The following is a 72,089-nucleotide window of genomic DNA, read 5'->3' as shown; positions in this document are numbered from 1 at the left end:
GCTGTGAGGTAGTAGGAGTCAGCTGGGCTGCGAGGTAGTAGGAGTCAGCTGGGCTGCGAGGTAGTAGGAGTCAGCTGGGCTGTGAGGTAGTAGGAGTCAGCTGGGCTGTGAGGTAGTAGGAGTCAGCTGGGCTGTGAGGTAGTAGGAGTCAGCTGGGCTGTGAGGTAGTAGGAGTCAGCTGGGCTGTGAGGTAGTAGGAGTCAGCTGGGCTGTGAGGTAGTAGGAGTCAGCTGGGCTGTGAGGTAGTAGGAGTCAGCTGGGCTGTGAGGTAGTAGGAGTCAGCTGGGCTGTGAGGTAGTAGGAGTCAGCTGGGCTGTGAGGTAGTAGGAGTCAGCTGGGCTGTGAGGTAGTAGGAGTCAGCTGGGCTGTGAGGTAGTAGGAGTCAGCTGGGCTGTGAGGTAGTAGGAGTCAGCTGGGCTGTGAGGTAGTAGGAGTCAGCTGGGCTGTGAGGTAGTAGGAGTCAGCTGGGCTGTGAGGTAGTAGGAGTCAGCTGGGCTGTGAGGTAGTAGGAGTCAGCTGGGCTGCGAGGTAGTAGGAGTCAGCTGGGCTGCGAGGTAGTAGGAGTCAGCTGGGCTGTGAGGTAGTAGGAGTCAGCTGGGCTGTGAGGTAGTAGGAGTCAGCTGGGCTGTGAGGTAGTAGGAGTCAGCTGGGCTGTGAGGTAGTAGGAGTCAGGAGAGACAACCCCAGTCATTACTCTGTTGCTGGTCCCTGGCCAGGAGTGAGCCAGAAGGCTGCAGGACTCCGCCCATCATTACCGTGGCCGGGACCTGTCCCTGCTGCAGCAGCACGACAGAGACGGGCTCACCCTCTCATTAACCACCATCATGACCCCTGACCCATAGAACTAGAATGCCTGATCTCTCTCCTATGAATGGTCAGTCCTACTGTTCAGGGGCTTTGTGGATGCCATCTAGTGATGGATCTGTACTGTTGCTGCTCGTTTAATGGCACATCAATTATATACACTTACTCATGAGATACAGAGCCTTCGGAAAGTGTTCAGACCCCTTGACTTTTCCCACATTTTGTTACATTACAGTCTTATTCTAAAATGTATTACATTGTCCCTCATCAATCTACACACAATACCCCATAATGACAAAGCAAAAACAGGTTTTTAGACATTTTTGCAAATGTATTTAATTTTGGAGCGGAAATATCACATTTCTATAAGTATTCAGACCCTTTTCAGTACTTTGTTGAAGCACCTTTGGCAGCGATTACAGCCACGAGTCTTCTTGGGTATGACGCTACAAGCTTGGCACACCTGTATTTGGGGAGTTTCTCCCATTCTTCTCTGCAGATCCTCTCAATCTCTGTCAGGTTGGATGGGAAGCATCGCTGCACAGCTATTTTCAGGTCTCTCCAGAGATGTTAAATCGGGTTCAAGTCTGGGATCTGGCTGCGCCACTCAAGGACATTGAGAATTGTCCCGAAGCCACTCCTGCGTTGTCTTGGCTGTGTGCTTAGGGTCGAAGTCCTGTTGGAAGGTGAACCTTCTCCCCAGTCTTAGGCCCTGAGCGCTCTGGAGAAGGTTTTCATCAAGGATCTCTCTGTACTTTGCTCTGTTCAGCTTTCCCTCAATCCTGACTAGTCTCCCAGTCCCTGCCGCTGAAAAACATCCCCACAACATGATGCTGCCACCTCCATGCTTCACCGTAGGGATGGTGCCAAGTTTCCTCCAGACATGACGCTTGGCATTCAGGCCAAAGAGTGAGGAGTGAGATGTGGCTATACTGAAGAGTGGCTTCCGTCTGGACACTCTACCATAAAGGCCTGATTTGTGGAGTGCTGCAGAGATGGTTGTCCTTCTGGAAGGTTCTCCCATCTCCACAGAAGAACTCTGGAGCTCTGTCAGAGTGACCATCAGGTTCTTGATCACCTCCCTGACCAAGGCCCTTCTCCCCGATTGTTCAGTTTGGCCGGGCGTCCAGCTCTAGGAAGAGTCTTGGTGGTTCCAAACTTCTTCCATTTAAGAATGATGGAGGCCAATTCTTGGGGACCTTCAATGCTGCAGAAATGTTTTGGTACCCTTCCCCAGATCTGTGCCTCGACACAATCCTGTCTCGGAGCTCTACAGACAATTCCTTCGACCTCATGGCTTGGTTTTTGCTCTGATATGCACTGTCAACTGTGGGACCTTATATAGACAGGTGTGTGCCTTTCCAAATCATGTCCAATCAATTGAATTTACCACAGGTGAACTCCAATCAAGATGTAGAAACATGTCAAGACTGTTTCAAGGACAGCTTTTTTCCATCTACAGTGGGGCAAAAAAGTATTTAGTCAGCCACCAATTGTGCAAGTTCTCCCACTTAAAAAGATGAGAGAGGCCTGTAATTTTCATCATAGGTACACTTCAACTATGGCAGACAAAATGAGGGAAAAAAATCCAGACAATCACATTGTAGGATTTTTTATGAATTTATTTGCAAATTATGGTGGAAAATAAGTATTTGGTCACCTACAAACAAGCAAGATTTCTGGCTCTCACAGACCTGTAACTTCTTCTTTAAGAGGCTCCTCTGTCCTCCACTCGTTACCTGTATTAATGGCACCTGTTTGAACTTGTGAGCCTCTTAAAGTTGTTGCTGTTGATGGGAGTTGTTGCTGTTGATGGGAGTTGTTGCTGTTGATGGGAGTTGTTGCTGTTGATGGGAGTTGTTGCTGTTGATGGGAGTTGTTGCTGTTGATGGGAGTTGTTGCTGTTGATGGGAGTTGTTGCTGCTGATGGGAGTTGTTGCTGCTGATGGGAGTTGTTGATGGGAGTTGTTGCTGTTGATGGGAGTTGTTGCTGTTGATGATGGGAGTTGTTGCTGTTGATGGGAGTTGTTGCTGCTGCTGATGGGAGTTGTTGTTGCTGCTGATGGGAGTTGTTGTTGCTGCTGATGGGAGTTGTTGTTGCTGTTGATGGGAGTTGTTGATGGGAGTTGTTGCTGTTGATGGGAGTTGTTGCTGTTGATGATGGGAGTTGTTGCTGTTGATGGGAGTTGTTGTTGCTGCTGATGGGAGTTGTTGATGGGAGTTGTTGCTGTTGATGGGAGTTGTTGCTGTTGATGATGGGAGTTGTTGCTGTTGATGGGAGTTGTTGCTGCTGCTGATGGGAGTTGTTGTTGCTGCTGATGGGAGTTGTTGTTGCTGCTGATGGGAGTTGTTGTTGCTGTTGATGGGAGTTGTTGATGGGAGTTGTTGCTGTTGATGGGAGTTGTTGCTGCTGATGGGAGTTGTTGTTGCTGCTGATGGGAGTTGTTGTTGATGCTGATGGGAGTTGTTGTTGATGCTGATGGGAGTTGTTGTTGCTGCTGATGGGAGTTGTTGTTGCTGCTGATGGGAGTTGTTGCTGCTGATGGGAGTTGTTGCTGTTGATGGGAGTTGTTGCTGCTGCTGATGGGAGTTGTTGCTGCTGCTGATGGGAGTTGTTGTTGCTGCTGATGGGAGTTGTTGCTGCTGATGGGAGTTGTTGCTGCTGATGGGAGTTGTTGCTGCTGATGGGAGTTGTTGCTGCTGATGGGAGTTGTTGTTGCTGATGGGAGTTGTTGCTGCTGATGGGAGTTGTTGCTGCTGATGGGAGTTGTTGCTGCTGATGGGAGTTGTTGCTGCTGATGGGAGTTGTTGCTGTTGATGGGAGTTGTTGCTGTTGATGGGAGTTGTTGCTGTTGATGGGAGTTGTTGCTGTTGATGGGAGTTGTTGCTGTTGATGGGAGTTGTTGCTGTTGATGGGAGTTGTTGCTGTTGATGGGAGTTGTTGCTGTTGATGGGAGTTGTTGCTGTTGATGGGAGTTGTTGCTGTTGATGGGAGTTGTTGCTGTTGATGGGAGTTGTTGCTGTTGATGGGAGTTGTTGCTGCTGATGGGAGTTGTTGCTGTTGATGGGAGTTGTTGATGGGAGTTGTTGCTGTTGATGGGAGTTGTTGCTGTTGATGATGGGAGTTGTTGCTGTTGATGGGAGTTGTTGCTGCTGCTGATGGGAGTTGTTGTTGCTGCTGATGGGAGTTGTTGTTGCTGCTGATGGGAGTTGTTGTTGCTGTTGATGGGAGTTGTTGATGGGAGTTGTTGCTGTTGATGGGAGTTGTTGCTGTTGATGATGGGAGTTGTTGCTGTTGATGATGGGAGTTGTTGCTGCTGCTGATGGGAGTTGTTGCTGCTGCTGATGGGAGTTGTTGCTGCTGCTGATGGGAGTTGTTGTTGCTGCTGATGGGAGTTGTTGTTGCTGCTGATGGGAGTTGTTGCTGTTGATGGGAGTTGTTGCTGTTGATGGGAGTTGTTGCTGCTGCTGATGGGAGTTGTTGTTGCTGCTGATGGGAGTTGTTGCTGCTGATGGGAGTTGTTGCTGCTGATGGGAGTTGTTGCTGCTGATGGGAGTTGTTGCTGCTGATGGGAGTTGTTGTTGCTGATGGGAGTTGTTGCTGTTGATGGGAGTTGTTGTTGCTGATGGGAGTTGTTGCTGCTGATGGGAGTTGTTGCTGCTGATGGGAGTTGTTGCTGCTGATGGGAGTTGTTGTTGCTGATGGGAGTTGTTGCTGCTGATGGGAGTTGTTGCTGCTGATGGGAGTTGTTGCTGCTGATGGGAGTTGTTGCTGCTGATGGGAGTTGTTGCTGCTGATGGGAGTTGTTGCTGCTGATGGGAGTTGTTGCTGTTGATGGGAGTTGTTGCTGTTGATGGGAGTTGTTGCTGTTGATGGGAGTTGTTGCTGTTGATGGGAGTTGTTGCTGTTGATGGGAGTTGTTGCTGTTGATGGGAGTTGTTGCTGTTGATGGGAGTTGTTGCTGTTGATGATGGGAGTTGTTGCTGTTGATGATGGGAGTTGTTGCTGTTGATGGGAGTTGTTGATGGGAGTTGTTGCTGTTGATGATGGGAGTTGTTGCTGTTGATGATGGGAGTTGTTGCTGTTGATGGGAGTTGTTGCTGTTGATGGGAGTTGTTGCTGCTGCTGATGGGAGTTGTTGTTGCTGCTGATGGGAGTTGTTGTTGCTGCTGATGGGAGTTGTTGTTGCTGTTGATGGGAGTTGTTGATGGGAGTTGTTGCTGTTGATGGGAGTTGTTGCTGTTGATGATGGGAGTTGTTGCTGTTGATGGGAGTTGTTGCTGCTGCTGATGGGAGTTGTTGCTGCTGCTGATGGGAGTTGTTGTTGCTGCTGATGGGAGTTGTTGTTGCTGCTGATGGGAGTTGTTGTTGCTGCTGATGGGAGTTGTTGCTGTTGATGATGGGAGTTGTTGCTGCTGCTGATGGGAGTTGTTGTTGCTGCTGATGGGAGTTGTTGCTGCTGATGGGAGTTGTTGCTGCTGATGGGAGTTGTTGTTGCTGATGGGAGTTGTTGCTGCTGATGGGAGTTGTTGCTGCTGATGGGAGTTGTTGCTGCTGATGGGAGTTGTTGCTGCTGATGGGAGTTGTTGCTGCTGATGGGAGTTGTTGCTGCTGATGGGAGTTGTTGCTGTTGATGGGAGTTGTTGCTGCTGTTGATGGGAGTTGTTGCTGTTGATGATGGGAGTTGTTGCTGTTGATGGGAGTTGTTGCTGCTGTTGATGGGAGTTGTTGCTGCTGCTGATGGGAGTTGTTGCTGTTGATGATGGGAGTTGTTGCTGCTGATGGGAGTTGTTGCTGTTGATGGGAGTTGTTGTTGCTGATGGGAGTTGTTGCTGCTGATGGGAGTTGTTGCTGCTGATGGGAGTTGTTGCTGCTGATGGGAGTTGTTGCTGCTGATGGGAGTTGTTGCTGCTGATGGGAGTTGTTGCTGCTGATGGGAGTTGTTGCTGTTGATGGGAGTTGTTGCTGCTGTTGATGGGAGTTGTTGCTGTTGATGATGGGAGTTGTTGCTGTTGATGGGAGTTGTTGCTGCTGTTGATGGGAGTTGTTGCTGCTGCTGATGGGAGTTGTTGCTGTTGATGATGGGAGTTGTTGCTGCTGATGGGAGTTGTTGCTGTTGATGGGAGTTGTTGCTGTTGATGGGAGTCGTTGCTGTTGATGGGAGTTGTTGCTGTTGATGGGAGTTGTTGCTGTTGATGGGAGTTGTTGCTGTTGATGGGAGTCGTTGCTGTTGATGGGAGTTGTTGCTGCTGATGGGAGTTGTTGTTGCTGCTGATGGGAGTTGTTGTTGCTGATGGGAGTTGTTGCTGCTGATGGGAGTTGTTGTTGCTGCTGATGGGAGTTGTTGTTGCTGATGGGAGTTGTTGCTGCTGATGGGAGTTGTTGTTGTTGATGGGAGTTGTTGCTGTTGATGGGAGTTGTTGCTGTTGATGGGAGTTGTTGCTGTTGTTGATGGGAGTTGTTGCTGTTGATGGGAGTTGTTGCTGTTGATGATGGGAGTTGTTGCTGTTGATGGGAGTTGTTGTTGTTGTTGATGGGAGTTGTTGCTGTTGATGGGAGTTGTTGCTGTTGATGGGAGTTGTTGCTGTTGATGGGAGTTGTTGCTGCTGATGGGAGTTGTTGCTGCTGATGGGAGTTGTTGCTGCTGATGGGAGTTGTTGATGGGAGTTGTTGTTGTTGTTGTTGATGGGAGTTGTTGTTGATGATGGGAGTTGTTGCTGTTGATGGGAGTTGTTGCTGTTGATGGGAGTTGTTGCTGTTGATGGGAGTTGTTGCTGCTGATGGGAGTTGTTGCTGCTGATGGGAGTTGTTGATGGGAGTTGTTGCTGTTGATGGGAGTTGTTGCTGTTGATGATGGGAGTTGTTGCTGTTGATGGGAGTTGTTGCTGCTGCTGATGGGAGTTGTTGTTGCTGCTGATGGGAGTTGTTGTTGCTGCTGATGGGAGTTGTTGTTGCTGTTGATGGGAGTTGTTGATGGGAGTTGTTGCTGTTGATGGGAGTTGTTGCTGTTGATGATGGGAGTTGTTGCTGTTGATGGGAGTTGTTGTTGCTGCTGATGGGAGTTGTTGATGGGAGTTGTTGCTGTTGATGGGAGTTGTTGCTGTTGATGATGGGAGTTGTTGCTGTTGATGGGAGTTGTTGCTGCTGCTGATGGGAGTTGTTGTTGCTGCTGATGGGAGTTGTTGTTGCTGCTGATGGGAGTTGTTGTTGCTGTTGATGGGAGTTGTTGATGGGAGTTGTTGCTGTTGATGGGAGTTGTTGCTGCTGATGGGAGTTGTTGTTGCTGCTGATGGGAGTTGTTGTTGCTGCTGATGGGAGTTGTTGTTGCTGCTGATGGGAGTTGTTGTTGCTGCTGATGGGAGTTGTTGTTGCTGCTGATGGGAGTTGTTGTTGCTGCTGATGGGAGTTGTTGCTGTTGATGGGAGTTGTTGCTGCTGCTGATGGGAGTTGTTGCTGCTGCTGATGGGAGTTGTTGTTGCTGCTGATGGGAGTTGTTGTTGCTGCTGATGGGAGTTGTTGCTGCTGATGGGAGTTGTTGCTGCTGATGGGAGTTGTTGTTGCTGATGGGAGTTGTTGCTGCTGATGGGAGTTGTTGCTGCTGATGGGAGTTGTTGCTGCTGATGGGAGTTGTTGCTGTTGATGGGAGTTGTTGCTGTTGATGGGAGTTGTTGCTGTTGATGGGAGTTGTTGCTGTTGATGGGAGTTGTTGCTGTTGATGGGAGTTGTTGCTGTTGATGGGAGTTGTTGCTGTTGATGGGAGTTGTTGCTGCTGATGGGAGTTGTTGCTGTTGATGGGAGTTGTTGATGGGAGTTGTTGCTGTTGATGGGAGTTGTTGCTGTTGATGGGAGTTGTTGCTGTTGATGGGAGTTGTTGCTGTTGATGGGAGTTGTTGCTGTTGATGGGAGTTGTTGCTGTTGATGGGAGTTGTTGCTGTTGATGGGAGTTGTTGCTGTTGATGGGAGTTGTTGCTGTTGATGGGAGTTGTTGCTGTTGATGGGAGTTGTTGCTGCTGATGGGAGTTGTTGCTGTTGATGGGAGTTGTTGATGGGAGTTGTTGCTGTTGATGGGAGTTGTTGCTGTTGATGATGGGAGTTGTTGCTGTTGATGGGAGTTGTTGCTGCTGCTGATGGGAGTTGTTGTTGCTGCTGATGGGAGTTGTTGTTGCTGCTGATGGGAGTTGTTGTTGCTGTTGATGGGAGTTGTTGATGGGAGTTGTTGCTGTTGATGGGAGTTGTTGCTGTTGATGATGGGAGTTGTTGCTGTTGATGGGAGTTGTTGCTGCTGCTGATGGGAGTTGTTGCTGCTGCTGATGGGAGTTGTTGTTGCTGCTGATGGGAGTTGTTGTTGCTGCTGATGGGAGTTGTTGTTGCTGCTGATGGGAGTTGTTGCTGTTGATGGGAGTTGTTGCTGCTGCTGATGGGAGTTGTTGTTGCTGCTGATGGGAGTTGTTGCTGCTGATGGGAGTTGTTGCTGCTGATGGGAGTTGTTGCTGCTGATGGGAGTTGTTGCTGCTGATGGGAGTTGTTGTTGCTGATGGGAGTTGTTGCTGTTGATGGGAGTTGTTGTTGCTGATGGGAGTTGTTGCTGCTGATGGGAGTTGTTGCTGCTGATGGGAGTTGTTGCTGCTGATGGGAGTTGTTGTTGCTGATGGGAGTTGTTGCTGCTGATGGGAGTTGTTGCTGCTGATGGGAGTTGTTGCTGCTGATGGGAGTTGTTGCTGCTGATGGGAGTTGTTGCTGCTGATGGGAGTTGTTGCTGCTGATGGGAGTTGTTGCTGTTGATGGGAGTTGTTGCTGTTGATGGGAGTTGTTGCTGTTGATGGGAGTTGTTGCTGTTGATGGGAGTTGTTGCTGTTGATGGGAGTTGTTGCTGTTGATGGGAGTTGTTGCTGTTGATGGGAGTTGTTGCTGTTGATGGGAGTTGTTGCTGTTGATGATGGGAGTTGTTGCTGTTGATGGGAGTTGTTGCTGTTGATGGGAGTTGTTGATGGGAGTTGTTGCTGTTGATGATGGGAGTTGTTGCTGTTGATGATGGGAGTTGTTGCTGTTGATGGGAGTTGTTGCTGTTGATGGGAGTTGTTGCTGCTGCTGATGGGAGTTGTTGTTGCTGCTGATGGGAGTTGTTGTTGCTGCTGATGGGAGTTGTTGTTGCTGTTGATGGGAGTTGTTGATGGGAGTTGTTGCTGTTGATGGGAGTTGTTGCTGTTGATGATGGGAGTTGTTGCTGTTGATGGGAGTTGTTGCTGCTGCTGATGGGAGTTGTTGCTGCTGCTGATGGGAGTTGTTGTTGCTGCTGATGGGAGTTGTTGTTGCTGCTGATGGGAGTTGTTGTTGCTGCTGATGGGAGTTGTTGCTGTTGATGATGGGAGTTGTTGCTGTTGATGGGAGTTGTTGCTGCTGCTGATGGGAGTTGTTGTTGCTGCTGATGGGAGTTGTTGCTGCTGATGGGAGTTGTTGCTGCTGATGGGAGTTGTTGTTGCTGATGGGAGTTGTTGCTGCTGATGGGAGTTGTTGTTGCTGATGGGAGTTGTTGCTGCTGATGGGAGTTGTTGCTGCTGATGGGAGTTGTTGCTGCTGATGGGAGTTGTTGCTGTTGATGGGAGTTGTTGCTGCTGTTGATGGGAGTTGTTGCTGTTGATGATGGGAGTTGTTGCTGTTGATGGGAGTTGTTGCTGCTGTTGATGGGAGTTGTTGCTGCTGCTGATGGGAGTTGTTGCTGTTGATGATGGGAGTTGTTGCTGCTGATGGGAGTTGTTGCTGTTGATGGGAGTTGTTGCTGTTGATGGGAGTCGTTGCTGTTGATGGGAGTTGTTGCTGTTGATGGGAGTTGTTGCTGTTGATGGGAGTTGTTGCTGTTGATGGGAGTCGTTGCTGTTGATGGGAGTTGTTGCTGCTGATGGGAGTTGTTGTTGCTGCTGATGGGAGTTGTTGTTGCTGATGGGAGTTGTTGCTGCTGATGGGAGTTGTTGTTGCTGCTGATGGGAGTTGTTGTTGCTGATGGGAGTTGTTGCTGCTGATGGGAGTTGTTGTTGTTGATGGGAGTTGTTGCTGTTGATGGGAGTTGTTGCTGTTGATGGGAGTTGTTGCTGTTGTTGATGGGAGTTGTTGCTGTTGATGGGAGTTGTTGCTGTTGATGATGGGAGTTGTTGTTGTTGTTGATGGGAGTTGTTGCTGTTGATGGGAGTTGTTGCTGTTGATGGGAGTTGTTGCTGTTGATGGGAGTTGTTGCTGTTGATGGGAGTTGTTGCTGCTGATGGGAGTTGTTGCTGCTGATGGGAGTTGTTGCTGCTGATGGGAGTTGTTGATGGGAGTTGTTGTTGTTGTTGATGGGAGTTGTTGTTGATGATGGGAGTTGTTGCTGTTGATGATGGGAGTTGTTGCTGTTGATGATGGGAGTTGTTGCTGTTGATGGGAGTTGTTGCTGTTGATGGGAGTTGTTGCTGTTGATGATGGGAGTTGTTGCTGTTGATGGGAGTTGTTGCTGTTGATGGGAGTTGTTGCTGTTGATGGGAGTTGTTGCTGCTGATGGGAGTTGTTGCTGCTGATGGGAGTTGTTGATGGGAGTTGTTGTTGTTGTTGATGGGAGTTGTTGTTGATGATGGGAGTTGTTGCTGTTGATGATGGGAGTTGTTGCTGTTGATGATGGGAGTTGTTGCTGTTGATGATGGGAGTTGTTGCTGTTGATGGGAGTTGTTGCTGTTGATGGGAGTTGTTGCTGTTGATGGGAGTTGTTTCTGTTGATGGGAGTTGTTGTTGATGATGGGAGTTGTTGCTGTTGATGATGGGAGTTGTTGCTGTTGATGATGGGAGTTGTTGCTGTTGATGGGAGTTGTTGTTGATGATGGGAGTTGTTGTTGTTGATGATGGGAGTTGTTGCTGTTGATGGGAGTTGTTGCTGTTGATGGGAGTTGTTGCTGTTGATGGGAGTTGTTGCTGCTGATGGGAGTTGTTGCTGCTGATGGGAGTTGTTGATGGGAGTTGTTGTTGTTGTTGATGGGAGTTGTTGTTGTTGTTGATGGGAGTTGTTGTTGATGATGGGAGTTGTTGCTGTTGATGATGGGAGTTGTTGTTGTTGATGATGGGAGTTGTTGCTGTTGATGATGGGAGTTGTTGCTGTTGATGATGGGAGTTGTTGCTGTTGATGATGGGAGTTGTTGCTGTTGATGGGAGTTGTTGCTGTTGATGGGAGTTGTTGCTGTTGATGGGAGTTGTTGTTGATGATGGGAGTTGTTGCTGTTGATGGGAGTTGTTGCTGTTGATGGGAGTTGTTGCTGCTGATGGGAGTTGTTGCTGTTGATGGGAGTTGTTGATGGGAGTTGTTGCTGTTGATGGGAGTTGTTGCTGTTGATGATGGGAGTTGTTGCTGTTGATGGGAGTTGTTGCTGCTGCTGATGGGAGTTGTTGTTGCTGCTGATGGGAGTTGTTGTTGCTGCTGATGGGAGTTGTTGTTGCTGTTGATGGGAGTTGTTGATGGGAGTTGTTGCTGTTGATGGGAGTTGTTGCTGTTGATGATGGGAGTTGTTGCTGTTGATGGGAGTTGTTGCTGCTGCTGATGGGAGTTGTTGCTGCTGCTGATGGGAGTTGTTGTTGCTGCTGATGGGAGTTGTTGTTGCTGCTGATGGGAGTTGTTGCTGTTGATGGGAGTTGTTGCTGTTGATGGGAGTTGTTGCTGCTGCTGATGGGAGTTGTTGTTGCTGCTGATGGGAGTTGTTGCTGCTGATGGGAGTTGTTGCTGCTGATGGGAGTTGTTGCTGCTGATGGGAGTTGTTGCTGCTGATGGGAGTTGTTGTTGCTGATGGGAGTTGTTGCTGTTGATGGGAGTTGTTGTTGCTGATGGGAGTTGTTGCTGCTGATGGGAGTTGTTGCTGCTGATGGGAGTTGTTGCTGCTGATGGGAGTTGTTGTTGCTGATGGGAGTTGTTGCTGCTGATGGGAGTTGTTGCTGCTGATGGGAGTTGTTGCTGCTGATGGGAGTTGTTGCTGCTGATGGGAGTTGTTGCTGCTGATGGGAGTTGTTGCTGCTGATGGGAGTTGTTGCTGTTGATGGGAGTTGTTGCTGTTGATGGGAGTTGTTGCTGTTGATGGGAGTTGTTGCTGTTGATGGGAGTTGTTGCTGTTGATGGGAGTTGTTGCTGTTGATGGGAGTTGTTGCTGTTGATGGGAGTTGTTGCTGTTGATGGGAGTTGTTGCTGTTGATGATGGGAGTTGTTGCTGTTGATGATGGGAGTTGTTGCTGTTGATGGGAGTTGTTGATGGGAGTTGTTGCTGTTGATGATGGGAGTTGTTGCTGTTGATGATGGGAGTTGTTGCTGTTGATGGGAGTTGTTGCTGTTGATGGGAGTTGTTGCTGCTGCTGATGGGAGTTGTTGTTGCTGCTGATGGGAGTTGTTGTTGCTGCTGATGGGAGTTGTTGTTGCTGTTGATGGGAGTTGTTGATGGGAGTTGTTGCTGTTGATGGGAGTTGTTGCTGTTGATGATGGGAGTTGTTGCTGTTGATGGGAGTTGTTGCTGCTGCTGATGGGAGTTGTTGTTGCTGCTGATGGGAGTTGTTGTTGCTGCTGATGGGAGTTGTTGCTGCTGCTGATGGGAGTTGTTGTTGCTGCTGATGGGAGTTGTTGTTGCTGCTGATGGGAGTTGTTGTTGCTGCTGATGGGAGTTGTTGCTGTTGATGATGGGAGTTGTTGCTGTTGATGGGAGTTGTTGCTGCTGCTGATGGGAGTTGTTGTTGCTGCTGATGGGAGTTGTTGCTGCTGATGGGAGTTGTTGCTGCTGATGGGAGTTGTTGTTGCTGATGGGAGTTGTTGCTGCTGATGGGAGTTGTTGTTGCTGATGGGAGTTGTTGCTGCTGATGGGAGTTGTTGCTGCTGATGGGAGTTGTTGCTGCTGATGGGAGTTGTTGCTGCTGATGGGAGTTGTTGCTGTTGATGGGAGTTGTTGCTGCTGTTGATGGGAGTTGTTGCTGCTGTTGATGGGAGTTGTTGCTGTTGATGATGGGAGTTGTTGCTGTTGATGGGAGTTGTTGCTGCTGTTGATGGGAGTTGTTGCTGCTGCTGATGGGAGTTGTTGCTGTTGATGATGGGAGTTGTTGCTGCTGATGGGAGTTGTTGCTGTTGATGGGAGTTGTTGCTGTTGATGGGAGTCGTTGCTGTTGATGGGAGTTGTTGCTGTTGATGGGAGTTGTTGCTGTTGATGGGAGTTGTTGCTGTTGATGGGAGTCGTTGCTGTTGATGGGAGTTGTTGCTGCTGATGGGAGTTGTTGTTGCTGCTGATGGGAGTTGTTGTTGCTGATGGGAGTTGTTGCTGCTGATGGGAGTTGTTGTTGCTGCTGATGGGAGTTGTTGTTGCTGATGGGAGTTGTTGCTGCTGATGGGAGTTGTTGTTGTTGATGGGAGTTGTTGCTGTTGATGGGAGTTGTTGCTGTTGATGGGAGTTGTTGCTGTTGTTGATGGGAGTTGTTGCTGTTGATGGGAGTTGTTGCTGTTGATGATGGGAGTTGTTGCTGTTGATGGGAGTTGTTGTTGTTGTTGATGGGAGTTGTTGCTGTTGATGGGAGTTGTTGCTGTTGATGGGAGTTGTTGCTGTTGATGGGAGTTGTTGCTGCTGATGGGAGTTGTTGCTGCTGATGGGAGTTGTTGCTGCTGATGGGAGTTGTTGATGGGAGTTGTTGTTGTTGTTGATGGGAGTTGTTGTTGATGATGGGAGTTGTTGCTGTTGATGATGGGAGTTGTTGCTGTTGATGATGGGAGTTGTTGCTGTTGATGGGAGTTGTTGCTGTTGATGGGAGTTGTTGCTGTTGATGATGGGAGTTGTTGCTGTTGATGGGAGTTGTTGCTGTTGATGGGAGTTGTTGCTGTTGATGGGAGTTGTTGCTGCTGATGGGAGTTGTTGCTGCTGATGGGAGTTGTTGATGGGAGTTGTTGTTGTTGTTGATGGGAGTTGTTGCTGTTGATGATGGGAGTTGTTGCTGTTGATGATGGGAGTTGTTGTTGTTGATGATGGGAGTTGTTGCTGTTGATGATGGGAGTTGTTGCTGTTGATGATGGGAGTTGTTGCTGTTGATGATGGGAGTTGTTGCTGTTGATGGGAGTTGTTGCTGTTGATGGGAGTTGTTGCTGTTGATGGGAGTTGTTTCTGTTGATGGGAGTTGTTGTTGATGATGGGAGTTGTTGCTGTTGATGATGGGAGTTGTTGCTGTTGATGATGGGAGTTGTTGCTGTTGATGGGAGTTGTTGTTGATGATGGGAGTTGTTGTTGTTGATGATGGGAGTTGTTGCTGTTGATGGGAGTTGTTGCTGTTGATGGGAGTTGTTGCTGTTGATGGGAGTTGTTGCTGCTGATGGGAGTTGTTGCTGCTGATGGGAGTTGTTGATGGGAGTTGTTGTTGTTGTTGATGGGAGTTGTTGTTGTTGTTGATGGGAGTTGTTGTTGATGATGGGAGTTGTTGCTGTTGATGATGGGAGTTGTTGTTGTTGATGATGGGAGTTGTTGCTGTTGATGATGGGAGTTGTTGCTGTTGATGATGGGAGTTGTTGCTGTTGATGATGGGAGTTGTTGCTGTTGATGGGAGTTGTTGCTGTTGATGGGAGTTGTTGCTGTTGATGGGAGTTGTTGCTGTTGATGGGAGTTGTTGTTGATGATGGGAGTTGTTGCTGTTGATGGGAGTTGTTGCTGTTGATGGGAGTTGTTGCTGGATAAATACTCATCACCAACAGGCCTTCATTCTTCTCAGAGGAATATCCTCATATTTATTTTCAAATCATTCGATGAAGAATCTATTTATCCATCGTCCTCGGCTACAACCACGTTATTCTGCCCGTCGTTCTAACAGAAATATACGGTTCAAACTGAGAGCCGGAGTCTTTGTAACTTCGTGGTTACAGACCACGAAGAGACACAGCTCTCCCTTTGAGAGACACAGCAAACGACACCACAGCTGAAATAATCTTTATATTTACCGGCACCACATTCAGACGTCCAACGACACAGGTCTGTATAATAGTAATTTCTTCAATGTGTTCTTTTGGGGGGGGGGGGGGGGGGGGTAAAAACCAAAAACGTACCGCCCAGAAGCTAAATGCTTTATTCCCCACATCGATGTTAATACTCCTAAAACTAGCGTCAGACAGTTTGCAATAGTTGAGTCAACGAGAGGGTTTTTGGGAAGTAATAGTCATGGGGGAATATCCTAAAACAGAAGAGCCATTCCGTGTGTCTGTCTGTCACACGTTCACAGTATTAATAAACATACATTGACAAGTTCTCACAAACACTTTTTATTATTTATTTTACTATTCAAATGAGTCACAGCACCTCTTATGTAGCCATATTGCAGAGTGAATGGCATTCTGGGTAGTAACACGCTAAACATATTCCTTAGGATAAAACAATATAAAGTGCTTGAGAGAGAGAGAGGTGTGACAACGGAACCAAACGGGTCATTTGAGTCAAATGATTTTTGTGGGTTCATCGTACCCATGGAAACCGCCAGAGATGGAGCCATCAGTCACCTGCCGTATCCATGCCTACCAGCTCGTCTAATTGTCACTGTAGTCTCCTGTAACTTCCTGGTCGTGACAACTTCCTGTCCTGGTGACATGTTGGGTGAAATGAAAGCGGTAGGTTGGAAACCTGACAGATTAGATCCAGACAGAGGTCCCAGATGACACACCGTTCCCTTCATAGTGCACTACTTTTGGACCGGGGCTCATAGGACTTTGGTCTAAAGTAGTGCGCCCTATAGGGAATAGGGTGCCATTTAGGACGTAAGTAGAGCATGTGATGTGGTTGTTATTAGAGTCCCAGGGACTTGCGGACGATCTGTTGGGCCAGGTTGTAGAACTGGTCTCTGTCCTCACGCCACATCTTGGAAGCGTCCACGTTCGCTCCACTCTCATCATTGGGCTCTGGAGGGAAAAAGGTAGAGGAGAGAATGGCTTGTTTACACTCACTTGGACATATTTAGTGGCAAATACCAAACTTCAAATGAAAACAGCAGTGCCAACATTAGGTTTCAAGTATGTCAATTTATATTGAGTGAACTGGCCTGTTCTGAGGTTGAGATGGCTACAATACGTAGAGAAAACAGACTGTAGTCTGGAGCAGAGAGAGGGGCTATAGCTCTATTCACATTGCTCCTACAGGGGTCTGTCTGCCTCCCACTGCTCCTAAAGGGGTCTGTCTGCCTCCCACTGCTCCTAAAGGGGTCTGTCTGCCTCCCACTGCTCCTAAAGGGGTCTGTCTGCCTCCCATTGCTCCTAAAGGGTTCTGTCTGCCTCCCATTGCTCCTAAAGGGTTCTGTCTGTCTCCCATTGCTCCTAAAGGGTTCTGTCTGTCTCCCATTGCTCCTAAAGGGTTCTGTCTGTCTCCCATTGCTCCTACAGGGTTCTGTCTGCCTCCCATTGCTCCTAAAGGGTTCTGTCTGCCTCCCATTGCTCCTACAGGGTTCTGTCTGCCTCCCATTGCTCCTAAAGGGTTCTGTCTGCCTCCCATTGCTCCTACAGGGTTCTGTCTGCCTCCCATTGCTCCTAAAGGGTTCTGTCTGTCTCCCATTGCTCCTAAAGGGTTCTGTCTGCCTCCCATTGCTCCTACAGGGTTCTGTCTGCCTCCCATTGCTCCTAAAGGGTTCTGTCTGTCTCCCATTGCTCCTAAAGGGTTCTGTCTGTCTCCCATTGCTCCTACAGGGTTCTGTCTGCCTCCCATTGCTCCTAAAGGGTTCTGTCTGCCTCCCATTGCTCCTACAGGGTTCTGTCTGCCTCCCATTGCTCCTAAAGGGTCTGTCTGTCTCCCATTGCTCCTAAAGGGTTCTGTCTGTCTCCCATTGCTCCTACAGGGTTCTGTCTGCCTCCCATTGCTCCTAAAGGGTCTGTCTGTCTCCCATTGCTCCTAAAGGGTTCTGTCTGTCTCCCATTGCTCCTACAGGGTTCTGTCTGCCTCCCATTGCTCCTAAAGGGTCTGTGTCTCCCATTGCTCCTAAAGGGTCTGTCTGTCTCCCATTGCTCCTAAAGGGTCTGTCTGCCTCCCATTGCTCCTAAAGGGGTCTGTCTGCCTCCCATTGCTCCTAAAGGGGTCTGTCTGTCTCCCATTGCTCCTACAGGGTTCCGTCTGCCTCCCATTGCTCCTAAAGGGTTCTGTCTGTCTCCCATTGCTCCTACAGGGTTCTGTCAGTCTCCCATTGCTCCTACAGGGTTCTGTCTGTCTCCCATTGCTCCTAAAGGGTTCTGTCTGTCTCCCATTGCTCCTAAAGGGTTCTGTCTGTCTCCCATTGCTCCTAAAGGGTCTGTCTGTCTCCCATTGCTCCTAAAGGGTTCTGTCTGCCTCCCATTGCTCCTAAAGGGTCTGTCTGTCTCCCATTGCTCCTACAGGGTTGTCTGCCTCCCATTGCTCCTAAAGGGTTCTGTCTGTCTCCCATTGCTCTTACAGGGTTCCGTCTGTCTCCCATTGCTCCTAAAGGGTCTGTCTGTCTCCCATTGCTCCTAAAAGGGGCTGTCTGTCTCCCATTGCTCCTAAAGGGGTCTGTCTGTCTCCCATTGCACCTAAAGGGGTCTGTCTGCCTCCCATTGCTCCTAAAGGGTTCTGTCTGTCTCCCATTGCTCCTACAGGGTTCTGTCTGTCTCCCATTGCTCCTACAGGGTTCTGTCTGTCTCCCATTGCTCCTACAGGGTTCTGTCTGTCTCCCATTGCTCCTAAAGGGTTCTGTCTGTCTCCCATTGTTCCTAAAGGGTTCTGTCTGTCTCCCATTGCTCCTAAAGGGGTCTGTCTGTTTCCCATTGCTCCTAAAGGGTTCTGTCTGCCTCCCATCGCTCCTAAAGGGTTCTGTCTGCCTCCCATTGCTCCTAAAGGGGTCTGTCTGTCTCCCATTGCTCCTAAAGGGTTCTGTCTGCCTCCCATTGCTCCTAAAGGGTTCTGTCTGCCTCCCATTGCTCCTAAAGGGTTCTGTCTGCCTCCCATTGCTCCTAAAGGGTTCAGCCCGCCCGTAGCCCTGGCCGCCCGTAGCCCTGGCCGCATGTAGCCCTGCCTGCCTGCCCGCCCGTAGCCCTGCCTGCCCGCCCGCCCGTAGCCCAGGCCGCCCGTAGCCCTACCTGCCCGTAGCCCTACCTGTCACCACCATCATTATGTCTCAAGTCTTTGTGTGGTGACGTGATACCAGACAGCAGAGTAAGAAAATATCCCCTCGGTCCTAAACTCCCTCTGGAGTGTCAACACGCTCTGTCACGTTCTTAATTGCACAGCGTTGTCAACCTTTCTATTGGTAAATCCAGAGCGTCTCGCTCTCAGAGCGCTCTGGTCTGACCGAGGAGTTGATTGGAGTGTCCTGACCTCACAACAGCAGTAAGGCAGGTAGCCTAGTGGTCAGAGCGTTGGACTAGTAACCCAAAGGTTGCTAGATCGAATCCCCGAGCTGACAAGGTAAAAATCTGTCGTTCTGCCCCTGAACAAGACAGTTAACCCACAGTTCCCCGGTAGGCCGACATTGTAAATAAGATTTTTTTCTTAACTGACTCGCCTAGTTAAATAAAGGTTAAATTATTACTTAAATTAAAAAAAAAATGTAAAAGCACCCAGGCTAACGTTGGCTAGCTAGCTACTTCCAGACACTCAGACCTTTTCACTCCCCCTAGCAGAGCTGATTAGACTGTTTTCATGTCATCCAGTTAGTAACTGTGTGACTGGCACCTGTAATAACACGCACCAGGTTTTTTCATCCGTTAAATTCATCCGTTATTCTGCACTCTCAAACCAGAGTGCTCTGAACTCAGATCACACTGCCAGTGTGAATTTACAAACGCACCCCATAATGTTCAAGGAAGCACCTGTCTGACGGACAGGCCAGGGATGCATTTATTAGGCAACAAATGGAACGAAACTGGGAGGGAATACATGAACGTGTCCAATAAGAAACGCTTGTTTTTTGGTTTTCCGCTGCAAAACGTTTCGCTACGGTGTGACCGAATGAATACGGCCATAATGTTGAGGTAGGTAGGGGACTGACCTGCTAACATGCTGACTACAGACAGTAGGATCTCTCAGGACTGACCTGCTAACATGCTGACTACAGACAGTAGGATCTCTCAGGACTGACCTGCTAACATGCTGACTACAGACAGTAGGATCTTCTCCACACTCTGGACAGGACTCCATCTCTCAGCACTGCTCTCGTAGCCCATCGGGTCGTCTCCTGGAGCGTGCAGGATAGAGATACACACACGGCCATCTGGGTAAACTGAAGAGAGAGAGGAGAACAGTAGACACATACAGGATCACATGACACAAACCCAGTACCTGAAGGATGTATGTAACCTGGTAGTACTTTCATTTTGATAAAAAGCATATTTTTTTTATTTCAGTACAACTGTGGTTGTTTTTTAACGTATTTATTTAACCAGGTATTTATATATATACAGTGCTCAAAAAAATAAAGGGAACACTTAAACAACACAATGTAACTCCAAGTCAATCACACTTCTGTGAAATCAAACTGTCCACTTAGGAAGCAACACTGATTGACAATAAATTTCACATGCTGTTGTGCAAATGGAATAGACAACAGGTGGAAATGATAGGCAATTAGCAAGACACCCCCAATAAAGGAGTGATTCTGCAGGTGGTGGCCACAGACCACTTCTCAGTTCCTATGCTTCCTGGCTGATGTTTTGGTCACTTTTGAATGCTGGCGGTGCTCTCACTCTAGTGGTAGCATGAGACGGAGTCTACAACCCACACAAGTGGCTCAGGTAGTGCAGTTCATCCAGGATGGCACATCAATGCGAGCTGTGGCAAGAAGGTTTGCTGTGTCTGTCAGCGTAGTGTCCAGAGCATGGAGGCTCTACCAGGAGACAGGCCAGTACATCAGGAGACGTGGAGGAGGCCGTAGGAGGGCAACAACCCAGCAGCAGGACCGCTACCTCCGCCTTTGAGCAGGAGGAGCACTGCCAGAGCCCTGCAAAATGACCTCCAGCAGGCCACAAATGTGGGGGGTCGGGCAAGTTGCTGAGGGGAGCGCAGGGCTTTTGACCGGGGTAGGGGGAGCCAGGTGGATAGCATGGCCAGCCGTAGAAAAATGCTTATTGAAATTCTCAATTATCGTAGATTTATCGGTGGTGACAGTGTTTCCTAGCCTCAGTGCAGTGGGCAGCTGGGAGGAGGTGCTCTTATTCTCCATGGACGTTACAGTGTCCCAGAACTTTCTGGAATTAGTGCTACAGGATGCAAATTTCAGTGTGAAAAAGCCTAACTGACTGTGTGTATTGGTTCCTGACTTCTCTGAAAAGTTGCATATCGCGGGGACTATTCGAAGCTAGTGCAGTACGCCACAGGGTGTTTTTGTGCTGGTCAATGGTCAAGAGCAGTCAAGTCTGGAGTGAACCAAGGGCTATATCTGTTCTTAGTTTAAAAAAAAAAATTGGGGGGGGGCTGTAGTAGGGGGTGACAGAGCGAGACAGACAGACATAGACAGACAGACGGACGGACGGACGGACGGACAGACAGACAGACAGAGAGAGACAGACAGACAGAGAGAGAGAGACAGACAAACAGACAGACAGACAGACAGACAGACGGACAGACAGACAGAGAGAGACAGACAGAGAGAGAGAGACAGACAGACAGAGACGGGCTGGAGATTGGATTTGAATCTAAATCAGGGCCGCCCTGCTTCTGGTGAATCAAAGAGCCCGTCAGTTCTACCAGCCACCACCACAAACCACTGTAATACATCAGATCCCATCTACTCTGCTAGGCCATGGAGGGATAGAGCAAGAGTCTTCGTCCCAAAGAGAACCCTATTCCCTATATAGGGCCCCTGGTCAAAAGTAGTACACTATATAGGGAATAGGGTTCCATTTGACCCTCTCCCAGGGATAGTGATCTGTCCTCCCAGCAGCCAGCAGGCTGATAAAGTGCTTCCTGTTTGCAATGTGTTATCTTGTGGCTAGCCTCAATTTCCCCCTGAGCCCTCACCATGCCACATCACATGCCACAGGAGAGAAATGTTACAATGGCAGATACACCATAGACTATCAGGGCTAAAGGGGGGGGGGGGGGGGGGGGGCTTCCAGAAGATCCTGTTTTAACGCTTTCCCCTCGGACCACCCAGGCCTGAGCCATCCAGTACCTCACGTCACAGTTCTCAGATATGGCGGAGAAGAGAAAACGTCAACGTTACAGATGAAGCACAGAATAAAGGCCTCTGGGGAGAAGATCTGGGCAGACGGTGGGTGAGGCAGTGGGGCTGACAAGAAGCGAGGGCTTTTAAAAAAGAGGCCCGCGGGGGTTTAATCTCTTTGATTATGCTTCTACTGCTGACTGGCAGCGTAGCAAAACAAAGCAACTGCTCATGTTCAACAACATACTAGAAGTATCACGTTCCAAGATTCATTTTTACTGAATGGGATTCACACCTTGGAGGTTAACACCCAATATTGGATGTTTCAAACTGTCAGGATCTGGCCTTTGTGGGGGTGAAAAGCAAGGTAAGGTACAATGTCCCAGTCTATGCCCTACAGGGACACGTACTAAACACACACACACACACACACACACACACACACACACACACACACACACACCTTCTCACAGTATCTAGCTGGCTCTCTGCCAGGACAGAACAATAGTGCCAGGTTAGTCTCTACTGTCTTACAAACACGTAAGAAACCTCAGAGTGGTGTCCAGGGACTGCCGACCTCTAATTATCCCGACCAACTCATCGTCAGACAAGCCACAGCAGAGGCACTAGTTACAGCACAGAACAGGGCCTCTCCTCTCCACACCTGGGTTCAAATACTATTTGAAATCATTGACAATACTTTATCTGGGCTTGATTGAGCTTACCTGGTTTAGGGAACCAATACCATTGTCAAAACACCACCCGATCTGGAAACATTCATGCAGGCCAAAGCAAACGCCACAAGAATTTGAAGGATTTCAAACAGTTTTTGAACCCAGATGTGGTGCTCTCTTCCTCCTGGGATCAGCACACCACCACCACTGATTATGTCCGCTCTCATATTGAGGTGTCCCAGCTATTAGCAGATATTAACAGGTATTAACAGGTATTAGCAGGTATTAACAGATATTGGCTGGGCAGAGCAGATATTAACAGGAATTAACAGAGCAGATATTAACAGGTATTAACAGAGCAGGTATTAACAGAGCAGGAATTAACAGAGCAGGTATTAACAGGTATTAACAGAGCAGGTATTAACAGAGCAGGTATTAACAGAGCAGGTATTAACAGGTATTAACAGAGCAGGTATTAACAGAGCAGGTATTAACAGAGCAGGTATTAACAGGTATTAACAGAGCAGATATTAACAGGAATTAACAGAGCAGGTATTAACAGGTATTAACAGAGCAGGTATTAACAGAGCAGGTATTAACAGAGCAGGTATTAACAGGTATTAACAGAGCAGGTATTAACAGGGCAGGTATTAACAGGTATGTGCAGAGCAGATATTAACAGGTATTAACGAGTATTAACAGAGCAGACAGCAGCAACAGAACAGAGGCTGTCGAGCCCTACGGGTTCTCTCTGGGTCCTGAGCTCCATGGGTTCTCCACGGGTCCTGAGCTCCATGGGTTCTCCACGGACCCTGAGCTCCATGGGTTCTCCACGGACCCTGAGCTCTCTGGGTTCTCCACGGACCCTGAGCTCTCTGGGTTCTCCACGGACCCTGAGCTCTCTGGGTTCTCCACGGACCCTGAGCTCTCTGGGTTCTCCACGGACCCTGAGCTCTCTGGGTTCTCCACGGACCCTGAGCTCTCTGGGTTCTCCACGGACCCTGAGCTCTCTGGGTTCTCCACGGACCCTGAGCTCTCTGGGTTCTCCACGGACCCTGAGCTCTCTGGGTTCTCCACGGACCCTGAGCTCTCTGGGTTCTCCACGGACCCTGAGCTCTCTGGGTTCTCCACGGACCCTGAGCTCTCTGGGTTCTCCACGGACCCTGAGCTCTCTGGGTTCTCCACGGACCCTGAGCTCTCTGGGTTCTCCACGGACCCTGAGCTCTCTGGGTTCTCCACGGACCCTGAGCTCTCTGGGTTCTCCACGGACCCTGAGCTCTCTGGGTTCTCCACGGACCCTGAGCTCTCTGGGTTCTCCACGGACCCTGAGCTCTCTGGGTTCTCCACGGACCCTGAGCTCTCTGGGTTCTCCACGGACCCTGAGCTCTCTGGGTTCTCCACGGACCCTGAGCTCTCTGGGTTCTCTACGGACCCTGAGCTCTCTGGGTTCTCTACGGACCCTGAGCTCTCTGGGTTCTCTACGGACCCTGAGCTCTCTGGGTTCTCTACGGACGCTGAGCTCTATGGGTTCTCTACGGGTCCTGAGCTCTATGGGTTCTCTACGGACGCTGAGCTCTCTGGGTTCTCTACGGGTCCTGAGCTCTCTGGGTTCTCTACGGACGCTGAGCTCTATGGGTTCTCTATGGGCGCTGAGCTCTATGGGTTCTCTACGGGCGCTGAGCTCTATGGGTTCTCTACGGGCGCTGAGCTCTATGGGTTCTCTACGGGTCCTGAGCTCTATGGGTTCTCTACGGGTCCTGAGCTCTATGGGTTCTCTACGGGTCCTGAGCTCTCTGGGTTTTCTATGGGCGCTGAGCTCTATGGGTTCTCTATGGGCCATGAGCTCTCTGGGTTCTCTATGGGCGCTGAGCTCTATGGGTTCTCTATGGGTCCTGAGCTCTATGGGTTCTCTATGGGTCCTGAGCTCTCTGGGTTTTCTATGGGCGCTGAGCTCTATGGGTTCTCTATGGGTCCTGAGCTCTAAGGGTTCTCTATGGGTCCTAGTTCAAATCGAGTGCACTACATAGTGTAAAGGGTGGCATTGAAGACAGTCTATCCTGTTGCTGCCGTCTGTTGTTAACACTGACGTTGAGTCCCAAATGGAACCATATTCCTGTTATAGTGCACTAGCCTGTAGGGGCCCCTGGTAGTGCACTAGCCTGTACGGGGCCCCTGGTAGTGCACTAACCTGTAGGGGGCCCCTGGTAGTGCACTAACCTGTAGGGGGCCCCTGGTAGTGCACTAACCTGTACGGGGCCCCTGGTAGTGCACTAGCCTGTAGGGGCCCCTGGTAGTGCACTAGCCTGTAGGGGCCCCTGGTAGTGCACTAGCCTGTAGGGGCCCCTGGTAGTGCACTAGCCTGTACGGGGCCCCTGGTAGTGCACTAGCCTGTAGGGGCCCCTGGTAGTGCACTAGCCTGTACGGGGCCCCTGGTAGTGCACTAGCCTGTACGGGGCCCCTGGTAGTGCACTAACCTGTAGGGGGCCCCTGGTAGTGCACTAACCTGTAGGGGGCCCCTGGTAGTGCACTAACCTGTAGGGGGCCCCTGGTAGTGCACTAGCCTGTACGGGGCCCCTGGTAGTGCACTAGCCTGTACGGGGCCCCTGGTAGTGCACTAGCGAGTTGTGAGTTGGGGAAGTGAGTTGGGGAAGTCAGACAGCAACATGGACTGTACCATCAGACTGAGTTGGGGAAGTCAGACAGCAACATGGACTGTACCATCAGACTGAGTTGGGAAAGTCAGACAGCAACATGGACTGTCCCAGGACCATTCTTCAAAAAGTGGCTACTTTGAAGAATCTCAAATATATTTTGATTTGTTTAACACTTTTTTTTGGTTACTACATGATTCCATATGTGTTATTTCATAGTTTTTAATGTCTTCACTATTATTCTACAATGTAGAAAACCCCTGGAATGAGTTGGTGTGTCCAAACTCAAATGATATGTTGATATGCCTCCCGGGTGGCGCAGTGGTCTAGGGCACTGCATCGTAGTGCTAGCTGCGCCACCAGAGTCTCTGGGTTCACGCCCAGGCTCTGTCGCTGCCGGCCGCAACCGGGAGGTCCGTGGGGCGACGCACAATTGGCATAGCGTCGTCCGGGTTAGGGAGGGTTTGGCCGGTAGGGATATCCTTGTCTCAGTATGTAAAAATGTAATAAAATGTATGCACTCTACTGTAAGTCGTTTTGGATAAGAGCGTCTGCTAAATGACTAAAATGTCAATGTAAATGATATGTTGACTTACTGTTTGGGTGAAACATGTCGCAGGTGAACCTCATTTTAGGAGGGCTGAGAGGGTAGTCTGACGGGAAGGAGAGGAGGGCTGGAAATACTCCGCCCTCAAAACACGTGTCCTCAGGACCCCTGGGTAGAAAACACACGGGACGCAGGTCAGGTTAGTTAGGCCCGGAGAAGTGATGACGTGATAAATCATTTACAGCTCAACGGGTGATACATTTTGCATCTGCACATTTTTTCGTCATATGGATTAGAAATGGAAAGCGGTTTTCTACGGACATGGGTCAGATGTCAAATGGTCAGGGTTAAAAAAATAAAAATAAATAAAAAGGAAACAGCTTAATCGTGAACCAAATATTACACAGGCACTTCTGATCTGAGCAGAAAAGTAGCAGAAAGCTGTGAAATCCAAGAGGAACATTTTAACGCCACCATGATGTGTCTTGACATCAGCTTCATGTTGAACCACTATCCGGTAGACCAAACCACTCAACAGCCTAAAACATACTAGGCGCTGCTCTGTTCTCCAAGGGGGAGGAGCCGCTCTGTTCTCCAAGGGGGGTGGTGCCGCTCTGTTCTCCAAGGGGGGAGGTCCCGCTCTGTTCTCCAAGGGGGAGGAGCCGCTCTGTTCTCCAAGGGGGGAGGTGCCGCTCTGGTCTCCAAGGGGGGAGGAGCCGCTCTGTTCTCCAACGGGGGTGGTGCCGCTCTGTTCTCCAAGGGGGGAGGTCCCGCTCTGTTCTCCAAGGGGGAGGAGCCGCTCTGTTCTCCAAGGGGGGAGGTGCCGCTCTGGTCTCCAAGGGGGGAGGTGCCGCTCCGTTCTCCAAGGGGGGAGGTGCCGCTCCGTTCTCCAAGGGGGGAGGTCCCGCTCTGTTCTCCAAGGGGGAGGAGCCGCTCCGTTCTCCAAGGGGGGAGGTGCCGCTCCGTTCTCCAAGGGGGGAGGTGCCGCTCCGTTCTCCAAGGGGGGAGGTGCCGCTCCGTTCTCCAAGGGGGGAGGTGCCGCTCCGTTCTCCAAGGGGGGAGGTGCCGCTCCGTTCTCCAAGGGGGGAGGTGCCGCTCTGGTCTCCAAGGGGGGAGGTGCCGCTCCGTTCTCCAAGGGGGGAGGTGCCGCTCCGTTCTCCAAGGGGGGAGGTCCCGCTCTGTTCTCCAAGGGGGAGGAGCCGCTCCGTTCTCCAAGGGGGGAGGTGCCGCTCCGTTCTCCAAGGGGGGAGGTGCCGCTCCGTTCTCCAAGGGGGGAGGTGCCGCTCCGTTCTCCAAGGGGGGAGGTGCCGCTCCGTTCTCCAAGGGGGGAGGTGCCGCTCCGTTCTCCAAGGGGGAGGTGCCACTCCGTTATCCAAGGGGGAGGTGCCGCTCTGTTCTCCAAGGGGGAGGTGCCGCTGATGTAAGGCTCTGTGGACAGCCAGTGGCTGCGTACCAAATGGAAATGTTCCCACAAGGCAGTGCTTTCATTAGACTGCTGTATCACATGCTGGGGCAGGCAGGGTATTCAGGGGAGGATTAGGCAGAGATGCTAATTATAAGGATCAAAACCCTTCATAGACCCTCTACACTTTGGTCACATAACACAGGACAGTTAGTCAGATATACAATCATCTCTACAACAAGAGGTTTTGCACTGGCTGGGTACGCTAGAATTTCCCTTTAAATGTACATTATTCATATTACAATTAGTTTTCAATAGGTTTAAAAGCATGGCTACTGGCTAGACAAGGAAACGGGAGGGACAGTATAACAGGAGGGACAGTATAACAGGAGGGACAGTATAACTGGAGGGACAGTATAACGGGAGGGACAGCATAACAGGGGGGACAAAACATGGCTTTGCATGTCATCATTGTTACTTAATATACAGTAATATACAATTCATAAAGTACTTTCCATATTTTGTCATTTTGTTATGGTGGTGGCCACCACCATGCTTCACCGTAGGGATGGTGCCAGGTTTCCTCCAGACGTGATGCTTGGCATTCAGGCCAAAGAGTTCAATCTTGGGTTCATTAGACCAGAGACTAATCTTGTTTCTCATGGTCTGAGAGTCTTTAGGTGCCTTTTGGCAAACTCCAAGTAGGCTGTCATGTGCCTTTTACTGAGGAGTGGCTTCCGTCTGGACACTGCCAGCGCCCTGCAAAATGACCTCCAGCAGGCCACAAATGTGCATGTGTCAGCATATGGTCTCACAAGGGGTCTGAGGATCTCATCTCGGTACCTAATGGCAGTCAGGCTACCTCTGGCGAGCACATGGAGGGCTGTGCGGCCCCACAAAGAAATGCCACCCCACACCATGACTGACCCATCGCCAAACCGGTCATGCTGGAGGATGGTGCAGGCAGCAGAACGTTCTCCACGGCGTCTCCAGACTCTGTCACGTCTGTCACATGTGCTCATGTGCTCAGTGTGAACCTGCTTTCATCTGTGAAGAGCACAGGGCGCCAGTGGCGAATTTGCCAATCTTGGTGTTCTCTGGCAAATGCCAAACGTCCTGCACGGTGTTGGGCTGTAAGCACAACCCCTACCTGTGGACGTCGGGCCCTCATACCACCCTCATGGAGTCTGTTTCTGACCGTTTGAGCAGACACATGCACATTTGTGGCCTGCTGGAGGTCATTTTGCAGGGCGCTGGCAGTGCACCTCCTTGCACAAAGGCGGAGGTAGCGGTCCTGCTGCTGGGTTGTTGCCCTCCTACGGCCTCCTCCACGTCTCCTGATGTACTGGCCTGTCTCCTGGTAGCGCCTCCATGCTCTGGACACTACGCTGACAGACACAGCAAACCTTTTTGCCACAGCTCGCATTGATGTGCCATCCTGGATGAACTGCACTACCTGAGCCACTTGTGTGGGTTGTAGACTCCGTCTCATGCTACCACTAGAGTGAGAGCACCGCCAGCATTCAAAAGTGACCAAAACATCCGCCAGGAAGCATAGGAACTGAGAAGTGGTCTGTGGTCACCACCTGCAGAATCACTCCTGTTTTGGGGGGTGTCTTGCTAATTGCCTATAATTTCCACCTTTTGTCTATTCCATTTGCACAACAGCATGTGAAATTTATTGTCAATCAGTGTTGCTTCCTAAGTGGACAGTTTGATTTCACAGCAGCATACCACCCTGCATACCACTGCTGGCTTGCTTCTGAAGCTAAGCAGGGTTGGTCCTGGTCAGTCCTTGGATGGGAGACCAGATGCTGCTGGAAGTGGTGTTGGAGGGCCAGTAGGAGGCTCTTTCCTCTGGTCTAAAAAATATCCCAATGACCCAGGGCAGTGATTGGGGACATTGTCCTGTATAGGGTGCTGTCTTTCAGATGGGAGGTTAAACGGGTGTCCTGACTCTCTGAGGTCATTAAAGATCCCATGGCACTTATCGTAAGAGTAGTGGTGTTAACCCCGGTGTCCTGGCTAAATTCCCAATCTGGCCCTCAAACCATCATGGTCACCTAATAATCCCCAGTTTACAATTGGCTCATTCATCCCCCTCCTCTCCCCTGTAACTATTCACCAGGTCGTTGCTGTAAATGAGAACGTGTTCTCAGTCAACTTACCTGGTAAAATAACGGTAAAATAAAATAAATAAATAAAAAATTGACTTGGAGTTACATTGTGTTGTTTAAGTGTTCCCTTTATTTTTTTGAGCAGTGTATATGCATATTATTATTACTATTGGATTTTTTAAAAACACTATGACGTTTCTAAAACTGTTTGAATGATGTCTGTGAGTATAACATAACTCATATGGCAGGCAAAAACCTGAGAAAAAAATCCAAACAGGAAGTGAGAATTCTGAGACTGGTCGATGTTAAAAGTCATCGCCTATTCAATTCCCTGTAATATATGGATCTGTTTGCACTTCCTACGCCTTCCACTAGATGTCAACAGTCTGTAGAACGCTGAATGAAGCCTATACTGTGATGTGGGGCCGGATGGGAGGTGTTTCAGTCATTGGTCTGGCAGAATGCCAGTTCCTGGTCACGCGCTTTCCTCATGATATCGCCATGCGTTTCCATAACTTCTACAGACACGAAGGAATGCTCCGGTCGGAACGTTATTGGATATATATGATAACAACATCCTATCCCAGAGAAGTTAACAGGCAAATCGTTGGGGGGCTTTAAGGCCTGCCAATCAATCATTAATCATCAAACTTCACAGCCAATCAGCTGTCCCATCTAATTTCCTTAAGAGTTAAAACCCGGGACGGACACGGCAACATCCGTGTTTTGATTGGCTGAGTTAGAAGCACTTAAACAAATCCTTATCCGATCACCCAGCCACCAGATCAGCTGATTGACAGTCAGGTTCTGATCATATCAATTCTGTTAGTTGCACTCCTTGTTCCTAATAGCCTGAGTCCCGGTCTGTTTGTGCCATCATACCACCAACTCTTTGTCACACACTGTCATGCCAAACATCAGAGTTGACAAGTGCACAAACGTATATCTGGGTTCAGGCTACCTCATTTGCTGAACTAAATATCTTACTCATAGAACTTAAAAAGGCCAAACTGAGGAAGGCCTTAAAAGTGGTCAAAGACCCCAGCCACCGACTGCTCTCTCTACTACCGCATGGCAAGCGGTAGCGGAGTGCCAAGTCTAGGACAAAAAGGCTTCTCAACAGCTTTTACCCCCAAAGCCATAAGACTTCTGAACTAGGTAGTCAAATGACTACCCAGACTATTTGCATTGTGTGGATGAAAGGCGGGGTGGGTTTAGAGATCATTAAATATTGTGTGGATGAAGGGTGGGTTGAATAAAGAAAAACAATACCCCCCCAAAAAATCCATTAAATGTATAATTCTCGTACAATTTCTATCTATTGCCTACATTTAGTGCATAAGCCTAAGCTTTAAGGCCTAACTTTAAGCGAACCAAATAGCTTACAATCACATTCGGGAACGGGCAGAAACAGTTCATGTCGATCCACTGAGCCAAAAAAGGACGATGCCCGGAGATTAATTCAATAAGAGGAAAGCTGTGAAATGGAGAGCTGAAAATAAAGAGAAGGGAGGGACAGAAAAGTAACGTTTGGATGATAGCAGTGCTGGCTATGTTATGTGTGATGATGTGAGGAGCTATACAGTTGCAAGTCGGTACATCAAATAGGCCTATGGCACGTCAAGGGAACTGTAGCCTTCAGTTTAGACGGGTTAAATGGAAACTGAAATCTGGACACTGTCTATAACCTCTCGCATTTTAATATGAACTCCTGCAGAATGAGTATTTCTTGCAGTAAAATTATACACCAAAATGTACATTTTAACTTGGAAACAGGAGTGGGGTTAATTTGATATCTTTCTTTTAGCATCTTGAGAGAATGTGAATGTGCAGTTAGCACCTCTACAGACGGTCTTTATCAGCATCATACCAGCTGATGGTATTTCAACCATAAAATATGAATCCAAGACGAACTGAAATCTGATCAGAAACACATTGGGTCGTTTTCACAGCTTCCTATTTCCTTACGACTGGTCAAACTGATTTTTCACCCGAAAAGCTCTTTTTTTTTTTTTTGTTTGTTATTGCACTTTCTACCCGGTCCCTAAAACGTGTTTGTTCCGCGAAAGAAGCAGAAATGACAGATTTACTGATACCAACTAGATTGAGGCATTAAGGCATCATTCTGTTGAGTAAGAGTTTATTTCGTCTTCTAGGGCAACATATAATGACTGAAGAGAATCTGCATGCATCTAATTACAGACTAAACTGACTAAGAAATTGCCTACTAAAATGTTGCCTACCAAAATGTTGAAAATAAGCAGAAATATTTCATATTAATGCACCCGTCAAAAAAATTATTCCACCGTCTCTGACTGTAGCCTAGAGCTCATTTTCTATATTAGTGGATTAGGGTTAGGTGCGGGCCCTGTTCGCCGCTTCTGACCAGAACCCTACGGGCCCTGTTCACCGCTTCTGACCAGAACCCGACAGACCCTGTTCACTATATAGGCCAGTGTCATTTGAGACACAGCTCTTCTGTTGAACCTCCTGACCTCAACTCTCAGGTACTAATACCCATAGCCTTAGTGGCCTGGGACTGCCAGTGGCCTGGCCTGGGACTGCCAGAGGCCTGGCCTGGGACTGCCAGAGGCCTGGCCTGGGACTGCCAGAGGCCTGGCCTGGGACTGCCAGAGGCCTGGCCTGGGACTGCCAGAGACCTGGGACTGCCAGAGGCCTGGGACTGCCAGAGACCTGGGACTGCCAGAGACCTGGGACTGCCAGAGGCCTGGCCTGGGACTGCCAGAGACCTGGGACTGCCAGAGGCCTGGGACTGCCAGAGGCCTGGGACTGCCAGAGGCCTGGGACTGCCAGAGGCCTGGCCTGGGACTGCCAGAGGCCTGGGACTGCCAGAGGCCTGGCCTGGGACTGCCAGGGGCCTGGCCTGGGACTGCCAGGGGCCTGGCCTGGGACTGCCAGAGGCCTGGCCTGGGACTGCCAGAGACCTGGGACTGCCAGAGGCCTGGGACTGCCAGAGGCCTGGGACTGCCAGAGACCTGGGACTGCCAGAGACCTGGGACTGCCAGAGGCCTGGCCTGGGACTGCCAGAGACCTGGGACTGCCAGAGGCCTGGGACTGCCAGAGGCCTGGGACTGCCAGAGGCCTGGGACTGCCAGAGGCCTGGCCTGGGACTGCCAGAGGCCTGGGACTGCCAGAGGCCTGGCCTGGGACTGCCAGGGGCCTGGCCTGGGACTGCCAGGGGCCTGGCCTGGGACTGCCAGGGGCCTGGCCTGGGACTGCCAGAGGCCTGGGACTGCCAGAGGCCTGGCCTGGGACAGCGAGAACGTTAACAGCTGTTACTTACTACACACTGCTGTTAGTTCCTGGAGAGCTGTGTATAGATGAGGAGTAGATATCACGAAATCAAACAGTGAAGAATGCTCTCGGTTGGTATCTCATGTCAGAGAGTTTCCCAGGGTATTGTGTAAGACAAATCACCAGGTCAAACTGAGGGGTTTGCTCCCTGCTACAGTACAACAGTCTCAAAACTATTTACATTGTTGTGTGTGTGTCCCCCCACCTGGACAGCAGGCCAAAACGATTGAAAATAGGTGTATATTAGGACTTTGAATAAAAGTAACACGCTTTTTTTAATGTTACATCCATCCCAAGGTGTCTTCATCCTAGGAAATGATCCGTTGAATATGGAAGACAATCAATAACAGGATGAAACTAGAGGAAAGGCTACTAACAGTTCAATATCATCGTTTTCAATACCTTAACTTGAGAATATATAGACCCTAATATAAAAGACTACGAGACAAGCCTGGGCATCAGTCGGACCAATACCAGGACAGAGAGAGAGAGACATCTACAGCCCCACAACTCTACACTGAAATCTCTATGTCCATTTCTGTCATGGTCAGATGTGGATTACTGTTGTGACTAGTTGGTATCAACATAACAATGCCCATACATGTCCTCGATCCATTTTAAAATCAGTTAGTCAACAGTTTTAAGGCTGGATATTTTTTTAATTATTGTTTTAACGTTGGATTGTGGGTCTCGTGCTCATTAATCAAACAGCCAACAGCCACCTTTCTGACATGGAACCCAAACCGGCTGCCCGTGTGCGCCATCGTGCATAAATGTATTTTGTCCCCCCACACCAAACGCGATCACGACTCGCAGGTTAAAATATCAAAACAAACTCTGAACAAATTACATTCATTTGGGGACAGGTCGAATAGCATTAAACATTTATGGAAATTTGTCTAATTTGTCTTATTTAGCTAGCTTGCTGTTGCTAGCTAATTTGTCCTATTTAGCTAGCTTGCTGTTGCTAGCTAATTTGTCCTATTTAGCTAGCTTGCTGTTGCTAGCTAATTTGTCCTATTTAGCTAGCTTGCTGTTGCTAGCTAATTTGTCCTATTTAGCTAGCTTGCTGTTGCTAGCTAATTTGTCCTATTTAGCTAGCTTGCTGTTGCTAGCTAATTTGTCCTATTTAGCTAGCTTGCTGTTGCTAGCTAATTTGTCCTATTTAGCTAGCTTGCTGTTGCTAGCTAATTTGTCCAATTTAGCTAGCTTGCTGTTGCTAGCTAATTTGTCTAATTTAGCTAGCTTGCTGTTGCTAGCTAATTTCTCCTGGGATATAAACATTGAGTTGTTATTTTACCTGAAATGCACAAGGTCCTCTACTCCGACAATTAATCCACACATAAAACGGCCAACCAAATCGTTTCTAGTCATCTCTCCTCCTTTCAGGCCTTTTCTTCTCTTGACTTTATATTGCGATTGGCAACTTTCATAAATTAGGTGCATTACCGCCACCGACCTCTTTCGTCTTTCAGTCACCCACGTGGGTATAACCAATGAGGAGATGGCACGTGGGTACCTGCTTCTATAAACCAATGAGGAGATGGGAGAGGCAGGACTTGCAGCGCGATCTGCGTCAGAAATAGAACTGACTTCTATTTTAGCCCGTGGCAACGCAGATGCTCGTTGGCGCGCGCAAGCAGTGTGGTTGCAATAATTAAATAAAAAATAATATAGATTTCTAAATTTATTTTGTAACGCGAGCGGTGTAGTCAGCCTGTTAAGCATCACAGGATCAGAGCTGCAAACAGAGTAATAGATGAAACCTGGGGAATCCCCACACTATGAGCTCATAGACCCCTCCAATTCAACTATGGAGTTCAAAGCCAGTTCCCAATGCACCCCTCCTCCCCAATCTTCCCATCTGGTCAAGAAAGCTCAGAATTCATCAGGTTACCCACTAGTTGGACATGAGAATATACAGAATTCATCAGGTTACCCACTAGTTGGGCATGGAAATACACAGAATTCATCAGGTTACCCACTAGTTGGACATGAAAATACACAGAATTCATCAGGTTACCCACTAGTTGGATATGGAAATCCACAGAATTCATCAGGTTACCCACTAGTTGGACATGGAAATACACAGAATTCATCAGGTTACCCACTAGTTGGACATGGAAATACACAGAATTCATCAGGTTACCCACTAGTTGGACATGAAAATACACAGAATTCATCAGATTACCCACTAGTTGGACATGGAAATATACTTTTCTGGACTGATTATCATTCACAGGTACTACATAACCCACTGAATAGACCAAATAAAAGGAGTTTGTTTTAGTTATGTTCCTATAGTTAAGTACTAGTGAACATTTGTTCAGTTGTTTAAATACTTACATAATTAAAGCCTCCCACTCAAAGAAGTTCTCTTCATTTGCAGGGCCTGTCAAGAACATGGAAATGTGATGTCATGATACGAGTCTGACTTAGTTGTTTCTGTAGCTACTAGCTAGTTAGGCTACAGTCCATGACACGACAGTAACATAACTGGTTTCTAGTCAAAACATCAAACAGAGATACACTACATGGTCAAAAGTAACACTACTGACAATGGTTTCTAGTCATAACATCAACCAGAGATACACTACATGATCAAAAGTATGTGGACACCCCTTCACATTAGTAGACTCGGCTATTTCAACCACACCCGTTGCCGGCAGGTGTTTAAAATTGAGCACACCGCCATGCAATCTCCATAGACAAACATTGGCAATAGAATGGCCTTCCTGAAGAGCTCAGTGAGTAACAAACATGTCACTGTCATAGGATGCCACCTTTCCAACAAGTCAGTTCGTCAACTTTCTTCCCTGCTAGAGCTTCCCCCGGTCAACTGTAAGTGATTTTATTGTGAAGTGGAAATGTCTAGGAGCAACAACAGCTGAGCTGTGAAGTGGTAGGCCACACAAGCTCACAGAACGGAACCGCTGAAGAGTGGAAAAGTCGTGTAAAAAGCGTCTGTCCTCAGTTGCAACACTCACTACCGAGTTCCAAACTGCCTCTGGAAGCAACGTCAGCACAATAACTCTTCGTCGGGAGCTTCATGAAATGGGTTTCCGTGGCCGAGCAGCCGCACACACAAGATCACCACCCGCAATGCCAAGCAGGGTGTAAAGCTCACTGCCATTGGACTCTAGAGCCGTGAAAACGCGTTCTCTGGAGTGATGAATTACGCTTCACCATCACCTGGCAGTCCGACGGACGCTACCTGCCCCAATGCATAGTGCCAACTGTAACGTTTGGTGGGGGAGGAATAATGGTCTGGGGCTGTTTTTCATGGTTCGGGCCCCTTAGATCCAATGAAGGGAAATCGTAACGCTACAATGACATTGTAGACGATTCTGTGCTTCCAACTATGTGGCAACAGTTTGAGGAAGGCCCTTTCCTGTTTCAGCATGACAATGCCACTGTGGACAAAGCGAAGTCCATACAGAAATTGTTTGCTGAGATAGGGGTGGAAGAACTTGACTAGCCTGTACAGAGTAGGAATTGAATTGGAAGGACGACAGCGAGTCAGGCGTAATCGCCTAACATCAGTGTCCAACCTCACTAATGCTGTTGTGGTTGAATGGAAGTCCCCGAAGCAATGTTCTACTACCTCAATTGGGGCCGACAAACCAGTGCTCCCGCACATTGGCTAACCGGGCTCTCTGCATTGTGTCCCGCCATCCACCACCCCCTCTTTTACGCTGCTGCTACTCTCTGTTCATCATATATGCATAGTCACTTTAACCATATCTACACATACATACTACCTCAATCAGCCTGACTAACTGGTGTCTGTATGACGCCTCACTACTGTATATAGCCTGTCTTTTTATTTATTTACTTACCTATTGTTCACCTAACACCTTTTTTGCACTATTTTTTTACGTGACGAAAAAACTTTAATTTGACATCCAGTAGAAAGCCTTCCCAGAAGAGTGGAGGCTGTTATAGCAGTAAAGGGGGAACCAACTCGATATTAATGCCCATGATTTTGGAATGAGATGTTCGACGAGAAGGTGTCCACATACTTATGGCCATGTAGTGTACGTTAGCTAACTGGTAATAGGCTTATATAATCTCTCACCTGCAACGATGCCCTCGGGTGGGTTTAGAGTCAGCTCTATGATAGGGGCGAAAGTACACATTACTGTCATGATGTAACGTTAAATATGTAACGTTATTTAAGCGCTAGTCATTTAGATAGAGGCCACAGACTAGCTACACATTTACACCCAGGAAGGCAAGTAAAAGGGTGACGTGGCAATCAGCTAATTCAAATGTAAAAATGTCTACTGATAACTAACTAGTCTAACTAGTCTACTGATTCTCCTGAGTTTCACATTAATGGAAGGCAGGCTAACCGCCAGTTGCAAAACATCTCCATTTGGCTAACGATGCTAGCTAGCTAATGTTAATGACGCTGGCTAGTTAGCAGCCAGTTTATGAGTTAATGTGGCTAGCTAGCTGTCCAATATACTGAAAACTCACGCTTATACTCAGCCATCAGTCTTTTTAACGCAGTACCAGCCATTTGTAAAGAATATAGACTCAAACTCAAAAATAAAAACAGAAAAAAAACAATCACGCCTGTCTTTTGGTTGACAACGCAGCTGCTAACAGCTGATCAACTGCGCATGTCCACACTTCTGGTTTGTAGAAGTAACAAAGAGCTCCCGAGATGCAACAGCGCCACCTGTTGGAAGTACTCTAGGTTTACATATAAACACCGTTGTGTCAGAGAATCGTTGTCTGTTTGCTAAAAAACATCACTACATATACTAGCTTGGATTACTATGTACTTTTTTTTATTTCTACAGATGTGTTCTAATTACTTACTTTTATTTCTTATTCATATTATTATTATTTTTCAACTGCATTGTTGGTTAGGGGCTCGTAAATAAGCATTTCACTTTAAGGTCTACTCTACACCTGTTGTATTTGGTGCATGTGACTAATAAAATTTGATATTGCCTACGATTCCTAATGTGGCCTAGGAAGTTAGCTACAGTCTTTCAGCACTCCACAAAACATGCAAACAAGGAAGCAGAGTACCAGCAAGCTGAATACCAGGTAGTCAAGTACCAAATTATATTAATTGTATACAGTAGTAAATGACAACAAATAATATACAAGTCACTAGAGAACCAGAATGATCAGTGGTCCTTGTGTTATCTCATCACTAGAGAACCAGAAGGACCTTGTGTTACCTCATCACTAGAGAACCAGAAGGATCAGTGGACCTTGTGTTACCTCATCACTAGAGAACCAGAAGGATCAGTGGACCTTGTGTTACCTCATCACTAGAGAACCAGAAGGATCAGTGGACCTTGTGTTTCCTCATCACTAGAGAACCAGAAGGACCTTGTGTTACCTCATCACTAGAGAACCAGAAGGACCTTGTGTTACCTCATCACTAGAGAACCAGAAGGACCTTGTGTTACCTCATCACTAGAGAACCAGAAGGATCAGAGGACCTTGTGTTACCTCATCACTAGAGAACCAGAAGGATCAGTGGACCTTGTGTTACCTCATCACTAGAGAACCAGAAGGATCAGAGGACCTTGTGTTACCTCATCACTAGAGAACCAGAAGGACCTTGTGTTACCTCATCACTAGAGAACCAGAAGGATCAGAGGACCTTGTGTTAACTCATCACTAGAGGACCTTGTGTTACCTCATCACTAGAGGACCAGAAGGATCAGTGGACCTTGTGTTACCTCATCACTAGAGGAACAGGAGGATCAGTGGACCTTACCAACTTCAAGCTCCAAATCAACACAGTGCAGAATGTGATTGTCTCTGCAGGTGGAGGAGAAATTCATTTTGTCTGCTTATTGCTAACAGTGAATAAGACAAAAAGGAAATCAAAAAAGGTTGACGGTCTGGGTGGATTCCCTTTTATTTTGTCATAAAATATCAGTGATGCAGTGGGGGTTGGGTAAAATTCTGGAGAAATCCACCAAGTACAGCTCAACCACTCCCCTTCCGTCTGGGTGGAGGGGGGGGAAAAGCAGAAAGCCGTCTGAAAAGGTAAGTTGCATCCTTCCTCTTCCTCTTCAAGTGACGTTAAAAATAGACCTTAAATCTTTACCCTTTTCAATCACATCACCAAGACATTTCTGCTCACAATACTGTTCATTAAGCATTTGGTCTAGACACAGCCATGCACCATTCAATCGTATGGCCATACAGGGTGAGAAATGAGAAAATGGATAATTTGGCCCATATATTTAGCAAAATGTACTAAAAAACAAACAAAAAAGACAAAACGAATATACAAGTCACTTGAGAAACAGAAGGATCAGTGGACCTTGTGTTACCTCATCACTAGTGGACCTTGTGTTACCTCATCACTAGTGGACCTTGTGTTACCTCATCACTAGTGGACCTTGTGTTACCTCATCACTAGTGGACCTTGTGTTACCTCATCACTAGTGGACCTTGTGTTACCTCATCACTAGTGGACCTTGTGTTACCTCATCACTAGTGGACCTTGTGTTACCTCTTCACTAGAGGACCTTGTGTTACCTCATCACTAGTGGACCTTGTGTTACCTCATCCTGTGGTAGATTGCTGCGCATCCCAAATGGCGCCCTATACACTATATAGTGCACAACTTTTGGTCAAAAAGTAGTGCACTTTAAAGGGAATAGGGTGCCATAGGGTCAGAATCTGAATGACAGTTGGAACCCCCCCCCCCACATCACCTTAGTCCTGTGTGTGAAACAAATACATATTCGCAAAAACAGTTCTAGTTCATCCTCGTGAATATAAACAAGAAATGGATCGGTGGCATGAAATCCAGCTTGTGATCATGACAAATAGGACCATGGCTACGTCCCAATTCACTACCCCGTACTCGTTCACTCAATCTCAGGCATTTAAATGGAATGGACTGGTGTGAGGAGTATGGTGGTGGAATCTCCCTTTAGTCATGCTGCACCAATGCAATGCTTTAAAAAGCATGAAGGGGGATTGAACGAGTGGGTAGAGAATGTGAATGTAACCCATTTAACAGTCCGTCTTTCTTAACGCCATGGTTTTCCATTGTAAACAGAACCCTGCCTCCCCTCACAACATTTTAGGGCTTGGGGGGGGGGAAGCGGATCGATCAAACAAAAAATATATTTATAACGCTGAACGATTATGAAGAAGAAAAAAATGGTTGAGTGATGCTGCTCTTCAAGTGTATCTGTCCTCAGAGGGGGAGGAGGCGCCTCAGAGGGGGAGGAGGCGCCTCAGAGGGGGAGGAGGCGCCTCAGAGGGGGAGGAGGAGCCTCAGAGGGGGAGGAGGAGCCTCAGAGGGGGAGGAGGAGCCTCAGAGGGGGAGGAGGAGCCTCAGAGAGGGAGGAGCCGCCAGTCTGTTGTTGAAATACATCAATAGTATCCTCATCTTCCATCTCAAGCTGTCAACAGAAATACATGGTCATTACGTCAGCAAAATAGGTCTCTCGTCTTTGGTACATTCATTAGTAACTTAGTTCTTCTGAATCTATTATGAAAGTGAAAGGAAACTGTCACCTACCTGTGCAGGTGTGTCAGTCTCGTTAATCGGCTGTCCGTCAAACCTAAACCTTATCTGTCTAATTGACAAACCCTGAAATAAAGAGGTTATAAAATTAAAATAAAAACATTGTCAGGCAAGTTACTGTGGTCAGGAGTTGCCCTGCAAGGTTGTCCAATCAGTCTCAAAGCATTGTTTTAGGTGAGCAGAAGATTAAAAATCAGATGAATGTAAACTTGAAAAGGAAAGCCTCACCTGTCTTTCGCAGTAGGCCTTCATCAGCTTGCTGAGCGGAGTGTGCCTTTTAATTTTGAATTGGACTACTGACCCATCTTGACCTGCGACCTTAAGGTTGATGTGGTCGTTTTCAGTCTTCACTCCTTCCTGAAACAGAAAGGATGAATTTCAGAGACAATAGTTAAACGTTACATAGCTGATCATATAACATGGTTCATGTCAAGCATTAGGGACTGAGCAAACGTTTAGGATTTGGTTTCATTTAAGCAAAAGTATCTCAACACGCATTGTAACATGTTAGCTAGCTAGTTAAGCCAAATGTAATTTGTGATAGCGGAGGCTAGCGATTCACACTGCTAACGGTTGTTTTGTGTTGTACTTTTTTACCAGGGAGTAAGTACCATTATCGCTTTTACAAAGCGAGCCCTGCGTCTAACAAGTTGGCGAACATGCGTGATGAGTTCAGACTGGCGGTGAGCAATATGCTAGCCTGGCGTCAAACATGTGTTTGTGTTTACCTTTTTAGTTAGCAATGTTAGGCATGTTATCCTAGCTAGCTAGCTAATACATTGAGTGAAATTGGCCAGCCATCAATGCGGTGGCAGCTCCGGTGGGGTTCAGGCTAACGTTAGCTAAGTCAAAAAGCCGCAAAGAGCAAACGTCGGGCCCTATTCCAATGCGCACAGAAAAGTCACAATGGCGCTGTTTCAATTAAACCACCACTTTACAATAGAAAAGTAGATATGTACAATGGAATAGACTACATCTGGGCATACATATATCAGATAGTTGACTAACTAGACATTTTTCTACACGCAAAACGTTGCACGGCCACAAATCCGCAAATAATCGAACCTTTGTTTTCTCTTTTTACCCGCTCAAATGCGGAATCTGCCATGTAAACACACACAAACTCGACTGGCAACAATGCAATGAAATATGGAAAATATTCAATCATAGAAACACAACATAGCTTACCTTTGGCTTTTCTTCAGACATTGTGTAGCTAGTTATTGCTCAACGATGTACTAATTTACAGACAGCTAAATATTTGCGCTTTTTCACTTCTCTCAGTCTTCTCCGTTTCGACCAGGAGCGCGCATAATGCTTTAAACTCTAATTGGCTCACGGGGATCACGTGTCTATATTTTCTAGGGACCGTGCACACATGAGCGCGCAAAATCTGTTTTATACGCGCTCCCGAGAATTACGCACGACCCAGACAACCTTTTTTTAAACCCCCAATTTCGTGATATCCAATTGCGAGTATTGCTGCAACAAGATCTGTAAATCAATTTATGAACTGTGTAAAGATTACAAAAATAAACAGCGCAATAATAAAAAATAAAAATAGATTTTTCAAATTGTTTAGAGCGGAGGAAAATCTCTAATATCAAATTGAACATCTTTAATCTAGCATAAAGAATAGTATAACACAAACAGAAATGCATCACAAAACCTTAACTATTTGACTGGTTTTAGACAGCTTTTGATACGAAATGATAGTCACACACACAGTTGCGGTTCTAGCTGGTATGGCTCCCTGGACGAACCCCTTAATAACATTAAAAAATATATACAAAAATAAGACTCAAATATCAAAAAGAAGTAACAAAGACAAATGGAAACAAATCTGTGTTGATTTGGCACTCGAGCATTTGTGGTTTATTTGGTATCATTTCGCAGTGTGACTGATTTTACTAATTGCATTCGTAACTGTAAAAAGTTAAGAGGTGCGCTATTTGATAGATTCCCCGCACCTGTCCCCATGTCGTACTTCTGAGTGGGAGACTTTCCCAGGTAGTGACCTGCCTAGCTCATCAACTAGTATCAGGAAGCCCACTCCGACAAAAGTTTATTGACCCACTGTCCCACACGGTGACATGCTATCATTGACGTGACGTTAAAATGAGCGATAGAAAACCGATCGCCCAAATGTCACCATTCCCGCGCCGCCCCCGGCAAGATGCCGCCCTGGGCGCCTGCCCATGTCGCCTATACCTAAATCCGTCACTGCACACACAACAAGAACAGGAAAATTAAGGGAACACAGACACTGGAGATGTCAATATTCGATTTCATGAAACACACAGCAATATTAAACTGTCTCTTTAAAATATGTAAATCAGAAGCTGTAACAATGATAGAAAAAATATGAACTAATAAAAAGTATGACGTAAACAAGAAAAAAACTGACATATTATTGAATGTTAGTTGAAATGATTGACAATTATCTGTCTAAATGGACTGTTCTTAAATCGTTGCATTTTAGGCACATGAATGGGAAGAGGAATGCGAAACGTTCGCCCCAACTTTCTTCCAATACATTTTCAGAGATGTTTGTCTACATACCAGGGATCCAGTGTTGAAGACAATAACACAAGGAGTGATGCTGGGTTATATTCTGATATCCAAACATTAAAAAACAAAAATGAAATGTTAAGATAGCAGTCATTCCTAAACCGAATACACCACTCAGACCAACTGACTCTCCTAGCCTGGCTACCCATCCACACCACTCAGACCAACTGACTCTCCTAGCCTGGCTACCCATCCACACCACTCAGACCAACTGACTCTCCTAGCCTGGCTACCCATCCACACCACTCAGACCAACTGACTCTCCTAGCCTGGCTACCCATCCACACCACCCAGACCAGCTGACTCTCACAGCCTGGCTACCCATCCACGTCACCCAGACCAGCTGACTCTCATAGCCTGGCTACCCATCCACGTCACCCAGACCAGCTGACTCTCCTAGCCTGGCTACCCATCCACACCACTCAGACCAGCTGACTCTCCTAGCCTGGCTACCCATCCACACCACTCAGACCAGCTGACTCTCCTAGCCTGGCTACCCATCCACACCACCCAGACCAACTGACTCTCCTTGTCTATCCTCCACCAATCAGGCCCTTTTGGTAGAGAGGCAAGATGGAAGCCACTCATCAGTAAAAGGCAGATGACATTCCGCTTGGAGTTTGCCATCTCTGGAGAAACCTGAAAATAGCTGTGCAGCAATGCTCCTCATGCAACCTGAGAGGATCTGCCGCGGAATGAGAGAAACTCCCCAAATACAGGTGTGCCAAGCTTGTAGTGTCATACCCAAGAAGACTCAATGCTGTAATCTGCCAAAGGTGCTTCAACAAAGTACTGAGTAAAGGGTCTGAATACTTATGTAAATGTCATACATAAAAATATAAACATATATGTTCTTCATACTTCTGCACTTTAGATCAAGTAATTATGCTTTCATTATTTAATTATCATACTGTAGCCTCTCTGTAGTGTCTTTTAGGGAGTCCACGGTAGTTTTCAATATCTTATTTCCCATAATTTTGTTACTGTAATTTTTAAAGGCCTCAACCTTACCCAGTAACACAGGTAATAGTTCCAGTTGTTTTAACTGCTCTTTCGTGATGGTAAGCAATGCTCTATCTTCTGGAGACAGTTATAAGGACCCCCTCCTCCAATGACTGGCTACGGCAGACCCCCTCCTCCAATGACTGGCTATAGCAGACCCCCTCCTCCAATGACTGGCTATAGCAGACCCCTTCCTCCAATGACTGGCTACGGCAGACCCCCTCCAATGACTGGCTATAGCAGACCCCCTCCTCCAATGACTGGCTATAGCAGACCCCTTCCTCCAATGACTGGCTACGGCAGACCCCCTCCTCCAATGACTGGCTACGGCAGACCCCCTCCTCCAATGACTGGCTATAGCAGACCCCCTCCTCCAATGACTGGCTATAGCGGACCCCCTCCTCCAATGACTGGCTATAGCAGACCCCCTCCTCCAATGACTGGCTACGGCAGACCGCCTCCTCCAATGACTGGCTACGGCAGACCCCCTCCTCCAATGACTGGCTACGGCAGACCCCCTCCAATGACTGGCTATAGCAGACCCCCTCCTCCAATGACTGGCTACGGCAGAACCCCTCCAATGACTGGCTATAGCAGACCCCCTCCTCCAATGACTGGCTATAGCAGACCCCCTCCTCCAATGACTGGCTATAGCAGACCCCCTCCTCCAATGACTGGCTATAGCAGACCTCCTCCTCCAATGACTGGCTACGGCAGATCCCCTCCTCCAATGACTGGCTATAGCAGACCCCCTCCTCCAATGACTGGCTACGGCAGACCCCCTCCTCCAATGACTGGCTATTGCAGACCCCCTCCTCCAATGACTGGCTACAGCAGACCTCCTCCTCCAATGACTGGCTACGGCAGACCCCCTCCTTCAATGACTGGCTACAGCAGACCTCCTCCTCCAATGACTGGCTACGGCAGACCCCCTCCTCCAATGACTGGCTATAGCAGACCCCCTCCTCCAATGACTGGCTACGGCAGACCCCCTCCTCCAATGACTGGCTATTGCAGACCCCCTCCTCCAATGACTGGCTATAGCAGACCCCCTCCTCCAATGACTGGCTATAGCAGACCTCCTCCTCCAATGACTGGCTACGGCAGACCGCCTCCTCCAATGACTGGCTACGGCAGACCCCCTCCTCCAATGACTGGCTACGGCAGACCCCCTCCAATGACTGGCTATAGCAGACCCCCTCCTCCAATGACTGGCTATAGCAGACCTCCTCCTCCAATGACTGGCTACGGCAGACCCCCTCCTCCAATGACTGGCTATAGCAGACCCCCTCCTCCAATGACTGGCTACGGCAGACCCCCTCCTCCAATGACTGGCTATTGCAGACCCCCTCCTCCAATGACTGGCTACAGCAGACCTCCTCCTCCAATGACTGGCTACGGCAGACCCCCTCCTCCAATGACTGGCTATAACAGACCTCCTCCTCCAATGACTGGCTATAGCAGACCCCCTCCTCCAATGACTGGCTATAGCAGACCTCCTCCTCCAATGACTGGCTACGGCGGACCTCCTCCTCCAATGACTGGCTACGGCAGACCGCCTCCTCCAATGACTGGCTATAGCAGACCCCCTCCTCCAATGACTGGCTATAGCAGACCTCCTCCTCCAATGACTGGCTACGGCGGACCTCCTCCTCCAATGACTGGCTACGGCAGACCGCCTCCTCCAATGACTGGCTATAGCAGACCCCCTCCTCCAATGACTGGCTACGGCAGACCCCCTCCTCCAATGACTGGCTATTGCAGACCCCCTCCTCCAATGACTGGCTACAGCAGACCTCCTCCTCCAATGACTGGCTACGGCAGACCCCCTCCTCCAATGACTGGCTATAACAGACCTCCTCCTCCAATGACTGGCTATAGCAGACCCCCTCCTCCAATGACTGGCTATAGCAGACCTCCTCCTCCAATGACTGGCTACGGCGGACCTCCTCCTCCAATGACTGGCTACGGCAGACCGCCTCCTCCAATGACTGGCTATAGCAGACCCCCTCCTCCAATGACTGGCTACGGCAGACCCCCTCCTCCAATGACTGGCTATTGCAGACCCCCTCCTCCAATGACTGGCTATAACAGACCTCCTCCTCCAATGACTGGCTATAGCAGACCCCCTCCTCCAATGACTGGCTATAGCAGACCTCCTCCTCCAATGACTGGCTACGGCAGACCTCCTCCTCCAATGACTGGCTACGGCAGACCTCCTCCTCCAATGACTGGCTACGGCAGACCGCCTCCTCCAATGACTGGCTACGGCAGACCCCCTCCTCCAATGACTGGCTACGGCAGACCCCCTCCAATGACTGGCTACGGCAGACCCCCTCCTCCAATGACAGGCTATTGCAGACCCCCTCCTCCAATGACAGGCTATAGCAGACCTCCTCCTCCAATGACTCGCTATAGCAGACCCCCTCCTCCAATGACTGGCTATAGCAGACCCCCTCCTCCAATGACTGGCTATAGCAGACCTCCTCCTCAAATGACTGGCTATAGCAGACCTCCTCCTCCAATGACTGGCTATAGCAAAACCCCCTCCTCCAATGACTGGCTATAGCAAAACCCCCTCCTCCAATGACTGGTTATTGCAAAACCCCCTCCTCCAATGACTGGCTATAGCAGACCCCCTCCTCCAATGACTGGCTATAGCAGACCCCCTCCTCCAATGACTGGCTACAGCAGACCTCCTCCTCCAATGACTGGCTACGGCAGACCCCCTCCTCCAATGACTGGCTACGGCAGACCCCCTCCTCCAATGACTGGCTATGGCAGACCCCCTCCTCCAATGACTGGCTACGGCAGACCCCCTCCTCCAATGACTGGCTACAGCAGACCTCCTCCTCCAATGACTGGCTATAGCAGACCCCCTCCTCCAATGGCTGGCTATAACAGACCTCCTCCTCCAATGACTGGCTATAACAGACCTCCTCCTCCAATGACTGGCTATAACAGACCCCCTCCTCCAATGACTGGCTATAGCAGACCCCCTCCTCCAATGACTGGCTATAGCAGACCCCCTCCTCCAATGACTGGCTATAGCAGACCCCCTCCTCCAATGACTGGCTATAGCAGACCTCCTCCTCCAATGACTGGCTACGGCAGACCCCCTCCTCCAATGACTGGCTATAGCAGACCCCCTCCTCCAATGACTGGCTACGGCAGACCCCCTCCTCCAATGACTGGCTATTGCAGACCCCCTCCTCCAATGACTGGCTACAGCAGACCTCCTCCTCCAATGACTGGCTACGGCAGACCCCCTCCTCCAATGACTGGCTATAACAGACCTCCTCCTCCAATGACTGGCTATAGCAGACCCCATCCTCCAATGACTGGCTATAGCAGACCTCCTCCTCCAATGACTGGCTACGGCAGACCTCCTCCTCCAATGACTGACTACGGCGGACCTCCTCCTCCAATGACTGGCTACGGCGGACCTCCTCCTCCAATGACTGGCTACGGCAGACCGCCTCCTCCAATGACTGGCTATAGCAGACCCCCTCCTCCAATGACTGGCTATAGCAGACCCCCTCCTCCAATGACTGGCTATAGCAGACCTCCTCCTCCAATGACTGGCTACGGCAGACCTCCTCCTCCAATGACTGGCTACGGCAGACCTCCTCCTCCAATGACTGGCTACGGCAGACCGCCTCCTCCAATGACTGGCTACGGCAGACCCCCTCCTCCAATGACTGGCTACGGCAGACCCCCTCCAATGACTGGCTACGGCAGACCCCCTCCTCCAATGACTGGCTACGGCAGACCCCCTCCTCCAATGACTGGCTATGGCAGACCCCCTCCTCCAATGACTGGCTACGGCAGACCCCCTCCTCCAATGACTGGCTACAGCAGACCTCCTCCTCCAATGACTGGCTATAGCAGACCCCCTCCTCCAATGGCTGGCTATAACAGACCTCCTCCTCCAATGACTGGCTATAACAGACCTCCTCCTCCAATGACTGGCTATAACAGACCCCCTCCTCCAATGACTGGCTATAGCAGACCCCCTCCTCCAATGACTGGCTATAGCAGACCCCCTCCTCCAATGACTGGCTATAGCAGACCCCCTCCTCCAATGACTGGCTATAGCAGACCTCCTCCTCCAATGACTGGCTACGGCAGACCCCCTCCTCCAATGACTGGCTATAGCAGACCCCCTCCTCCAATGACTGGCTACGGCAGACCCCCTCCTCCAATGACTGGCTATTGCAGACCCCCTCCTCCAATGACTGGCTACAGCAGACCTCCTCCTCCAATGACTGGCTACGGCAGACCCCCTCCTCCAATGACTGGCTATAACAGACCTCCTCCTCCAATGACTGGCTATAGCAGACCCCATCCTCCAATGACTGGCTATAGCAGACCTCCTCCTCCAATGACTGGCTACGGCAGACCTCCTCCTCCAATGACTGACTACGGCGGACCTCCTCCTCCAATGACTGGCTACGGCGGACCTCCTCCTCCAATGACTGGCTACGGCAGACCGCCTCCTCCAATGACTGGCTATAGCAGACCCCCTCCTCCAATGACTGGCTACGGCAGACCCCCTCCTCCAATGACTGGCTATTGCAGACCCCCTCCTCCAATGACTGGCTACGGCAGACCTCCTCCTCCAATGACTGGCTACGGCAGACCCCCTCCTCCAATGACTGGCTATGACAGACCTCCTCCTCCAATGACTGGCTATAGCAGACCCCCTCCTCCAATGACTGGCTATAGCAGACCTCCTCCTCCAATGACTGGCTACGGCAGACCTCCTCCTCCAATGACTGGCTACGGCAGACCTCCTCCTCCAATGACTGGCTACGGCAGACCGCCTCCTCCAATGACTGGCTACGGCAGACCCCCTCCTCCAATGACTGGCAACGGCAGACCCCCTCCAATGACTGGCTACGGCAGACCCCCTCCTCCAATGACAGGCTATGGCAGACCCCCTCCTCCAATGACAGGCTATAGCAGACCTCCTCCTCCAATGACTCGCTATAGCAGACCCCCTCCTCCAATGACTGGCTATAGCAGACCCCCTCCTCCAATGACTGGCTATAGCAGACCTCCTCCTCAAATGACTGGCTATAGCAAAACCCCCTCCTCCAATGACTGGCTATAGCAAAACCCCCTCCTCCAATGACTGGCTATTGCAAAACCCCCTCCTCCAATGACTGGCTATAGCAGACCCCCTCCTCCAATGACTGGCTATGGCAGACCTCCTCCTCCAATGACTGGCTACGGCAGACCCCCTCCTCCAATGACTGGCTACGGCAGACCCCCTCCTCCAATGACTGGCTATGGCAGACCCCCTCCTCCAATGACTGGCTACGGCAGACCCCCTCCTCCAATGACTGGCTACAGCAGACCTCCTCCTCCAATGACTGGCTATAGCAGACCCCCTCCTCCAATGACTGGCTATAGCAGACCCCCTCCTCCAATGGCTGGCTATAACAGACCTCCTCCTCCAATGACTGGCTATAACAGACCTCCTCCTCCAATGACTGGCTATAACAGACCCCCTCCTCCAATGACTGGCTATAGCAGACCTCCTCCTCCAATGACTGGCTATAACAGACCTCCTCCTCCAATGACTGGCTATAGCAGACCCCCTCCTCCAATGACTGGCTATAGCAGACCTCCTCCTCCAATGACTGGCTATAACAGACCTCCTCCTCCAATGACTGGCTATAACAGAGCTCCTCCTCCAATGACTGGCTATAACAGACCTCCTCCTCCAATGACTGGCTATAGCAGACCCCCTCCTCCAATGACTGGCTATAGCAGACCCCCTCCTCCAATGACTGGCTATAGCAGACCCCCTTCTCCAATGGCTGGCTATAACAGACCTCCTCCTCCAATGACTGGCTATAGCAGAGCTCCTCCTCCAATGACTGGCTATAGCAGACCCCCTCCTCCAATGACTGGCTATAACAGACCCCCTCCTCCAATGACTGGCTATAACAGACCACCTCCTCCAATGACTGGCTAAAGCAGACCCCCACCTCCAATGACTGGCTTTAACAGACCCCCTCCTCCAATGACTGGCTATAGCAGAAGCCCTCCTCCAATGACTGGCTATAGCAGACCCCCTCCTCCAATGACTGGCTATAACAGACCCCCTCCTCCAATGACTGGCTATAACAGACCCCCTCCTCCAATGACTGGCTATAGCAGACCCCCTCCTCCAATGACTGGCTATAGTAGACCCCCTCCAATGACTGGCTATAACAGACCCCCTCCTCCAATGACTGGCTATAACAGACCCCCTCCTCCAATGACTGGCTATAGTAGACCCCCTCCAATGACTGGCTATAACAGACCCCCTCCTCCAATGACTGGCTATAACAGACCCCCTCCTCCAATGACTGGCTATAGCAGACCCCCTCCTCCAATGACTGGCTATAGTAGACCCCCTCCAATGACTGGCTATAACAGACCCCCTCCTCCAATGACTGGCTATAACAGACCCCCTCCTCCAATGACTGGCTATAGCAGACCCCCTCCTCCAATGACTGGCTATAACACCATTTTAAATTGCAGTTATCAGCATAGAGAACAAGATGCAGACACCAAACAGGCTTTACAATTAATCCTCCAACTAACAAACCAGCAGTTATATCAGCATATAATCCCACAAGGTACAGACAACAGGTTATGAAATTCAGTCATTTATTAAAGCATTTTGTAAATCCAGTTACAACAAAAATATTTACCAGATATTTTTACTCTCTCCAGCCGCGGGGAACCGTGATCGAATCACATTTGTATTTGTCATAATGTGGAATGCTTACTTACAAGTCCTTGACTCTTCTTTGTCTTAAAACTGCATTGTTGGTTAAGAAAAATTAATTACTAAATAAACTAAAGTAAAAAATAAAATGGGTCTGGTACAGGTGTGGCTCCCAGCAGCTGAAATGGGCCCCTATTCCCTATATAGTGCACTGTCATGATATCACAATATATAGTGCACTGTCATGATATCACAATATATAGTGCACTGTCATGATATCACAATGTAATCACCACACTGTCATGATACCACAATGTAATCACCACACTGTCATGATATCACAATGTAATCACCACACTGTCATGATATCACAATGTAATCACCACACTGTCACGATACCACAATGTAATCACCACACTGTCATGATACCACAATGTAATCATCACACTGTCATGATACCACAACGTAATCACACTGTCATGATACCACAACGTAATCACACTGTCATGATACCACAACGTAATCACCACACTGTCATGATACCACAACATAATCACCACACTGTCATGATACCACAATGTAATCACAACACTGTCATGATACGACAATGTAATCACCACACTGTCATCATATCACAATGTAATCGCCTCACTGTCATGATACCACAATGTAATCGTCACACTGTTATGATACCACAATCTAATCACCACACTGCCATATCACAATGTAATCACCACACTGTCATGATATCACAATGTAATCATCACACTGTCATGATATCACAATGTAATCACACTGTCATGATATCACAATGTAATCATCACACTGTCATGATACCACAATGTAATCATCACACTAGCATGATACCATAATGTAATCACCACACTGTCATGATACCACAATGTTATCACCACACTGTCATGATACCATAATGTAATCGCAGTCATGATACCACAATGTAATCACCACACTGTCATGATACCACAATGTAATCACCACACTGTCATGATACCACAATGTAATCACCACACTGTCATGATACCACAATGTAATCACCACACTGTCATGTCATCACACTGTCATGATACCACAATGTAATCACCACACTGTCATGTCATCACACTGTCATGATACCACAATGTAATCACCACACTGTCATGTCATCACACTGTCATGATACCACAATGTAATCACCACACTGTCATGTCATCACACTGTCATGATACCACAATGTAATCATCACACTGTCATGTTGTCACACTGTCATGATACCACAATGTAATCATCACACTGTCATGATATCATAATGTTGTCACACTGTCATGTTGTCACACTGTCATCTTGTCACACTGTCATGTTGTCACACTGTCATGTTGTCACACTGTCATGTTGTCACACTGTCATCTTGTCAAACTGTCATGTTGTCACACTGTCATGATGTCACACTGTCATGATGTCACACTGTCATGATGTCACACTGTCATGATGTCACACTGTCATGATGTCACACTGTCATGATGTCACACTGTCATGATATCATAATGTTGTCACACTCATGTTGTCACACTGTCATGTTGTCACACTGTCATGATGTCACACTGTCATGATGTCACACTGTCATGATATCATAATGTTGTCACACTGTGATGATGTCACACTGTCATGTTGTCACACTGTCATGTTGTCACACTGTCATGATGTCACACTGTCATGTTGTCACACTGTCATGTTGTCACACTGTCATGTTGTCACACTGTCATGATGTCACACTGTCATGATGTCACACTGTCATGATGTCACACTGTCATGTTGTCACACTGTCATGTTGTCACACTGTCATGATGTCACACTGTCATGATGTCACACTGTCATCTTGTCACACTGTCATCTTGTCACACTGTCATGTTGTCACACTGTCATGATGTCACACTGTCATGTTGTCACACTGTCATGTTGTCACACTGTCATGTTGTCACACTGTCATGTTGTCACACTGTCATGTTGTCACACTGTCATGATGTCACACTGTCATGATGTCACACTGTCATCTTGTCACACTGTCATGTTGTCACACTGTCATGATGTCACACTGTCATGATGTCACACTGTCATCTTGTCACACTGTCATCTTGTCACACTGTCATGATGTCACACTGTCATGATATCATAATGTTGTCACACTGTCATGTTGTCACACTGTCATGATGTCACACTGTCATGATGTCACACTGTCATGATGTCACACTGTCATGATGTCACACTGTCATGTTGTCATGATGTCACACTGTCATGTTGTCACACTGTCATGATATCACACTGTCATGTTGTCACACTGTCATGTTGTCACACTGTCATGATGTCACACTGTCATGTTGTCACACTGTCATGATGTCACACTGTCATGATGTCACACTGTCATGATGTCACACTGTCATGATGTCACACTGTCATGTTGTCACACTGTCATGATGTCACACTGTCATGTTGTCACACTGTCATGTTGTCACACTGTCATGATGTCACACTGTCATCTTGTCACACTGTCATGATGTCACACTGTCATGATATCATAATCTTGTCACACTGTCATCTTGTCACACTGTCATTTTGTCACGTTGTCACACTGTCACGTCGTCACACTGTCACGTCGTCACACTGTAATGTCGTCACACTGTCATGTCGTCACACTGTCATGATGTCACACTGTCATGATGTCACACTGTCATGATGTCACACTGTCATCTTGTCACACTGTCATCTTGTCACACTGTCATCTTGTCACACTGTCATGATGTCACACTGTCATGATGTCACACTGTCATGATGTCACACTGTCATGATGTCACACTGTCATGATGTCACACTGTCATCTTGTCACACTGTCATCTTGTCACACTGTCATGTTGTCACACTGTCATGTTGTCACACTGTCATCTTGTCACACTGTCATCTTGTCACACTGTCATCTTGTCACACTGTCATCTTGTCACACTGTCATCTTGTCACACTGTCATGTTGTCACACTGTCATGTTGTCACACTGTCATGTTGTCACACTGTCATCTTGTCACACTGTCATGATGTCACACTGTCATGATGTCACACTGTCATGATGTCACACTGTCATGATGTCACACTGTCATGATGTCACACTGTCATGTTGTCACACTGTCATGTTGTCACACTGTCATGTTGTCACACTGTCATGTTGTCACACTGTCATCTTGTCACACTGTCATCTTGTCACACTGTCATCTTGTCACACTGTCATCTTGTCACACTGTCATCTTGTCACACTGTCATCTTGTCACACTGTCATGATATCACAATGTATTCACCACACTGTCATGATATCACAATGTAATCACCACACTGTCATGATATCACAATGTAATCACCACACTGTCATGATATCACAATGTAATCACCACACTGTCATGATATCACAATTTAATCACCACACTGTCATGATACCACAATGTAATCATCACACTGTCATGATCCCACAACGTAATCATCACACTGTCATGATACCACAACGCAATCATCACACTGTCATGATACCACAACGTAATCACACTGTCATGATACCACAATGTAATCACCACACTGTCATGATACCACAACGTAATCACCACACTGTCATGATACCACAACGCAATCATCACACTGTCATGATACCACAACGTAATCACCACACTGTCATGATACCACAACATAATCACCACACTGTCATGATACCACAATGTAATCACAACACTGTCATGATACGACAAGGTAATCACCACACTGTCATCATATCACAATGTAATCGCCTCACTGTCATGATACCACAATGTAATCGTCACACTGTTATGATACCACAATCTAATCACCACACTGCCATATCACAATGTAATCACCACACTGTCATGATATCACAATGTAATCATCACACTGTCATGATATCACAATGTAATCACACTTACATGATATCACAATGTAATCATCACACTGTCATGATACCACAATGTAATCATCACACTAGCATGATACCATAATGTAATCACCACACTGTCATGATACCACAATGTTATCACCACACTGTCATGATACCATAATGTAATCACAGTCATGATACCACAATGTAATCACCACACTGTCATGATACCACAATCTAATCACCACACTGTCATGATACCACAATGTATCAACCACACTGTCATGATACCACAATGTAATCACCACACTGTCATGTCATCACACTGTCATGATACCACAATGTAATCACCACACTGTCATGATACCACAATGTAATCACCACACTGTCATGTCATCACACTGTCATGATACCACAATGTAATCACCACACTGTCATGTCATCACACTGTCATGATACCACAATGTAATCACCACACTGTCATGTCATCACACTGTCATGATACCACAATGTAATCACCACACTGTCATGTCATCACACTGTCATGATACCACAATGTAATCATCACACTGTCATGATACCACAATGTAATCATCACACTGTCATGATACCACAATGTAATCATCACACTGTCATGATATCATAATGTTGTCACACTGTCATGTCGTCACACTGTCATGTCGTCACACTGTCATGTCGTCACACTGTCATGTCGTCACACTGTCATGTCGTCACACTGTCATGTCGTCACACTGTCATGATGTCACACTGTCATGATGTCACACTGTCATCTTGTCACACTGTCATGATGTCACACTGTCATCTTGTCACACTGTCATGATGTCACACTGTCATGTTGTCACACTGTCATGATGTCACACTGTCATGATGTCACACTGTCATCTTGTCACACTGTCATCTTGTCACACTGTCATCTTGTCACACTGTCATGATGTCACACTGTCATGTTGTCACACTGTCATGATGTCACACTGTCATGATGTCACACTGTCATGATGTCACACTGTCATCTTGTCACACTGTCATCTTGTCACACTGTCATCTTGTCACACTGTCATCTTGTCACACTGTCATCTTGTCACACTGTCATGTCGTCACACTGTCATGTCGTCACACTGTCATGTCGTCACACTGTCATGTCGTCACACTGTCATGTCGTCACACTGTCATGATGTCACACTGTCATGTTGTCACACTGTCATGTTGTCACACTGTCATGATGTCACACTGTCATGTTGTCACACTGTCATGATGTCACACTGTCATGATGTCACACTGTCATGATGTCACACTGTCATGTTGTCACACTGTCATGATGTCACACTGTCATGATGTCACACTGTCATCTTGTCACACTGTCATCTTGTCACACTGTCATCTTGTCACACTGTCATGTTGTCACACTGTCATGATGTCACACTGTCATCTTGTCACACTGTCATCTTGTCACACTGTCATCTTGTCACACTGTCATGATGTCACACTGTCATGATGTCACACTGTCATGATGTCACACTGTCATGATGTCACACTGTCATGATGTCACACTGTCATCTTGTCACACTGTCATCTTGTCACACTGTCATCTTGTCACACTGTCATCTTGTCACACTGTCATCTTGTCACACTGTCATCTTGTCACACTGTCATCTTGTCACACTGTCATGTTGTCACACTGTCATGATGTCACACTGTCATGTTGTCACACTGTCATGATGTCACACTGTCATGATGTCACACTGTCATGTTGTCACACTGTCATGATGTCACACTGTCATCTTGTCACACTGTCATGTTGTCACACTGTCATGATGTCACACTGTCATGTTGTCACACTGTCATGTTGTCACACTGTCATGTTGTCACACTGTCATGATACCACAATGTAATCATCACACTGTCATGATATCATAATGTTGTCACACTGTCATCTTGTCACACTGTCATGTTGTCACACTGTCATCTTGTCAAACTGTCATGTTGTCACACTGTCATGTTGTCACACTGTCATGATGTCACACTGTCATGTTGTCAAACTGTCATGATGTCACACTGTCATGATGTCACACTGTCATGATATCATAATGTTGTCACACTGTCATGTCGTCACACTGTCATGTCGTCACACTGTCATGTCGTCACACTGTCATGTCGTCACACTGTCATGTCGTCACACTGTCATGACGTCACACTGTCATGTCGTCACACTGTCATGATGTCACACTGTCATCTTGTCACACTGTCATGATGTCACACTGTCATCTTGTCACACTGTCATGATGTCACACTGTCATGTTGTCACACTGTCATGATGTCACACTGTCATGTCACACTGTCATGATGTCACACTGTCATCTTGTCACACTGTCATCTTGTCACACTGTCATCTTGTCACACTGTCATGTTGTCACACTGTCATGATGTCACACTGTCATGTTGTCACACTGTCATGATGTCACACTGTCATCTTGTCACACTGTCATCTTGTCACACTGTCATCTTGTCACACTGTCATGATGTCACACTGTCATCTTGTCACACTGTCATGATGTCACACTGTCATGATGTCACACTGTCATGTTGTCACACTGTCATGATGTCACACTGTCATGATGTCACACTGTCATCTTGTCACACTGTCATCTTGTCACACTGTCATCTTGTCACACTGTCATCTTGTCACACTGTCATGATGTCACACTGTCATGTTGTCACACTGTCATGATGTCACACTGTCATGATGTCACACTGTCATGATGTCACACTGTCATCTTGTCACACTGTCATCTTGTCACACTGTCATGTTGTCACACTGTCATGATGTCACACTGTCATCTTGTCACACTGTCATCTTGTCACACTGTCATCTTGTCACACTGTCATGATGTCACACTGTCATGATGTCACACTGTCATGATGTCACACTGTCATCTTGTCACACTGTCATCTTGTCACACTGTCATCTTGTCACACTGTCATCTTGTCACACTGTCATCTTGTCACACTGTCACCTTGTCACACTGTCATCTTGTCACACTGTCATCTTGTCACACTGTCATCTTGTCACACTGTCATCTTGTCACACTGTCATAATGTCACACTGTCATGTTGTCACACTGTCATGTTGTCACACTGTCATGATGTCACACTGTCATCTTGTCACACTGTCATGATGTCACACTGTCATGATGTCACACTGTCATGATGTCACACTGTCATGATGTCACACTGTCATGATGTCACACTGTCATGATGTCACACTGTCATGATGTCACACTGTCATGATGTCACACTGTCATGATGTCACACTGTCATGTTGTCACACTGTCATGTTGTCACACTGTCATGTTGTCACACTGTCATGTTGTCACACTGTCATGTTGTCACACTGTCATCTTGTCACACTGTCATCTTGTCACACTGTCATCTTGTCACACTGTCATGATATCACAATGTAATCACCACACTGTCATGATATCACAATGTAATCACCACACTGTCATGATATCACAATGTAATCACCACACTGTCATGATATCACAATTTAATCACCACACTGTCATGATACCACAATGTAATCATCAGACTGTCATGATCCCACAACGTAATCACACTGTCATGATCCCACAACGTAATCATCACACTGTCATGATACCACAACGCAATCATCACACTGTCATGATACCACAACGTAATCACACTGTCATGATACCACAATGTAATCACCACACTGTCATGATACCACAACGTAATCACCACACTGTCATGATACCACAACGTAATCACCACACTGTCATGATACCACAACGTAATCACACTGTCATGATACCACAATGTAATCACCACACTGTCATGATACCACAACGTAATCACCACACTGTCATGATACCACAACGTAATCACCACACTGTCATGATACCACAACGCAATCATCACACTGTCAGGATACCACAATGTAATCACAACACTGTCATGATACGACAATGTAATCACCACACTGTCATCATATCACAATGTAATCGCCTCACTGTCATGATACCACAATGTAATCGTCACACTGTTATGATACCACAATCTAATCACCACACTGCCATAACACAATGTAATCACCACACTGTCATGATATCACAACGTAATCATCACACTGTCATGATATCACAATGTAATCACACTGTCATGATATCACAATGTAATCATCACACTGTCATGATACCACAATGTAATCATCACACTAGCATGATACCATAATGTAATCACCACACTGTCATGATACCACAATGTTATCACCACACTGTCATGATACCATAATGTAATCACAGTCATGATACCACAATGTAATCACCACACTGTCATGATACCACAATGTAATCACCACACTGTCATGATACCACAATGTAATCACCACACTGTCATGATACCACAATGTAATCACCACACTGTCATGTCATCACACTGTCATGATACCACAATGTAATCACCACACTGTCATGATACCACAATGTAATCACCACACTGTCATGTCATCACACTGTCATGATACCACAATGTAACCACCACACTGTCATGTCATCACACTGTCATGATACCACAATGTAATCACCACACTGTCATGTCATCACACTGTCATGATACCACAATGTAATCACCACACTGTCATGTCATCACACTGTCATGATACCACAATGTAATCATCACACTGTCATGATATCATAATGTTGTCACACTGTCATGTCGTCACACTGTCATGATGTCACACTGTCATGTTGTCACACTGTCATGTTGTCACACTGTCATGATGTCACACTGTCATGTTGTCACACTGTCATGTCGTCACACTGTCATGTTGTCACACTGTCATGATGTCACACTGTCATGATGTCACACTGTCATCTTGTCACACTGTCATGTTGTCACACTGTCATGTTGTCACACTGTCATGATGTCACACTGTCATGTTGTCACACTGTCATGTTGTCACACTGTCATGTTGTCACACTGTCATGTTGTCACACTGTCATGATACCACAATGTAATCATCACACTGTCATGATATCATAATGTTGTCACACTGTCATGTTGTCACACTGTCATCTTGTCACACTGTCATCTTGTCACACTGTCATGATGTCACACTGTCATGATGTCACACTGTCATGATGTCACACTGTCATGTTGTCACACTGTCATGTTGTCACACTGTCATCTTGTCAAACTGTCATGTTGTCACACTGTCATGATGTCAAACTGTCATGTTGTCACACTGTCATGATGTCACACTGTCATGTTGTCACACTGTCATGTTGTCACACTGTCATGTTGTCACACTGTCATGATGTCACACTGTCATGATGTCACACTGTCATGATATCATAATGTTGTCACACTGTCATGTTGTCACACTGTCATGTTGTCACACTGTCATGTTGTCACACTGTCATGATGTCACACTGTCATGATATCATAATGCTGTCACACTGTCATGTTGTCACACTGTCATGTTGTCACACTGTCATGTTGTCACACTGTCATGATGTCACACTGTCATGATGTCACACTGTCATGTTGTCACACTGTCATGTTGTCACACTGTCATGTTGTCACACTGTCATGATATCATAATGTTGTCACACTGTCATGTTGTCACACTGTCATGTTGTCACACTGTCATGTTGTCACACTGTCATGTTGTCACACTGTCATGTTGTCACACTGTCATGTTGTCACACTGTTATGATGTCACACTGTCATCTTGTCACACTGTCATCTTGTCACACTGTCATATCGTCACACTGTCATGATACCACAATGTCATGATGTCACACTGTCATGATATCATAATGTTGTCACACTGTCATGTTGTCACACTGTCATCTTGTCAAACTGTCATGTTGTCACACTGTCATGATGTCACACTGTCATGATGTCACACTGTCATGATGTCACACTGTCATGATGTCACACTGTCATGATGTCACACTGTCATGATATCATAATGTTGTCACACTGTGATGATGTCACACTGTCATGTTGTCACACTGTCATGTTGTCACACTGTCATGTTGTCACACTGTCATGATACCACAATGTCATGATGTCACACTGTCATGATATCATAATGTTGTCACACTGTCATGATGTCACACTGTCATGTTGTCACACTGTCATGATGTCACACTGTCATGATGTCACACTGTCATGATGTCACACTGTCATGATGTCACACTGTCATGTTGTCACACTGTCATGATGTCACACTGTCATCTTGTCACACTGTCATCTTGTCACACTGTCATCTTGTCACACTGTCATCTTGTCACACTGTCATGATGTCACACTGTCATGATATCATAATGTTGTCACACTGTCATGTTGTCACACTGTCATGTTGTCACACTGTCATGATATCACACTGTCATGATATCACACTGTCATGATGTCACACTGTCATGATGTCACACTGTCATGATGTCACACTGTCATGATGTCACACTGTCATGTCGTCACAGTCATGTCGTCACAGTCATGTCGTCACACTGTCATGTCGTCACACTGTCATGTCGTCACACTGTCATGTCGTCACACTGTCATGTCGTCACACTGTCATGTCGTCACACTGTCATCTTGTCACACTGTCATCTTGTCACACTGTCATCTTGTCACACTGTCATCTTGTCACACTGTCATCTTGTCACACTGTCATCTTGTCACACTGTCATGATGTCACACTGTCATGATGTCACACTGTCATCTTGTCACACTGTCATCTTGTCACACTGTCATCTTGTCACACTGTCATGATGTCACACTATAGCCCGGTTTACTGCATGTGATGATGATCTTTATTCCAGTTCTCAGCCCAGGGCTTTGTGCAGTGTAAAGCCAGACCGCCTCCATCTTAGCCTCTGTCACGGTCTTTCACCTTACAAGGCTGGGTGTAGGAGGCTACCTCTGTCACTGTCTTTCACCTTACAGGGCTGGGTGTAGGAGGCTACCTCCATCTTAGCCTCTGTCACGGTCTTTCACCTTACAGGGCTGGGTGTAGGAGGCTACCTCTGTCACTGTCTTTCACCTTACAGGGCTGGGTGTAGGAGGCTACCTCCATCTTAGCCTCTGTCACGGTCTTTCACCTTACAGGGCTGGGTGTAGGAGGCTACCTCTGTCACTGTCTTTCACCTTACAAGGCTGGGTGTAGGAGGCTACCTCCATCTTAGCCTCTGTCACGGTCTTTCACCTTACAGGGCTGGGTGTCGGAGGCTACCTCCATCTTAGCCTCTGTCACGGTCTTTCACCTTACAGGGCTGGGTGTAGGAGGCTACCTCCATCTTATCCTCTGTCACGGTCTTTCACCTTACAGGGCTGGGTGTAGGAGGCTACCTCCATCTTAGCCTCTGTCACTGTCTTTCACCTTACAGGGCTGGGTGTAGGAGGCTACCTCCATCTTAGCCTCTGTCACGGTCTTTCACCTTACAGGGCTGGGTGTCGGAGGCTACCTCTGTCACGGTCTTTCACCTTACAAGGCTGGGTGTAGGAGGCTACCTCTGTCACGGTCTTTCACCTTACAAGGCTGGGTGTAGGAGGCTACCTCTGTCACGGTCTTTCACCTTACAGGGCTGGGTGAAGGAGGCTACCTCCATCTTAGCCTCTGTCTTTCACCTTACAGGGCTGGGTGTAGGAGGCTACCTCCATCTTAGCCTCTGTCACGGTCTTTCACCTTACAGCGCTGGGTGTAGGAGGCTACCTCCATCTTAGCCTCTGTCACGGTCTTTCACCTTACAGGGCTGATTGTAGGAGGCTACCTCCATCTTAGCCTCTGTCACGGTCTTTCACCTTACAGGGCTGGGTGTAGGAGGCTACCTCCATCTTAGCCTCTGTCACGGTCTTTCACCTTACAGGGCTGGGTGTAGGAGGCTACCTCCATCTTAGCCTCTGTCACGGTCTTTCACCTTACAGGGCTGGGTGTAGGAGGCTAACCCCATCTTAGCCTCTGTCACGGTCTTTCACCTTACAGGGCTGGGTGTAGGAGGCTACCTCCATCTTAGCCTCTGTCACTGTCTTTCACCTTACAAGGCTGGGTGTAGGAGGCTACCTCCATCTTAGCCTCTGTCACGGTCTTTCACCTTACAGGGCTGGGTGTAGGAGGCTACCTCCATCTACTCTGACTTGTATGGCTCCATGTTACACTGCGCTACACGACTCACTGTGTTTGGCTGGTGAGTCCTCCTGACCCTCTCTTCCTGACTATTAGAATTACACATAAATATCCCAACCACCCTCCCATGACGACACACAATAGCAGGGATCATCCAATACATTCAACCGCGGGACGATTTTGTTTCTTGAGCGAATGGATGGTCAGGGGGCTGGAACATAAATTCTAAATACTATGTAGACTGCAAATTGACCGCAAGAATCCCAAACAGATATAATATTTGACTAAAACATAATTTCAAACCTTGCTTTACATTTGTTTACAAATCACATATATACACACTGAGTGTACAAAATATTATGAACACCTGGTCTTTCCATGACCATAGACTGACCAAGTGACAACTGTGGGGAAGCGTTGGAGTCAACATGGGCCAGCATCCCTGTGAAACACTTTCGACACCTTGTAGCGTCCATGGCCCTGACGAATTGAGCCTGTTCCCGAGGGTAAACTGGGAGTGAAACGCAATATGAGAAGGTGTTCTTAATGTTTTGTCCAGTCAATGTCTCTCTTAGGCGTGGGAATACTTTAGAACAGATATCCAAAATTGTAATAATTTAATCAATTAAATTTAATTGTAATAATCTATCACTCGTGACCAACAATAGCTCAGTAACAGAAGTACCAGGAAATACCTACCTGCTCGTTTCATCAAAACATCACACTCTCTTTCATCAGTTTCAGTCAGAAAACATTTAATTACAAGGACAAAACTGGTTTCAAATCAAAAATAGTAAATAAAACATTTAAATGAAAAATACCTCAGACTAAATTCTATCACGACGTTCTATATTAAACCACTGCCTTTATTGTGAATAAATAATAACCTAAATATAGTAGTAATGGATTATGTATTGGTTTGTTCTAGTTATATTTAACTTATAAAATACAAGTGTTATTTCACCAGTTAGTTAAAAACCTGTTTCTCAGGCACTGGGTACAAAGGCTTTGGGTACACCAGTCTGCTTTATCTGCTCTTTCACCCAACTTCCTTATGGAATTGTCATTTCAAACATATTTAGCGTCATAATCAGAGTAGGCAAAAGCAGAAACAGATCTGGGGCTATAGAACAGCAGCCTCTGCCACTAGCATTATAACTGGTTATAACCATCGAGCTATTTAACCCTGACATAACCCTGGCTTGGGGACGCCATTCCTGAAAGTGAAAACGTATTACTTTACAGTCCAAAGAATAAAAACATGAATGGAAGCAGCGAAACCCTATTTAAGGCATCAACACGTAGAGAGGTTCAACTCCCTGGTTCTGTGGTTGGTTTGGGATTCAACTCCTATTTGCTCAGAAAACCTGAGGGGAAAAGTCTTTCAACACTTTACTTTAGACAAATAACTTCTTCTCATTGTAAATATATAACGGTATAGTTGGATGCCCAGACATTAACATATGTTATAATAATAATAACACTTGCCAAATTATAAAAATAGACACAACATTCTTATAAGGAAAGGGGAGCTAGTCACGGGAAGGCTTGACAGTGAGACATTTCTCACTCAATCTGAATCTCAATCCATTGGAAAGGAATTTGAAAATGGTAGAACTTGAATACAAAAGGAAATTTTAAAATGTGACATCCTGATTGGTTCATACTATTGATAAATTGCTGTAAATAATAGCAGAAGGTAACGTGATATCCACTCTGTCGACAGCTATAGAACAGCAATATTTAAAACGGTTGAGGAACGCCGTATAGCCTTTAGCGCTACACATTCTAGAATGTTCTGAATGTTGGGCTTGGCGCACCACACTGAGGGACACCGGAGTCGGACGAGTTCTGGAGTAGCTGAATGAGCAGCCTGACGTCAGTTATCCAGACATCTGAGTTGAAGAGAACAGTCCTGTCTTCATGGACTTTTAGTCTTGAAGCTTGTCTTCACGGACCCTGCTGGTTAGCCTTGTAGTGCTAGCCTTTTAGCCTTGTAGTGCTAGCCTTTTAGCCTTGTAGTGCTAGCCTTTTAGCCTTGTAGTGCTAGCCTTTTAGCCTTCTGGTCAGGGGCGGTGGTGGGAAGCCAACTGGGCTGTGTTTTGTCTCACATCACCTGATCCAGTTGGTTCCGTCGCTGGACCCAGATCGGACGCTGCATCTCTTCTTTACTATCATGTTGATGTAGGCTTTCATGATCTTGATGATCTCTCCAACCTGAAACATCACAGATGAGAGTTTTAACAGCAGGGAAAACAAACGAACGATGAACAGATAGATACTTGTTAAAAAAGCATCATAACAGCCAAGGCTTTTGTTGGTTGACGTTCTGAAATGCTAGCCTGGGGTGCCAGTCAGTTTGTGTTATCATGTCAATTCCCTGTCACTCATTGTCATGCCAAACATGTCTGTTGACACTATTGGAGTTGGCATGAGCATAAACAGACCTGGGACCAGGCTACTACTGGTCATTTATAATCTGGTGTTATAAACAGACCTGGGACCAGGCTACTATTGGTCATTTATAATCTGGTGTTATAAACAGACCTGGGACCAGGCTACTACTGGTCATTTATAATCTGGTGTTATAAACAGACCTGGGACCAGGCTACTACTGGTCATTTATAATCTGGTGTTATAAACAGATCTGGGACCAGGCTACTACTGGTCATTTATAATCTGGTGTTATAAACAGACCTGGGACCAGGCTACTACTGGTCATTTATAATCTGGTGTTATAAACAGACCTGGGACCAGGCTACTACTTCTATAATGTTGTATTATGGTGTAATACTGTACCAGAGGTGTCTCAAAGAACATCTCTCTGTCGTCCACTGTGATTTTATAGGTAGTGGCCTGGGGAGCTCCGAAGAAGATGATGTGTTCGTAGGGGAACGTCTCTAGAGGTTTGGGTTCTCCTCTCTTGTAGACCGACACGTTCTCTGCACTCACACTCAGCCACAGGTCGTGAGGAAAGCCTCCCTCTTTACACTGAGGAAACAGAGAGAGAGAGAGACATACACAGACAGGTCAGAAAACAAGTATGATCAAATACATTTACAAAGCCAGGCGATGGAAACCAGCAACCTATTTCCATTCATTTGTCTTCTTTTTCCCTTCTGCCCGTTACCGCCCCTTCTGCCCGTTAGCTCCCCTTCTGCCCGTTAGCTCCCCTTCTGCCCGTTAGCTCCCCTTCTGCCCGTTAGCTCCCCTTCTGCCCGTTAGCTCCCCTTCTGCCCGTTACCTCCCCTTCTGCCCGTTACCTCCCCTTCGGCCCGTTACCGCCCCTTCGGCCCGTTACCGCCCCTTCGGCCCGTTACCGCCCCTTCGGCCCGTTACCGCCCCTTCGGCCCGTTACCGCCCCTTCGGCCCGTTACCGCCCCTTCTGCCCGTTACCTCCCCTTCTCTGAATCCACTGATTCGGTCACTCATCTGTAGAATGTTTTTGTATTTCCCCTGTATGCTTAAATTCAGTTTGTTCAGTTTCCTGTCTGTTACAACTGCAAGGCGACACATTTTCTTTTCATAACAAAGAAAGTCTTTAAAAACATATTTTTTTTAACATCCATTGTGAATGACAACAGTTGGTCTCTCAATGTGAAAAATGTTTCCAACACTCCCCCTCGATACCCACCAAGCTGTTGGTGTACGAATGTGTCCAAATGGCAGAGGGAGCCACATTTCTAACAAGCCTGCAGAGGCCTGACCACCGTGCCACCATAGATGGAGCCCCATCTGTGCAAAAGCCCACTATTTAATCCCATGGATCGGGGATTTCAGGAAAAAGCATTAGGAGCATGCCCCAATCCACATCGACGAGACCGCAGTGGAGAAGGTGAAAAGCTTAATGTTCCTCGGAGTACACATCACTGACATCTGAAATGGCCCACACACACACTCACACACAGACAGTGTGGTGAAGAACGCGCAACATCGGCTTGTCACCTAAGACCCTCACAAACTTTTATAAATACACATATGAGAGCATCCTGTCGGGCTGTAACACCGCCTGGTACGGCAACTGCACCGCCCGCCACCACAGGGCTCTGTAGCTTGATGTCCACCCCCTGGACAGGACGCTAGTCTGTGTTGTCATGTAGTTACCTCTACGTCGAACAGTGTGGACCCATATCCGGGCCACTCCTTTATGATGTTCATGTATTTGAGCATGGCAGTGTGCTGGTCCAGTCCCTGAAGTCTGGACCACTTCTCTACGATGGAGGTTCTGGTGGCTGAAGTCTCCTCCTTCACCCACATCTCCAGCATCTGAACAAGAACAATACTTTATTAGTACCTTCCTCAAGGGCTAGGCTACCCGTTCCTCCTCTAACCGCTAGGCTACCCGTTCCTCTTCTAACCGCTAGGCTACCCGTTCCTCCTCTAACCGCTAGGCTACCTGTTCCTCCTCTAACCGCTAGGCTACCCGTTCCTCCTCTAACCGCTAGGCTACCCGTTCCTCCTCTAACCGCTAGGCTACCCGTTCCTCCTCTAACCGCTAGGCTACCCGTTCCTCCTCTAACCGCTAGGCTACCCGTTCCTCCTCTAACCGCTAGGCTACCCGTTCCTCCTCTAACCGCTAGGCTACCCGTTCCTCCTCTAACCGCTAGGCTACCCGTTCCTCCTCTAACCGCTAGGCTACCCGTTCCTCCTCTAACCGCTAGGCTACCCGTTCCTCCTCTAACCGCTAGGCTACCCGTTCCTCCTCTAACCGCTAGGCTACCCGTTCCTCCTCTAACCGCTAGGCTACCCGTTCCTCCTCTAACCGCTAGGCTACCCGTTCCTCCTCTAACCGCTAGGCTACATGTTCCTCCTCTAACCGCTAGGCTACATGTTCCTCCTCTAACCGCTAGGCTACATGTTCCTCCTCTAACCGCTAGGCTACATGTTCCTCCTCTAACCGCTAGGCTACATGTTCCTCCTCTAACCGCTACGCTACATGTTCCTCCTCTAACCGCTAGGCTACATGTTCCTCCTCTAACCGCTAGGCTACATGTTCCTCCTCTAACCGCTAGGCTACCTGTTCCTCCTCTAACCGCTAGGCTACCTGTTCCTCCTCTAAGCGCTAGGCTACCTGTTCCTCCTCTAACCGCTAGGCTACCTGTTCCTCCTCTAACCGCTAGACTACCTGTTCCTCCTCTAACCGCTAGGCTACCTGTTCCTCCTCTAACCGCTAGGCTACCTGTTCCTCCTCCATCTTCTGTTTCTTCATGGAGCCTGTCTTCAGCCCGCTGCGGCGCAGGGTCCCGTCCAGGAAGCTGGTACGCCTCCGCTCAAGGGTTTGGCCCACAGGCCCCGCCGCGCCCACCTACACAAAACAACCCCACTTTATTAGTCCGCCTACACAGCCCCACGTTGCTAGTCCGCCTACACAACCCCACGTTGCTAGTCCGCCTACACAGCCCCACGTTGCTAGTCCGCCTACACAGCCCCACGTTGCTAGTCCGCCTACACAGCCCCACGTTGCTAGTCCGCCTACACAGCCCCACGTTGCTAGTCCGCCTACACAGCCCCACGTTGCTAGTCCGCCTACACAGCCCCACGTTGCTAGTCCGCCTACACAGCCCCACGTTGCTAGTCCGCCTACACAGCCCCACGTTGCTAGTCCGCCTACACAGCCCCACGTTGCTAGTCCGCCTACACAGCCCCACGTTGCTAGTCCGCCTACACAGCCCCACGTTGCTAGTCCGCCTACACAGCCCCACGTTGCTAGTCCGCCTACACAGCCCCACGTTGCTAGTCCGCCTACACAGCCCCACGTTGCTAGTCCGCCTACACAGCCCCACGTTGCTAGTCCGCCTACACAGCCCCACGTTGCTAGTCCGCCTACACAGCCCCACGTTGCTAGTCCGCCTACACAGCCCCACGTTGCTAGTCCGCCTACACAGCCCCACGTTGCTAGTCCGCCTACACAGCCCCACGTTGCTAGTCCGCCTACACAGCCCCACGTTGCTAGTCCGCCTACACAACCCCACGTTGCTAGTCCGCCTACACAACCCCACGTTGCTAGTCCGCCTACACAACCCCACGTTGCTAGTCCGCCTACACAACCCCACGTTGCTAGTCCGCCTACACAACCCCACGTTGCTAGTCCGCCTACACAACCCCACGTTGCTAGTCCGCCTACACAACCCCACGTTGCTAGTCCGCCTACACAACCCCACGTTGCTAGTCCGCCTACACAGCCCCACGTTGCTAGTCCGCCTACACAGCCCCACGTTGCTAGTCCGCCTACACAGCCCCACGTTGCTAGTCCGCCTACACAGCCCCACGTTGCTAGTCCGCCTACACAGCCCCACGTTGCTAGTCCGCCTACACAGCCCCACGTTGCTAGTCCGCCTACACAGCCCCACGTTGCTAGTCCGCCTACACAGCCCCACGTTGCTAGTCCGCCTACACAGCCCCACGTTGCTAGTCCGCCTACACAGCCCCACGTTGCTAGTCCGCCTACACAGCCCCACGTTGCTAGTCCGCCTACACAGCCCCACGTTGCTAGTCCGCCTACACAGCCCCACGTTGCTAGTCCGCCTACACAGCCCCACGTTGCTAGTCCGCCTACACAGCCCCACGTTGCTAGTCCGCCTACACAGCCCCACGTTGCTAGTCCGCCTACACAGCCCCACGTTGCTAGTCCGCCTACACAGCCCCACGTTGCTAGTCCGCCTACACAGCCCCACGTTGCTAGTCCGCCTACACAACCCCACGTTGCTAGTCCGCCTACACAACCCCACGTTGCTAGTCCGCCTACACAACCCCACGTTGCTAGTCCGCCTACACAACCCCACGTTGCTAGTCCGCCTACACAACCCCACGTTGCTAGTCCGCCTACACAACCCCACGTTGCTAGTCCGCCTACACAACCCCACGTTGCTAGTCCGCCTACACAACCCCACGTTGCTAGTCCGCCTACACAACCCCACGTTGCTAGTCCGCCTACACAACCCCACGTTGCTAGTCCGCCTACACAACCCCACGTTGCTAGTCCGCCTACACAACAACCCCACGTTGCTAGTCCGCCTACACAACAACCCCACGTTGCTAGTCCGCCTACACAACAACCCCACGTTGCTAGTCCGCCTACACAACAACCCCACGTTGCTAGTCCGCCTACACAACAACCCCACGTTGCTAGTCCGCCTACACAACAACCCCACGTTGCTAGTCCGCCTACACAACAACCCCACGTTGCTAGTCCGCCTATACAACAACCCCACGTTGCTAGTCCGCCTATACAACAACCCCACGTTGCTAGTCCGCCTATACAACAACCCCACGTTGCTAGTCCGCCTATACAACAACCCCACGTTGCTAGTCCGCCTATACAACAACCCCACGTTGCTAGTCCGCCTATACAACAACCCCACGTTGCTAGTCCGCCTATACAACAACCCCACGTTGCTAGTCCGCCTACACAACCCCACGTTGCTAGTCCGCCTACACAACCCCACGTTGCTAGTCCGCCTACACAACCCCACGTTGCTAGTCCGCCTACACAACCCCACGTTGCTAGTCCGCCTACACAACCCCACGTTGCTAGTCCGCCTACACAACCCCACGTTGCTAGTCCGCCTACACAACCCCACGTTGCTAGTCCGCCTACACAACCCCACGTTGCTAGTCCGCCTACACAACCCCACGTTGCTAGTCCGCCTACACAACCCCACGTTGCTAGTCCGCCTACACAACCCCACGTTGCTAGTCCGCCTACACAACCCCACGTTGCTAGTCCGCCTACACAACAACCCCACGTTGCTAGTCCGCCTACACAACAACCCCACGTTGCTAGTCCGCCTACACAACAACCCCACGTTGCTAGTCCGCCTACACAACAACCCCACGTTGCTAGTCCGCCTACACAACAACCCCACGTTGCTAGTCCGCCTATACAACAACCCCACGTTGCTAGTCCGCCTATACAACAACCCCACGTTGCTAGTCCGCCTATACAACAACCCCACGTTGCTAGTCCGCCTATACAACAACCCCACGTTGCTAGTCCGCCTATACAACAACCCCACGTTGCTAGTCCGCCTATACAACAACCCCACGTTGCTAGTCCGCCTATACAACAACCCCACGTTGCTAGTCCGCCTATACAACAACCCCACGTTGCTAGTCCGCCTATACAACAACCCCACGTTGCTAGTCCGCCTACACAACCCCACGTTGCTAGTCCGCCTACACAACCCCACGTTGCTAGTCCGCCTACACAACCCCACGTTGCTAGTCCGCCTACACAACCCCACGTTGCTAGTCCGCCTACACAACCCCACGTTGCTAGTCCGCCTACACAACCCCACGTTGCTAGTCCGCCTACACAACCCCACGTTGCTAGTCCGCCTACACAACCCCACGTTGCTAGTCCGCCTACACAACCCCACGTTGCTAGTCCGCCTACACAACCCCACGTTGCTAGTCCGCCTACACAACCCCACGTTGCTAGTCCGCCTACACAACCCCACGTTGCTAGTCCGCCTACACAACCCCACGTTGCTAGTCCGCCTACACAACCCCACGTTGCTAGTCCGCCTACACAACCCCACGTTGCTAGTCCGCCTACACAACCCCACGTTGCTAGTCCGCCTACACAACCCCACGTTGCTAGTCCGCCTACACAACCCCACGTTGCTAGTCCGCCTACACAACCCCACGTTGCTAGTCCGCCTACACAACCCCACGTTGCTAGTCCGCCTACACAACCCCACGTTGCTAGTCCGCCTACACAACCCCACGTTGCTAGTCCGCCTACACAACCCCACGTTGCTAGTCCGCCTACACAACCCCACGTTGCTAGTCCGCCTACACAACCCCACGTTGCTAGTCCGCCTACACAACCCCACGTTGCTAGTCCGCCTACACAACCCCACGTTGCTAGTCCGCCTACACAACCCCACGTTGCTAGTCCGCCTACACAACCCCACGTTGCTAGTCCGCCTATACAACCCCACGTTGCTAGTCCGCCTACACAACCCCACGTTGCTAGTCCGCCTACACAACCCCACGTTGCTAGTCCGCCTACACAACCCCACGTTGCTAGTCCGCCTACACAACCCCACGTTGCTAGTCCACCTACACAACCCCACGTTGCTAGTCCACCTACACAACCCCACGTTGCTAGTCCACCTACACAACCCCACGTTGCTAGTCCACCTACACAACCCCACGTTACTAGTCCACCTACACAACCCCACGTTGCTAGTCCACCTACACAACCCCACGTTGCTAGTCCACCTACACAACCCCACGTTGCTAGTCCACCTACACAACCCCACGTTGCTAGTCCACCTACACAACCCCACGTTGCTAGTCCACCTATACAGCCCCACGTTGCTAGTCCACCTACACAACCCCACGTTGCTAGTCCGCCTACACAACCCCACGTTGCTAGTCCACCTATACAACCCCACGTTGCAAGCCGCAAAGGGTCAATCTGCAGATAGATAGATAGATGGATAGAGTGTAACTAACCTAAATTCAGTGGGATTTGTCCCCAGCAAAGACAACATACAGCAACATACATATGCATACATCAGAGATACATACAGTGCAATCAGAAAGTAGTCAGACCCCTTTACTTTGTCCACATTTTGTTACATTACAGCCTTATTATAAAATCTATTAAATATCCCCCCCCCCCCCCCCCCCCCCCACCCCCACCCCCCCTCATCAATCTACACACAATACCCCATAATGACAAAGTGAAAACAGGTTTTTAGGGCTTACGGAAAAATATATAAGTACCTTGGTGAAATGCAGGATGCGTGTGCGTAGCCTCCCTACCGGGTAGACGTTGTCCAGAGACCAGCTGCCCCGGGCCTTGTCCCCGTGGAGGAACTGGAGCCTGAGAGCAGCCAGGTGCTGCAGGGTGTCTTCTGGGGCCGGGAAATGACCGTTGGTCAGAGACTCATGGGCCTGGACGAGACATATTTTTTAATTCACCTTTATTTAACCAGGTAGGACAGTTGAGAACAAGTTCTCATTTACAACTGCGACCTGGCCAAGATAAAGCATAGCAGTGTGACAAAAACAACAACAAAGAGTTACACATAAACAAACATACAGTCAATAACACAATAGAAAAATCTATATACAGTGTGTGCAAATGAAGTAAGGCAATAAATAGGCCATAGTGGCGAAGTAATTATAATTTAGCAATTTATACTGGAGTGATAGATGTGCAGATGAGGATGTGCAAGTAGAAATACTGGTGTGCAAAAGAGCAGAAAAACGAATATGGGGATGAAGTAGTTGGATGGGCTGTGTACAGATGGGCTGTGTACAGCTGCAGCGATCGGTAAGCTGCTCTGACAGCTGATGTTTAAAGTTAGTGAGGGAGATATAAGTCTCCAACTTCAGTGATTTTTGCTGCAGTCATTCGTTGCAGTCATTGGTATCAGAGAACTGGAAGGAAAGGCGGCCAAAGGAGGAATTGGCTTTGGGGATGACCAGTGAAATATACCTGCTGGAACGCATGCTACGGGTGGGTGTTGCTATGGTGACCAGTGAAATATACCTGCTGGAGCGCCTGCTATGGGTGGGTGTTGCTATGGTGACCAGTGAAATATACC

The 72,089-nt window shown here is 48.3% G+C and overlaps 3 protein-coding genes across 3 annotated transcripts in view; all 3 read right to left on the bottom strand.

Moving 5' to 3' along the window:
• Positions 1-15,061: 15,061 nt before the first annotated feature.
• On the bottom strand, positions 15,062-36,256 carry ube2g2 (ubiquitin-conjugating enzyme E2G 2 (UBC7 homolog, yeast)). The gene is made up of 6 exons (XM_055871890.1): positions 36,094-36,256; positions 35,690-35,725; positions 33,958-34,003; positions 24,827-24,945; positions 18,884-19,024; positions 15,062-15,707 (listed from the first exon to the last, which is right to left on the bottom strand). Exons 1-6 carry the CDS (start codon positions 36,134-36,136, stop codon positions 15,595-15,597), a joined length of 498 nt encoding a protein of 165 aa, XP_055727865.1. The 5' UTR covers positions 36,137-36,256; the 3' UTR covers positions 15,062-15,594.
• Positions 36,257-37,479: 1,223 nt separating this feature from the next.
• sumo3b (small ubiquitin like modifier 3b) lies at positions 37,480-40,460 on the bottom strand. Its single transcript, XM_055871891.1, has 4 exons — positions 40,325-40,460; positions 39,365-39,493; positions 39,131-39,202; positions 37,480-39,011 (listed from the first exon to the last, which is right to left on the bottom strand). The coding sequence occupies exons 1-4, from the start codon at positions 40,343-40,345 to the stop codon at positions 38,904-38,906; spliced, it is 330 nt and encodes a 109-aa protein (XP_055727866.1). The 5' UTR covers positions 40,346-40,460; the 3' UTR covers positions 37,480-38,903.
• A 21,802-nt stretch (positions 40,461-62,262) lies between these two features.
• The window catches only part of myo10l3 (myosin X, like 3), a 206,928-nt gene continuing 197,101 nt past the window's right edge, over positions 62,263-72,089 (bottom strand). Inside the window, exons 36-40 of the mRNA XM_055871886.1 lie at positions 71,263-71,433; positions 66,704-66,829; positions 65,629-65,790; positions 64,324-64,515; positions 62,263-63,741 (exon numbers count right to left, since the gene is read on the bottom strand). Coding sequence (XP_055727861.1) covers positions 63,637-63,741; positions 64,324-64,515; positions 65,629-65,790; positions 66,704-66,829; positions 71,263-71,433 — 756 coding nt within the window. The 3' untranslated portion in view covers positions 62,263-63,636. The remainder of the gene's footprint in view (positions 63,742-64,323; positions 64,516-65,628; positions 65,791-66,703; positions 66,830-71,262; positions 71,434-72,089) is intronic.

Source organism: Salvelinus fontinalis, chromosome 19 (genome assembly GCF_029448725.1).
Source record: "Salvelinus fontinalis isolate EN_2023a chromosome 19, ASM2944872v1, whole genome shotgun sequence".
Lineage (NCBI taxonomy): Eukaryota > Metazoa > Chordata > Actinopteri > Salmoniformes > Salmonidae > Salvelinus > Salvelinus fontinalis.
Note: the sequence above shows the minus strand (reverse complement) of the source record. Positions and strands in the feature narration are given on the sequence as shown.

Excerpts from the sequence above, each read along its gene's own strand:
- sumo3b (XM_055871891.1), bottom strand. The coding sequence starts at position 40,345 with ATGTCTGAAGAAAAGCCAAAG. Across the intron at positions 39,494-40,324 it reads TGTCTGAAGAAAAGCCAAAG|GAAGGAGTGAAGACTGAAAA; the intron begins GTAAGCTATGTT and ends TTTCTGTTTCAG. Across the intron at positions 39,012-39,130 it reads AGACTGACACACCTGCACAG|CTTGAGATGGAAGATGAGGA; the intron begins GTAGGTGACAGT and ends TTCTGTTGACAG.
- ube2g2 (XM_055871890.1), bottom strand. The coding sequence starts at position 36,136 with ATGGCTGGTACTGCGTTAAAAAGACTGATGGCTGAGTATAAGC. Across the intron at positions 34,004-35,689 it reads ACCCGAGGGCATCGTTGCAG|GCCCTGCAAATGAAGAGAAC; the intron begins GTGAGAGATTAT and ends TGTTCTTGACAG. Across the intron at positions 24,946-33,957 it reads GAGTGGGAGGCTTTAATTAT|GGGTCCTGAGGACACGTGTT; the intron begins GTAAGTATTTAA and ends TTTTCTACCCAG.